The 72,089-nt window shown below is 45.4% G+C and overlaps 2 protein-coding genes across 3 annotated transcripts in view; both read right to left on the bottom strand.

The window, feature by feature from the left end:
* Positions 1 to 8,146, bottom strand: part of LOC136578771 (enoyl-CoA delta isomerase 2-like) — a 23,588-nt gene extending 15,442 nt beyond the window's left edge. The window contains exons 1-2 of one of the 2 annotated variants that reach the window (XM_066578939.1): positions 8,099 to 8,146; positions 5,828 to 5,915 (exon numbers count right to left, since the gene is read on the bottom strand). In XM_066578939.1, the coding sequence (XP_066435036.1) occupies positions 5,828 to 5,875 (48 nt within the window). In that variant the 5' untranslated portion in view covers positions 5,876 to 5,915; positions 8,099 to 8,146. Of the gene's footprint in view, positions 1 to 1,848; positions 2,003 to 5,827; positions 5,916 to 8,098 lie in introns of those variants that run through there. The other variant, XM_066578938.1, reaches the window with a different exon arrangement.
* A 9,143-nt stretch (positions 8,147 to 17,289) lies between these two features.
* Positions 17,290 to 58,610, bottom strand: LOC136579051 (enoyl-CoA delta isomerase 2-like). Its single transcript, XM_066579311.1, has 10 exons — positions 58,478 to 58,610; positions 54,864 to 55,026; positions 53,408 to 53,506; positions 49,190 to 49,372; positions 46,760 to 46,829; positions 44,183 to 44,285; positions 34,687 to 34,807; positions 28,256 to 28,345; positions 23,463 to 23,606; positions 17,290 to 17,543 (listed from the first exon to the last, which is right to left on the bottom strand). Exons 1-10 carry the CDS (start codon positions 58,516 to 58,518, stop codon positions 17,388 to 17,390), a joined length of 1,170 nt encoding a protein of 389 aa, XP_066435408.1. The 5' UTR covers positions 58,519 to 58,610; the 3' UTR covers positions 17,290 to 17,387.
* Between the last annotated feature and the right edge of the window lie 13,479 nt (positions 58,611 to 72,089).

Raw genomic sequence — 72,089 nt, 5'->3', positions numbered from 1 at the left:
TCGATACATTGCTGGATGCATTTTCTGCCATCCACGACAGGACCTGCTCACACTGCTCTGTTTGTAATAAAGGTCTACCACGTGGACCCAAAAATTGTGATAAGAAGCTGGGGACCCCAGAAACTTGCCTCTCTCGCAATCCCGCAGCAACCGGCTGCGATTTAGCTAGACCAGGAACTCAGTCTGTGCCCACACCCTCACTTGGACCTCCGCGTCCTCATCCTCTAGCCCTACCCCTCAGCATGGTGTATTACGAATAGAGTAGACAGAGCGGTGTGAATATTTATGGAATTATTGGCGTACACTTTCATGCTGACAGCGGTTATGTAACACAAACTCCAGGCAGAAACAAAGAATAAGGAAGGCTGCAGAAAGGCCTAGCTGGGTAATAGTGAGGCACTACAACTCCCTGCAGCCAGGCAGTAAAATGCACACGATCACAGGTAACCCTAAGAAGGATCTTTTAAAAAAATTTTTTTGAAAAAGAACACAGGCTATATAGCGTGTATATGACTTTCCCTCTATCAGGGGCTGTCGCCGCATGCGGTGCGTGAAGTTGATGGCACACACAGAGCGGTGTAAAAAAGCATGGAATTATTGGCGTCCAGTTGGAGGCTGACAGAGGTTATGTAACGCAAACTGCAGTCAGAAAAAAAATTATAAGCAAGGCTGCAGAAAGGCCTAGCTGGTTAATAGTGAAGCACTACAACTCCCAGCAGCCAGGCAGTAAAATGCACACGGTCACAGGTAGCCCTAAGAAGGACCATTGGGGTTCTTGTAGACAGGATTGTACACTACCACTGTCCCTGCCTCACCAGTACTGCCTCTATACTCTGTATAATTGACTGCAGACTTAGAACGCTATAGCTGTAATAGCCTGCAGAGCCTGAGATGGAAACAATTTTTTTTTTTGGTGCAAAACTGCTCCCAGCAGCCACAACAGTAATGCACACGGTCAGATGTGGCCCTAAGAAGGGCCGTTGGGATTCTTGAAGACGCCAACATTCCCACCTATAGCACCAGCAGCACCCTCCCTAATCTCTGCCAGCGCGTGTCTGAGGCGAGCCGCGGGCGGGACCGCTTTAAATACTTGGTGGTCACTTGATCTCGCCAGCCACTCACTGCAGGGGGGTGGGATAGAGCTGGAACGTCACAGGAGGAAGTGGTAATGCCTTCCCTGCATGTCTATTGGCCAGAAAATGGCGCTTAACATACAGGGAAGGAAATGGAATTGACTCGAGTAGCGCGTGGTGCTCGTCTCGAGTAACGAGCATATCGAACACCCTAATGCTCGAACGAGTACGCTCGCTCATCTCTATTATCCACACTTTAAAAAAAAGAAGACTATTGTTCTAGTGATATATCTACATACATAAGAGATTGTTTTTTTGCGGCACCATGGAGTGAGCAGTAGGGGAGACAAGCTATGTCCTCATCGCTCCAGAAACCACCCGTATCACAGCTGCTGACTTCGTTGCACCCTCAGTACATACACTGCTTCACCAGTGGGACCAGCCGGGGTACAGAGTGTGTGACAGTGGCGCCGGCTACGGAGGTAAAGTAGAGTAAGGCTGCATGTCCACAGGCGATGATCACACTGTGTGAAGCGTTACTATGGAAAGCGCAGTGCCGGCGACCACGAGTGGAGAATCATAGCGATTCTCCCTTGCGAGATCTGTTAGATAGGCTCACCGCTGAGACCTGTCAGTGCTCCCCCATAGTGGAATATCGCTAGCGATATTCCATCACTGCCGTGGACAGAGGGCCTAAGCCAGCTCACTGAAGGCTGACCCCGCTTAAAGGACCAAACCGAGGTAGGAGACCTCAGTTCTGCAGCCTGTCACTTGCCTGTCTGCTGGGCGTGTCTAGGGAAGGAACAGTGGTGCGGAGAAAAGTGCACCCTCTCCCCCTCGTGGTGACAGCGACTATCTTGAGGCGCATGTGGAATGCTGAGAGTCACAGGAGAAGAAGTGGGCTGGAAAAAGTAGCTGCAGTGCTGGGCTGAACATACAAAGGGTCAGAAAGTTCAGTGCACAGCAGAGAGAGGAAGGGGAAGGAGTGAAGGAGGAAGAGAGATAAATTAACCCCTCATCTGCAGAGCGCTGGTCCAACTCTGCTATACCAGGCAGAAGGAAAACAGTGATTGAGAGAAGGGACCATAGGAGGGAGCGGCTTCAAATTTATATACGGACGTATTGTGCATGGTCCTAATTACAGTACACCAGAAACTAAAGTCCTGTTCAAACTCTCACTTCAAACACAGAATATATATATAATGAAAACAAAGATTTAATGGAAACAAAAGGTTTGGTACTGTGTTAGCCAGTAGAGCAAAATGTGATTGTTCCCAGCAAGAGAAACCAAGTACTCTTATAGATATGGTACCTTTTAATGGCTAACAAAAACACAAGTTATAGCGAGCTTGCGAACCTCTCGGGCTCTTCGTCAGGCTAAAAATGGAATAGATCTGAAGAGGTGTGCATATTTATACATGAGGAGAAACAGGGCAAAGACTGAAAGTGAGGAGAGGATCTCATTGCCACACAATTAATCACAGAAAGAGAGAATTACCTGTGGCCGAGCACTTTTCTAACCATGGACATGACATAGGAGATATGAGAGTTTTGATATTGAAGGGTGGTTTCAAGTCACAAAACTATAGAAGAATTTAGAAATATAAATTGATAACTTTTGACATGCTAAAAAGTGGGTTAAATTGTTCCCCAGGATTTATGCATGAACGGGAGGTGTGAGACATTTATTATACAAATAAGACTGCTGGTCTGGTGAAAACCCCCATCAACAGTAATTCAGGGACCATAAACTTATAATCCCTTATCAGTGTCTAGTTAAAAATGTTTGTGCACCTCTTGCAGCATTCCTGGCCTTACAACCTCCCCCTCCCCCCCCCCCCCCAACAGTAATTCAGGGACCATAAAACTTCCACTCTGTTATCAGTGCCTAGTCAAAAGGTTTGTTCTCTGTTGTAGTATTCCTTTTAAGTGCAAACAAATCACATCCATGCCTGTGCCTTGTCATAAGTGTGTGTAAATATTCATGCCCCTTCAGACCTATTTTATTTTTAGCCTGACAAAGAGCCTGAGAGGTTCGCAAGCTCGCTGTAACATCATGTATTTTTGTTAGCCATTAAAGGTATCATATCTACAAGATTACGAGGGAGGGAGGGACAGACAGACACACACTTTATTCTTAAAATGGGTCATAACAAAACAAACAAATTTAAACGCAAAAGTAACCCCAAAATGTGACAACTAAGGACGGGACATTGTCCGCTATGCCCCCTGCTTCTCCTACAACACAAGGGCATAGCAACCTCACAATGCAAGAAACCGTAGTGGATTACAAAGGTCTAGCAATAGAGGTGGAAAAATTAATTTCTCCCGACATTCAAGAAGCTCTAGAGACTACAGTGGCTGGCTCCTTACGCCAGCCTCAGGAGGTGGTCGCACAACATGGAAGCCGGCTAGAGAATATAGAACATGAGATGGAGGCTGTGTCGTCGGACTACAACTTTACATCTTAAAAAGGTGTAGAAAACCTGCTACGTGACAACAAAAAGTTATGGGACCGCCTAGAGGACCTAGAAAACAGGTCCAGACGACACAGCTCGCACATTACAGGCGTTCCGGAATCTTACTTACAAATGGACTTGTATCAGCTATGTGGACTCACGATACCCAACGCACTTGGGATTCCCCATGCTTGTAAAGTTGAACGGGCACACCGATTGGGTCCAGATACTCAAACCACATCAGATAAAAATCTTCCCTGCACTAGACTCGCTCCACTCCAATCCATACTAAATGCGGCAGCTAGGCTCATTTTTCTATCCAGCCGTTACTCAAACGCCTCTGCACTATGCCATCATGCCCCAAATAACTTCCCCATTGCAAAGAGGTTTTACAAAGGGGCGTTCAGCTATTATAAGTATACAGAAAATCTTGACAGTCCTCGATGACATTAAGTTGCACCCAACAGATCATCCCTCCCTGACTCTTCTCACGATAGATGCGGAAAAGGCATTGGAGGATGTCTCATGGCCATGGTTGATGGAAGCAGTTGACATAATGGGATTCAAAGGCCTCTTTTGCATATATATATATATATATATATATATATATTCATTCATTCTTCTCCTCAAGCGCTAATCTACACACCGGGTTACCTTTCCCTAAGATTTCTTCTACAGAAAGGTACCAGCCAAGGGTGCCCCCAATCTCCACTATTGTTCAACTTAGTAATTGAACCGTTGGCACGGCTATTGGAAGGGAACAAAGATCAAAGGTATCAAGGTCCGTGGTCGGACAGTTAAGACTGTTATTTGCAGACGATATATCTTGTTAGCGCTTGCACGACAGCAATACGATTTACCGTGGGTCTTTGCTTTATTAGACACCTTTGGGAAACAGTCAGGATTCAAGGCAAACAGCACAAAATGTGAACTGCTGGACATTTCTCCACAGGGGAAAACAGCTGATCTAGATCTTAAAAGATGTCCTGTCAGTATAGCAAAAAAATTCTATCAACTACTTGGGAATATAGGCAAGAGGCCAGAAGCCCTACACACACTGAACTATCCCCCAATATTACTGAAAATAACAAAGGAATTGGATAGATGGAGAAACCTTCCGCTCTCCTTGGGCAGATGTCATTTAATTAATATGATCAGATTTCCAAGGCTCCTCTACCCATTGCAGACAATACCACTCTTACTGCAGTGCCGAGATTTGGGGAAACTGCATACATCATTTGTGGCCTTTATATGGGCACGAAAACGCCCCCCCGTGTTGCTTTTAAAGAGTTGATGCTCCCCAAGAGCAGAGGAGGACTCAATTTTCCAGACATTTGCATAGATAATTTTGCCAGCCTTATGAGACACTCCTTTTCGGAGGAGAATCTTCAATAGCCAACATGTTATACAATGGCCTTTGCTCTATGTCCTGAGATGGAGAAATCCATGCCAGCACAGTAGTTACATCTGTACGCTCAGAGAAATAGGTCCAGAAGCTACATCTGTACGCTTGGGCTATTCACAATTTTTAAGTACAGGAAACTCTTCTGTACCTTTTCTAGGCTTTTACTTCTTCTGTTTCCCTCTCGTAACCTATAATGCACATCCATTTCTTCTTCTTGCTATTAATTTCTTTCTTCACTATATTACTTTATGCATACAAACTCTCCTCTTTTGCTATGCAAACTATTTCTTTCTTCCTAGATTACTACATTAACTGGTTCTTTCCTTTTATTGTCTGTATAAACTAGCTCTCATGCTTTCTCTCTGGCTTTTCAATGCAAACTTTTTTTTGTACTCACACGTCTGCTTTCTCACTGCACTAACTTTCTTTAGCTCTGGTCTTTACGTCTGCTCTGTTCACTAGCTGGTTCTCTCAGCTTCTCCTTAACTTCTACTTCCTCTATTCTCACTCAATTCTCCCAACCAAGCCATGAGGAGAGGTTATTCTCCAATCACAGAACAGCTATCTCACTGTTACCTGACTAGCCAATAGGGTACAGTGTGAGTTACCAGATAGAATATGTATGAAGAATATGTATGAAGAACAAACATTTAACAAGTAGTACACACAGTTTAGTAAAACAACTGTATTGCCTTCTGTAGTGAGACACTGCACATTGATGCCCGACAAGTTAGTGTATTCGACATAGAAACATTCAAAACGAAAGCAGCTGAACTTAGTAGTCTGGTTAAAGACAAATTCATGAGTTTTACCTAGTTAAGAAACAAGCGTATCATCATCAATTAAATCAATTAAACAGTACTTCGCTCCTTGGGGAACTATTGTCTTACCTTTGAAAAATTGTCCATGGACTCCCTCATAGTGCACTCAGAGTCCATCTTCTTTATTTGAGGAGTTGGAGACGGGTTCTGTAGTTACCTGATTTCAGAAAAATCTGATATTAACAAGTGCTGTGGATAGGAGCCGAGATTGAGCGGACATTGATCATAGGTCAAAGTCTACAGATATTCTACATGCAATATTTAACTGGAGTAGAAGGTTTTCATATGAACCCTGTAAAATCCTGGCTGCCTGCATGGAAAACTCTAAGGAAAGATGAATTTACATATGGTAGATTTATTGCAAAAAGGTTTGGTGCCGTGTTAGGCACTAGACCAAAATGTCATTTATCCAGCAAGAGAAACCAAGTAACCTTGTAGATATGCTAACATAAATACATGGTGTTAATGCCAGCTTCCGAAACAACGCAGGGTTCTTCTTCTGACTTAAATGAAATAGATCTGAAGAGGTATACATATTTATTTATACACACATTGTCAGTCATCCAGAGATAGGTGGCGCCATTGATACTGCCCAGTGTTTGCCAGAAACCATTTCCAGGCACTTGGTTGAAGAACATTTGGTCTTTGACAGTCACCATCGCTTGCAGTGGTTTTATAAACAACTAAACAGGACTGTAACAGATTAGAAGGTTGTGTTCAGTGATGAATCCAGTTTAAGTTTGGGAAGTGACGACGGCTGTGTTTGTGTATGGAGACCTAGCGGTGAGCGTCTCAATCATGCGTTTGTTGTGTGGCACACTGTCCCCACTGCTGGTGTGATGGTTGGGAAGGGGGTACTAGAGCCTCAATGTCTGACCATATCACATCTTGTATCCAAGCTTGGGGTGGTACAACATGGTACTAGAGCCCACTACCCGCCCGTACGACATCTTGTATCCAAGCTAGAGGTGGTACAACAGGGTACTCAAGCCTCCATGCCTGACCGTATCACATCTTGTATTCAAGCTAGAGGCGGTACAACAAGGTACAATGAAAGCCGTCCAACCTGCAGCCCATCTGCAATTGACAATTCGGATAGGCCGCGAATACCTGCGTCATCGCCTAGCAACGAGGTGGGAAAAACATTTAAAAACAGTACTGCGCATGTCCAAGCCAAACATCCACAGCCATCCGTAATCCAGAAAAAAGCAAGTGTGTGTGGGAAGGGGGGTTAAAGCTAAAAAAAAAACAAAAAAACCCTGGGCGGATTCCACACGGAGGATACGCGGCAAAACACGCGCATTGTAAAGCATGTTAAATCGTTTTTTCGCTCACACTCCTGCGTATTCTGTGAGTGGAGAAAAAAAAAAACAAAAAAAAAACGACCGTAGCATTTTGCGGTTTTGTTTTTTGTTTTGCTATTTTGCTGCGGACTGCACCAGGGAGACCTCCATTGAAGTCAATGGAGGCATCTGACCCGCAGCTCCTTCACAATTAACATTGCGTATGGGCTGCGGGTACCCGCATCATCGCTAAGCAACGACATGGGAAATACAAACAAAAAAAAAAAAAAAATATATAGAACTGACGGTGAGCCTCCGCGGTTATATGCAACACAAGAAATTGAGGTCCGCGGGGTCATTTGCTGGGCTCACAACGGGAATCCGCTGTTGGGTCTCCTGTAAGCGGGATCCGGTCGGCCCATGTGAAGCCGACCTGAAACTATTAAACACATTTTTGAATGTTGAATATTTCCCATTTCAAACCTTGGTGGTTTTGTATTATGGTTTTCTTCTGCATGTTTATGTGAAACATGCAGTTTTGTGCTCCAACGTTCTAAAAGACACTTCATATTATGTATTGTGGATGCCATTTGATAACCTAATTATTACATTGAACAAAAACAAATTGTATGTGTCTGGAATCATCATGGACGTACAGCATATATGATGCCTTGCTAGCAGATATCCATCCAGTTTACCAGGTATTCTAGAATTCCATATATATCTCACACTGGAATGAATCTCCGCACGGCACTAGCCGGTAATCACAAGAGATACAAAGTAGCGGATACTGTTTAATGGCCAGCTGAGAACATGCGACAAACAAGGATCCCGCACTAAAGTACTTTGGTTTGTTCATCAGGCATGAAGTAAACTAGTTAGTATTCACATCCTTGTGACCTGCAACACAATTCCTTCTCGACTGTATAAACATCGCAGCTATGTAGGAGGATCAGATGCAAACTCCTATGCTGCAGCGCAGAGAAGACGCCTGCAGTCCGATACAATGTATCGTTTTCCAGCATGCAGGTCGCTTGCAGTTACAAATGTTACTTACCTGTAAAAAGTTTTGCCGAATGAGCATAGTCCAGAAAAAGAGATTGCAGTTTCATAAAGAGGAGGTGGGAGGAGATGTTAGTAATGGTTAAACAGCCGGCGCCACCTTTATTTAAAGGGGAAATGTATGGACTAAGATATGAGAAACATTATAGGGTTGATACCGAATGCCTTCTATAGCTGGCTACAATGTAACAGAGCGAGGGAGATACTTATTGTATTTATGCAACAACGTAGGAATACATTATTTTCAAATCATTATTAACCCCTTGGAGACCAGCCTATTTTCTTCATCACATTGCAAGAGACATAACTCATTGTCATATCCATAGGAGGGCTTGTCGTATATTTTAATGGGATACATATATGTTGTATAACTTTAACGACATTATTTTTGGAGGGTGGAGGGGGCGAAATGAAAACACCACCCAGAAATTCCACCACCGTTTGAGATTTGTTTTACAGTGTTCACCATTCGATAAACAACAACATGATCATATTCTTATATGGATCGGCACTAGAGATGAGCGAGCGTACTCGTTAAGGCAAGTTACTCAAGCGAGTATCGCCATTTTCGAGTACATGCCTGCTCTTCCAAAAAGATTCAGGGGCCAGCGGGAGTGAGCAGGGGGGGGGGGCTGCGGTGTATTTTTTGCTAATACATCGCACCCAGCCTTGTGAAAGGACAAAAAGCTCAGACCTCAATCGTGTCTTTTCTTCATTCACATGATTTTATGCCGCATGTGGGCAACCGTAAAGCCACATATGCTCATGTGAATAAAGCCTCAGGCAGTGACTTGGCTGACTACTGATAGCCAGGCTCCTGCGCTAACCACCAGGAGCAGAGAAACTCAGATCCTGGCAGTTTAACTCCTCAGATGCCACAATCAATAGCAACTGCAGTATGTAAGTAAACTGGGAGGGGGCTCTTTCTGTGACCCATCTGCACCGCACATTGCAGTCACACGGTACTGATGTGTTTCCATGAGATCTGGAAGCCTGACGGAGGCCTCCATGTCTGCATTGCATCTCAGCCTATATTAGACCCTGCCTCTGGCAGAGTCTAATAGGCTGCAGTTATAGGCTTAATAAAATGCATTACATAAGTAAGTAATGCAGTGTACTAACCTAGCAATCAAACAATCATATCTTCAATTCCCCTTCAGGGACCAAAAAGAAAAAAAAAAAAAAAAAAGGCAAAAGAAAACATAACATTTTTTCGCTACAAAAGCCCTTTTTAGGCTGGATTCAGACGAACGTATATCGGCCGGGTTTTCACTCTCTCTGCACTATTTGCAATGGGGAGAGGAGGGACGGGGCCAATTCTTGGAATGTAGCCCCGCCCCTGTCCCACCTCCTTTCATTGCAAATAGTGCAGAGGGGCGGAGAGGAGGCAGAGAGGGGGCGGGAGCTCAGTTCCTGCTCCTGGCTCTTCCATCCCCCCCCCCCCCCCCTGCAGATGAGGACACCGTATATCGGCTCGGCGTGAAAACCGAGCCGATATACGTTCGTGTGAATCCAGCCTTAAATTGATAAAATACCACATTTTATTTAAAGCAGCAAAGAGGTTTTACCACATTCATAATGACCCAAGCAATGAAAAGATTCTGTTATTTCTCACGCTTCGTGAACGCTGTAAAAGTTAGATTTAAAAACTAAGAATTGCTATTTTTCTTTTGCTCGCCTCCCAAAATAAAAAGCAATCCTTAAATTCCGTTCACGAGTGTGGTTTTAGCGCATTATAGGCGCATGAAAAGGTAGTGTCTAATAGAACCAATGGTTTCCTATAGGACCGTGAAATTGCGCATTTTTGCTTTGAACAAGTCTTTTTTGTATACGTATTTTACTGTGTTTGCACATGAGGGCTTTTTTTTGCGCACAGGACACTAGCGTACCCTGATTTAAAAGGCAATTAGGCCAACTTCATATGGGCGAGCGCAATATTGGGCCGTGAATCCTGCCCCTATATCGCACTCCCCACAATACGAAATCCCTGTGGATGTTTGGAGCTTTCATTGGAAAACTGCCTCGCATCACTTCGAGGATGAAGGAAATCCTCCGCTGCGCTGTCACGGCAGAGGATCGTGGAGTTCCTCCCATTGAAAACAATAACGCTGCGATGAGAGATCACGCAATAAGATAGAACATGCCGCTATGCGTTTCCTGCATAGATCGCACCGTGGTGCCATGTGGGAAAACGTCGCTCAGGTGTATGACCCCATTCAAAGGAACAGGGTTGATATTTGTGTGTCTCGCAACGCACAGATCTCATGCGATTGTGAAGCCGGCCTTAATACTAATGCGGTCCAGATGTTTTTTTACGGAATCACACAGTGAACAGCCCATTTGTGCATGCATTCACTGCACACTTCCCATAGACTTCTGTACGAGAACCTTTCGTGCGCAAATGTGGACAAAGATAGGGCACGCTTTTTTTTTTTGCAAAAAAAGATCAAACCCATTGAAATCAATGCCTTCTATTCTTTGTGTATTGCGTACGCAAATACATCCATCTGAAGGAGCCCCAAGGGTGCACTTACACCAATTTCTTGTTAGAATGACATCAGAGTTCGCTCGTTCACACGAGAAATCGTTCCGTTGGTCATATTTGCTGTATAGGTGATAAGAAGGACTGAGCGACTGCTATTTAACCCTTTGCAATCCAATTTTGGATTTATGGTTTCCTAGAGGGCTTTCTTTTTCTGCCATTTTACAATGGTGCCATCTGCTGGTTAGAGCCAGTATTGTGGTATGTGACGTGCCAGAGAGCCCTTGACAACAGAGCGGCCAGTAACCTACAGTAAAAATACCCTGCCGGATTGTCTTCTGACATTGGAGCTGTACAGCCTTCAATCAGAATGATGAAAGACGGCAGACAGTGGATTGGAAAGGGTTAAACCAGACAAGCCAACGAAGTAATGCGCTCATCCTAGGCTTGTGTGACATTGGCCCCAGACATACGTATTTCGACACATCCCTGTATAATTATCAGGTGCTGATACACATTGAGATACTGGAACTTACAATCACTACACAATTAAAGTCACGTAAATGTCACATTTTAAACTACTTTGTGGGAAAAATAAGTTGCTAAACTGCGCAAAAGTATGTCAGTTTAATAAAAAATCCCTTAAATTTGGCACACGATCCTACATGTTGTCAAAGAGTTTGGAATAGTAAAACAAAAACTTTCCCCCCCCAGAGACCCCAATACTTACCTCCGGATCCGGAGTCCTGCGTCCCGCATGACGCTTCAGCGCGCTTGCGCAATAGAGACGCGCCCACAGAGTCATATGACGCGGCTGGCGGTAGGCGGAGGAGCGGTTTCACGCTATCTTCCGCTGTGCTATACAGTGGAAGATAGTGTGACGGACGGCTTCCATTGACTGCAATGGAAGCCGTCCGCACGTACACCCACGGTAAATAGAGCATGCCGCGGGTGAGGACAGGTGATTTTACGGTGCGGAATTCCGCACCGTAAGCATTGTGCTATTAGGTTCAATAGAACCTAATAGCTGCGGGCAACGCAGCGGAAATCCGTCCGTGGGAAGCAGCCCTTAAAGTGGACCTGTCACCAGGTATACAAACTATAAACTAGGTTATGGTGCTCGTACGGCAGGTTCTCTGGAGTCCAGAGCGGTATTTTTTATGCTTCCTTAGGGCTTCTTCGGAAGACCATATATCGGGCGCGTATTCACGCCGGCTGATATACGACATCTCTCTCTGCAGGGGGAGGAGGCTGGAAGAGTCGGGAGCAGTGCTCTGAGCTCCCGCCTCCTCTATACCAGGGGTCCCCAACTCCAGTCCTCAGGGACCACCAACAGGTCATGTTTTCAGGATATCCTATAGTAAGAACCCCTGTGGCAATGTCTGAGGCGCCGACAATCATTACATCACCTGTGCAACACTGGGGAAATCCTGAAAACATGACCTGTTGGCGTTCCCTGAGGACTGGAGTTGGGGAACACTGCTCTATAACCCCTCTCCGCCCCTCTGCACTATTTGCAGTGAGGGGAGGCGGGATGGGGGCAGAGCTAATTCACAGAACTTAGCCCCGCCCCATCCTGCCTCCTCTCATTGCAAATAGTGCAGGGGGGCGGGAGCTCAGAGCACTGCTCCCGTCTCTTCCAGCCTCCTCCCCCTGCATCCTAGGCTTGTGTGACATTGGCCCCAGACATACGTATTTCGACACATCCCTGTATAATTATCAGGTGCTGATACACATTGAAGGAAAAGTACATATCTAAGCCAAATTATGGAGAAGATGATAAACATGAGAAGTATCTATGCGCTCCTCACTAAAGAGCAAAAAGTAATAAAAAGAAAACCTGATAAACTGTGGAGAAAATCTGTACGGTTACACCCAGCTTTGGTTGGAGGGGTTGATTGTCTTTAATCTTCTCATTCACGATAATAGAGCTATCCTTCATACGTTCACATCAAAGTCTTAAAACCACTGTGTCGGGCGCCATTGTCTTTAGACCTTGCACTAGAAATCAGCCATACTTACTAGGTACAAGGGCAGGTCTATAGACCAGTTCCCAGCAGCATGCAGGAGGGAAGTGTTATATGGGGAGGTAGCAGGTGCAAAATACTGATGGACAACCACTCACACCCCCATGATTCACAATTCCAGCAACCTGATTGGTTGTTTGGGTTGTCTGTTTCAAAATTCCAGCAACCTGATTGGTGAATAGTGCTGAAGTGGCGCTGAAAATAAATATATGCACCCCCATGATGTATTGGAGGGAGGGCTTATAAATTTGAGAGGCCGGGGCTGCCCGGCCTTACCTAATAGTATGGTGAAACTAAGGCTGGATTCACACAAACGTATATCGGCTCGGTTTTCATGCCGAGCCGATATACGTCGTCTCTCTCCCGCCTCTCCCCTCAGCACTATTTGCAATAGGGAGAGGCGGGACAGGGGCAGGGCTAATTCTAGTAACGTATCCCCACCCCCATCCCACCTCCTTTCATTGCAAATAGTGCAAAGGGGCGGAGAGGAGGCAGAGAGGGGGCGGGAGCTCAGAGCACTGCTCCTGGCTCTTCCAGGCTCTCCCCCCCCTGCAGATGAGGATGACGTATATTGGCTCGGCGTGAAAACCAAGCCTAATGGAGCTGTAAGCCTGCACGATGCACTACACCTACTTGTGGCAATGGTAGCCTATGTACCCTTCATTTGAGTGCAAATCTAATACCAGGCAGCAGCCCCCCTCCAATACATCATGGGGGGGTGAGGGGTTGTCCATCAGTATTTCGTAGCCACTACCTCCCTCATATAACATTTCCCTCCTGCATGCTGCTGGGAACTGGTCTATATACAATCCCTTGTACCCTTAAATCAGCAAGTATGGCCATTTTCAGTGTTCTTGGGGGGGGGGGGTTTCTGTCTTTTTCAGTGAATTGTAGGTAAATGTAGCTTGCCCAGATTTCTATTGAGCGGTATATGGTGTCTTAGGTCTCATGTCCACGGAACGTGCAGATTCCGCAGCCCTACCTAGGGCTTATTTTTTGGGTATGGTTTATATGTCAACTCCCCCCCAACCCTCAAAAATCCCAGCAAAAGAGCGCTACAGAATTGTGTAGAGAAACCACAAAGCAGAGATATCACACAATACACTGATTCGATATTGCTGCGATTTTCTCACGGCAATATCGCCGTCGCCTGTGTGAAGCAGGCCTTATAGCAGGCATTACGCTTTTGACCAGTATGGCTGTTCTCCTCTGATTCACACTTTAAAAAATTGTTACGGATCGCAAGACTGGCTCAAAACATTTTTTGTTGGGTGTTCACTGTGCCTTATAATCTGAAATGTCTTATGATCAGTAGTTTCTGAGATACTGGAACTTACAATCACTACACAATTAAAGTCACGTAAATGTCACATTTTAAACTACTTTGTGGGAAAAATAAGTTGCTAAACTGCGCAAAAGTATGTCAGTTTAATAAAAAATCCCTTAAATTTGGCACACGATCCTACATGTTGTCAAAGAGTTTGGAATAGTAAAACAAAAACTTTCCCCCCCCAGAGACCCCAATACTTACCTCCGGATCCGGAGTCCTGCGTCCCGCATGACGCTTCAGCGCGCTTGCGCAATAGAGACGCGCCCACAGAGTCATATGACACGGCTGGCGGTAGGCGGAGGAGCGGTTTCACGCTATCTTCCGCTGTGCTATACAGTGGAAGATAGTGTGACGGACGGCTTCCATTGACTGCAATGGAAGCCGTCCGCACGTACACCCGCGGTAAATAGAGCATGCCGCGGGTGAGGACAGGTGATTTTACGGTGCGGAATTCCGCACCGTAAGCATTGTGCTATTAGGTTCAACAATAGAACCTAATAGCTGCGGGCAACGAGGCGGAAATCCGTCCGTGGGAAGCAGCCCTTAAAGTGGACCTGTCACCAGGTATACAAACTATAAACTAGGTTATGGTGCTCGTACGGCAGGTTCTCTGGAGTCCAGAGCGGTATTTTTTATGCTTCCTTAGGGCTTCTTCGGAAGACCATATATCGGGCGCGTATTCACGCCGGCTGATATACGACATCTCTCTCTGCAGGGGGAGGAGGCTGGAAGAGCCGGGAGCAGTGCTCTGAGCTCCCGCCTCCTCTATACCAGGGGTCCCCAACTCCAGTCCTCAGGGACCACCAACAGGTCATGTTTTCAGGATATCCTATAGTAAGAACCCCTGTGGCAATGTCTGAGGCGCCGACAATAATTACATCACCTGTGCAACACTGGGGAAATCCTGAAAACATGACCTGTTGGCGTTCCCTGAGGACTGGAGTTGGGGAACACTGCTCTATACCCCCTCTCCGCCCCTCTGCACTATTTGCAATGAGGGGAGGCGGGATGGGGGCAGAGCTAATTCACAGAACTTAGCCCCGCCCCATCCTGCCTCCTCTCATTGCAAATAGTGCAGGGGGGCGGGAGCTCAGAGCACTGCTCCCGTCTCTTCCAGCCTCCTCCCCCTGCAGAGAGGGACTCCGTATATTGGCCAGCGTGAATACACGGCCCATATACGGCCGTCTGAATAAGCCCTTATACATGCATAGCAATCAATGGGCATGCTGCTGACTTTCGATGGCGATAGCACTGGATTGAGAAGCTGGGTAAGTGTAATACCTCCCTGGATTCCAGGGAAACTGACATAAAAGCACTGTAACTAAGTTTATGATGCTCATACCTGGAGACAGGTTCCCTTTAACGTACCTTTATATGGGGCGATTAGGTGATCGTCTGATTTCTTGCTGGAAACAGTGAATTCGGGAGATAATCCTCAGATGGACATGCAGCCACCGACAAGGCACTAAGCGAAAACCGTTCACCTATCCGAGTCGCGTGGATTTTAGCAAAACAAAATAAAGCAACTATTGGGCCGTGTAACCAGGAGCTGTTCAGTGTTGGAGTGACTCCTGTTTACTGTGGACAGAGGTGAGCCAGAATGATCCCAACCTACTCCAACTCCATTCACTTGAATGACTCTTGTTCTTGTGAAAGCACAGGAGTGATAGTCGGACTGTGGCCCCTGGGACTGCGGTCGGCTGCTTATGCGCCCAACAGTTGGTACCTTTAAGCATTCACCTAGGGCCGATGTGCTATAGACATGTCATTTTTTCCAAGACTTGTTGCTTCCTGGAGGCAGGTCTAGAGGGGCATGGCTACTGTATGCACAATTATCCAGCTTAACCTCCACATTCTTATTAATGAGGCTTTATCTCTTCTGAATACTTGTCTACTCAATGAATACCTCCAATTTAACTGGTGTGAGAATTATAACATTCTTTCATCTCAGCTTACGCTCTTACTCATATGCCTGTAGGAATCAGAGAACGTAATAAAGCAAAATTATGAAATACTAAGGGCGTTGGTACAGAATGTATATGGTTCTTCATGTTATGGTCCAAAAAATAAGGTAAGGTAAAGTCCTCTGGTGACCGACTCCAGTCTGGGCAGACTGCTTTTGCGGGCTGGTTTGCCATTGCCTTACACAGTAATCTCCTCCAACCAGCAAGCTACTCATTTTACCGACCTCGGAAGGATGGAAGGCTGAGTCAACCTTGAGCCGGCTACCTGAATCAAGTGGGGATTGAACCTGCAACCTTCAAGTCGTGAGCGAGAGCTTACCTTACCTACACATATATAGTAGGATTGTAAACTTTAGACCGTTGTGGGTGGCAGTCAATTTTCTTTGCAACTAGATTCTGGTGGGACCTTAAATAAAGGGCGTCTAGTAGAGATTAAAGGCAATTGCTCGAGCGAGCAGGGAGCTGCGGCGGAGAGCGGGGCGTGAACAGAGGGGAGCTCTCTCTCTTCCCCCCCCCCCCCCCCGCTCCCTCCTGCTGACTGCCGCTACTCGGCGCTCCCCAAACCTTTCGTCTTGAGCGGGCAGTTACTCGCTAAGGGCAATGCTTGCTCGAGCAATTGTCTTTAGCAAGTATACTCGCTCATCTCTAGTGTCTAGTCTTCTTCAGGGTGTGTATTAAAAACCACCCAACCCATATCTATTCATACATGGTTAGGCTAATTCATGGAGATTAAGTGCAATAAGGTAAAAATGGCGCAGGAGACAGGAAAAGAGTATTTAGCACTGCTTATTATTCAAGAAGTCTTTGGACATTTTCTGGATGGATGGAAGCTCACTAGCAAAATGGTCAGCCTGTTACTTCAGGTAGTCTTGCCCTGGTCAAATAATAATCATGTATCCTCTCCTGTGTTTTTCGCCTGCTCTCTCTTCACCTTTGCAATTTTTCAACTCCATGTCTGTTTCCCTCTTTTTTGTGATGTAATTAGAGATGAGCGAACGTGCTCGGCCACGCCCCTTTTTCGCCCGAATACCGCGATTTCCGAGTACTTCCGTACTCGGGCGAAAAAATTCGGGGGGCGCCGTGGCGGTACGGAGGGTAGCAGTGGGGAGGAGAGGGAGAGAGAGAGAGAGAGGGCTCCCCCCTGTTCCCCGTTCCAACCCCCGCACCGCCACGCCTCTCCCCGCCCCCCGAATCTTTGCGCCCGAGTACTGAAGTACTCGGGTGCGTAAGTACTCGAAACGAGTACGTTCGCTCATCTCTAGATGTAATATAAATGCTATACGTACTATATATAGTCTCTTGTGCTGCTGCATTGCTTCTGAGACTTACTTCCCTTAGTGCTGATTCATGGCGATACCAATAAAAGATACTGGACCAAAAAACAACAATAAATTCTCACTTTATTAAATGTTTTATTAGTTTTTAAAAATAAAGTGTTATGAAAATTATATATATTAGAACCTACAGAGCGATGCAGAAAATTACAACTTTGCTTTCTTTTGGAAGAAACTGATAATTGCATTCATGCACTCCTCCGATAACCAGCGCTCCTTGAGGCGCTCGCACTCCTGTATGTTCGCAGCATGTAGTGCTTTCTTGTCAGTCTCACGTATCAGCTGCTTGGAGAAAGCCAAGGACTATAGGAAAATATCCGACACAACAGAACGTTAGGATATAGGAATATATATTAATTAAGGAACTAAGTAGAATAAACAAGACATTTTTAAAGCAAATGCATAAAATTAGTCATTACTTACTGATAACAGTTAAACAGTCACTGATTCCAAACACCTTGTGCTTATGTAATAATTAGCAAAAGTGCAAAAAAACTTTTTGTGCTGAAAACTCCTCTAAAGTGCTGTGCACTGGGGTTCTCCCTTCTAATTTACGGTCCACTGCCTGTTGTCAAGTGAAGCCTGTCTCTAGCAACAGAAATAAGACGGATTACGGGAAGTGGGGAGGGTGGTAACTCATGCTGCCCAGAGTAGTCTATGGGTAGAAGGAGGAACAGACATAGGTTCTGCATTAGTCACCTGGTCTCTGGCAGCCACTGAAATCCCATCCACACTGCTCAGTAGTGCTATATAGTGTCCTGCATGATGCTTTTCATTATGAGGGTATATTTCACAGAGATAAAGAATATATCCTGATCTTCTCTGTGCAGTGTCTGGAGACATCACAACAGCAGTCTCCACCCACCAACTCAAGGACAACTGAAAGTCTAAGGTAAAGGTTGCAGAGGGGAAAAACTAGTGTAAAAAGCCATAAAATGGTCAGTACTATTCCTCATGTGTACACTCATGGCTGCACATTCTGAAAAGTTATGTGAAAGCATAGGTATGTTTTAAAAGGAACCAGTCAGATGCAGCCCTCCCTGTGGGCAACAGAGTAGGGACAGGTACGCTGATTTCAGTGGCCTGTCACTTTTAGTATAAAGTACAGTGGTTTTACAGCTTGTTTCAGGAGAAATAAAAGAGCAGCTTATTCAGGTCCTGCTAGCCTTGTCCACAACTAGGCTCTGTTCAGACCGGCGTGGTAGGCTTAGTTCAAAGCCATTGCCGCAACATAGCACAGCAAGCGGTGCTTTACTGTACAGGAAAATGCTGGAGGGCTGAAAGGAAGCCAGACGGTCCACACTAGAGTCAATAGGGTCCACCGGCTTCCGTTTGTTTCCATTACAGGATGCTTGTGTGATACAGTCTTCCTTCTCCCTTAATGAATGCTGATGTGAACCCTGCCCTGCCTAAGGCCTCATGCACACAAGCGGATTTAAATAGCAGAATCCATGGTGGGCATCTGCCTCCTGATGCCGCAGCAAATACCACCCATAGCATGCTATGAACAAGTGATTCGTCATGCACATGAGCGGAAACCAATAGTTGTTTCCACTCACAGATTGGGGGAAAAAAATAAAATATCACAGCATTGTCCATTTTTGTGTGGATTCCGCGCAGACAGCTTCCATTGAAGGCAATGGATGCTGTCCGATCTGCAGCCCCTCCGCAATTGACATTGTGGAAAGGTTGCGCATTCAGCGTCATTCCCTAGCAAAAAGCGGGAGTTAAGTTTAAAAAAATAAAAAATCTGTACTGCGCATGTCCGACGGCAAGCCGTGTGGACCACCCGCAGTACAGAGAAGCCGGAGAATGACAGGTACGCAGGGTCACCGGCCGCGGCCGGATTCTGCAGCCGGAATCCATCTGTGCCTTGTGCATGTAGCCTAAGGCTTTGTTCACATCTGCATTAGAGGCTTCATTCGGAGTATCTGGGGCAGATCTAGCACAAAATCCCAGACAACGTCGTGTAGAATACTGCGCTATTTTGTTCTGTAAAACGCCGGTCGACATGATTGATGGCCAATGAACCCCCATTAGAGTCTATGGGGTCATTTGGGCACCATTGGTGTTAGTCATGTGACAACTATCCTCGGCATGCATTCGGTTTTCCTATTCCTGTGACGGAACAGATAAATGCACTGCCAGAACACGGAAGGTTAAAGCAGCCGAGATCATCAGGTAACTGCCAAACATCCTTGTTCTAATGTATATTTACATAACTGTACAACAGTGTCAGTGTGCTCAGATGATGTGTCTGTCCTATTAATGGGATCTGTGTGTTGGCCCTGCACCAGAGCGAATGGGCTAGCGGTGACGTCACTCGTGCGTTCAAATGAGAATTAGCTCCTCTAAAAAGGACCCTTAGATGGCTACACTTTATATGTATGAAGTCAGTGTTATGACACCGTGAAAGACATACAAGGAGTTGGAAATTGCAAAGATCAAACAAAAGTACCTTAAGAGGGAGCATAACCACTGCACCTGATCCAGTTGGGAGTGCTGCATATTTATTTATATTACAATGGTCACAGCTGACCTCTTAACCCCTTAAGTGGCACGCCTGGAAATTTTCCGGGACAAGCTCCACTGCCCGTAGTGATATAGCCCGGAAGATTTCCGGACTATGTTTCACTATGGGACCTGCAGAACACAGTGGCATAAGCTGTGGCATTGTGCTCTGCCTGCACAGACCCACACAAAACGTGCAGGACTTTGAAAAAAGAAGCAGGAAGATATTACAATCTGCCGGCAACTTCCCGCTTCTATTTTCAAACTCCTGCACTGCTTTGTTTACAGGTTACCATGGAGACCATCAGCTTGTCAGAAGCCAGCCGATTGTCTCTGTGGCAGGGAGAGCTGGTGCCTGGTTGTCAGAGGATAGCCAGGCACCAGCTCTTACACAGCAGAGAATGCAGAAAACCTCAGATCTCTGCTGTGCTAACCCTTTACATGCCGCGGTCTATACGACCACAGCATGTAAAGGGCTAACAGAGGGAGGGGGCTCCCTCTGTCAAAGGATAGCCAGGCACCAGCTTACACAACAGAGAATGGAGACAACCTGCGATCTCTGCTGTGTTAATCCTTTACATGCCGCGGTCTATGCGACTGCAGCATGTAAAGGGCTGTCACCATCGAACCCCCAGAATGTGATCAAGGGACAAAAATGTAAATAAAAAAGTAAACAATATAAAACACTTTTCTCCCTTTATTTTGTAAAAAAAATTAAAAACAAAATTACACATGTAATATTCCTGCATCGTAATGACCCAGAGAAGGAAGTTGGTACATTATTTAAGCCCTTAAAGGGGTTGTCCCGCGCCGAAACGGGTTTTTTTTTTTTTTCAACCCCCCCCCCCCCCGTTCGGCGCGAGACAACCCCGATGCAGGGACGTACAGAAAGCTTACCGGAGCGCTTACCTTAATCCCCGCGCTCCGGTGACTTCTATACTTACCTGTGAAGATGGCCGCCGGAATCCTCTTCCTCCGTGGACCGCAGCTCTTCTGTGCGGTCCATTGCCGATTCCAGCCTCCTGATTGGCTGGAATCGGCACGTGACGGGGCGGAGCTACACGGAGCCCCATAGAGAACAGGAGAAGACCCGGACTGCGCAAGCGCGGCTAATTTGGCCATCGGAGGGCGAAAATTAGTCGGCACCATGGAGACGAGGACGCCAGCAACGGAGCAGGTAAGTATAAAACTTTTTATAACTTCTGTATGGCTCATAATTAATGCACAATGTACATTACAAAGTGCATTAATATGGCCATACAGAAGTGTATAGACCCACTTGCTGCCGCGGGACAACCCCTTTAATGACGCAGCCCCCTTCCCCCCCCTTTTCTTTTTTTCCTCCCCCCATTTAAAAAATCATAACTCCTTTATTTATCCATCGACGTCACTGCATGAGGTCTTGTTTTTTGTGGAATGAGTTGTATTTTTCAATGGTGCTATTTAAAGTACCCTATAATGTACTGAAAAACTAACAAAATTCTGAGTGGAGTAAAATGAAAAAAAAAAAAAAAAAAAAAAGAAAAACATTCTGCCATCTTTCAGTGCGTCTTGTTTCTACGGCACACAAACTGCAAAGACATTTAATTATTTAAAATTATTTTCTGCTGCATCTTCTGCGCACAAGAACTTTATTTTTCCGTCGACATAGTTGAGCAAGGGCTCATTTTTTGCAGGATGTCCTGTAGTTTCCGTTAGTACCAATTCGGAATACATACGACTTTTTGATCGCCTTTTATTGCATTTTTTTCTGGGAGACAGGGTGACTGAAAAAAGTGCATTTCTGGCGTTCTTTATTTTTTTTTCGGACTAAATACTGTGGGGTAAATAATGCATAACTTTGATAGATCGAACTTTTACGGAAGCCGTGATACCAAATATGTATTTTTCTTTTATGGTTTAGATTTTTTTTATTATAGATATGGCAAAAGAAGGGTGATTTTAACTTTTATTACTTGTTTTTATTTTAAAGTGAGAAAAAGTCACGAAAAAGAAATTACACTTTGGTATTGGCATAATTGTACTGGCCTGTAGAATTACTTTTTTTAAACTCGTTTTATTGAACAGTATGTATTCCATATAATGTAGGAATAAACAACTTTGGTTACATCATAGGCTCCTTGTGGTCATACAGTCGCATTTAAATACGTTACATTAACATATGCTGATATTGAATACAGTGTGTGAGTACATTTGCTCGTGGTTTCAGTAGGGGGCAGTAGTGTTTCCGTGTTTTACGGGGTCATTCTAGGCACAGTTGCTCTCAATAAGCTTTGGAATCGGTCTTGCGTGAATATTGTGCTTGTTGACCCACACCATCTTTCTCATACCTTATCAAATTTTTCAGGGCACAGAATTACTTTAATATATTTATACGGCTCAGAGAATGCAGTGAAAAATAATAAACATGCTAGAATTACAGATTTTGTTAATCTTGCCCCTAGAAAAAAATGGAATAAAAAGCAATCAAAATTTTTCATGTTCCTTAAAAAATTAGATAAATGAAGACTGGAGTTCATCCTGCAATAAACAAAGCCTTCTAGGGCTCTGGCAATGGAAAAATAATTAATCCGGCTCTTGGAATGTGGCGACACAAAAGCCAACCTTTAAAAAAAAAAAATGTTTTAAATGTACAAAAATAGCAAAATATCAAAAAATTGCCGGAATTGTGATACTCAGAGAATAATGTTATCACACTATTTATTCTGCACACTGAACGCCGTAAAAATAAAATCCAAAAAACAAATGACAGAATTTCTTTTTTCCCCCCAATCTCTCTACAAATTTTTTTACAAAAGTTATGCAATACATTATATATACCCAAAAATGATGCCATCAAAAAATACAACTTGTCCCTCATATGGCCGTGTCAATGGAAAAATGAAAAAGTTATGGCTCTTGGAACGCGACTGGAAATTAAATGATTGGGCCATTTAAAAAACCTGCCCTGGTGGGTCTGACAGGGTGGTAAGAAGCCTGCCACTCAAGGGTTTTCCAGAGAGAATACTATTGATGGCCTGTCATCAGGATAGGTTATCATTAGTTGATTGGCTGGGGTCTGTCACTTGGGATCCCGGCCAATCAGATAAGCGGGCGCACACTGTAGGCTCCGCAAGTACACAGAGGTCGGAGTGGAAGCAGCAAAAGCCTCTGTGCCGACCTCTGTGTAGTGGCCGGTGCTTGTAACTGCAGCCATGGCTCTCATTGAAATCCATGTTACAAGGGCCGGCCACTACACAGAGGTCGGCGCGGAGATTTCCGTGCTGACTTCTGTGCACGGACAACATGAAAAACCCCTTTAACTTCTCTGCCCACCATTCACATGAAGCAGGATCCTAAGACTCCCTGTATGAGTAGAGTGATGGTCATACGTGCCCACTCCTCCTCTATCCATCTCTATGAGACTGCTGGAGATCACCGAGTTCTATACCTGGCTATCTACAGCAGTCCCATAGAGAAGAACAGAGTGGCAGTGCATGTGCGTGACTACAGCGCCATTCTTACAGAGTCAGCTTCTTTAAACCAATAGAAGCCATTCAACTTCCAATATTGGCTCTGACTGATCACTAAACAGACCCAGCTCCCTTGGGGGTTTTTTTTTTTTTTTAAGGATCTGAATGCTCAATTGGCTTTTCTGAACAGTTACAAAAATTGTTGGTTAGATATAAAAAAATAACAGTATTTATCATTTGACTTGAGCTCCCAACTTACATTTTTAGGCAGTTGACCGTAAGCCTTGAGCCTCTCCCAAACCTCCTTCTGGAAAGTGCTATCGGGAAAGACTTCGGTGAGCAGTCCATGCTTGCAAGCTTCATGTGCCGTCAGCAGTTTGTTAAAGAGAAGTACCTCTACGGCCTGTTACAAACACAGTGGAGAAGAACATTAGAAGGGCGACATAAAGACGTCGCTAAATCGTGAATACGCTGTCTTCTCAAGGATTTTTTTTTGCTGGTGGAGCTTTGGATCGAGCGCTCTGAGAGATCTGCACCCATAATTGCTGATATTAGTGCCGCTGCAATTTCACCCTTTTTTGTAAGAATTGTAAAGCATCTCAACTCTTCTTCTGGATACCCAACATCACGGACCAGGACAATTGTCATATTGTTGGAAACAAAAAAAAATCAAAAGGTATCAAAATCATATTACACTCCTAGCTAGGGCACTAATCAAATTAATTCAATTAATTAGCCATTTCAGTGCCCCACTATTCTGATTCTGGTCAGGATCGCAAAATTGAATTTAGCCATCAAGTGGGAGAGGGAGGACGCTCCAGGAAGAAGTGGGGCCGCAGAGTGCCGAGAAAAGCTACCCTCCCTATAGCTGCTAGTTTATGAATCCTGTGTGTGGTAGTGAAAGGGTTAGTTAACTTGAAAGAAGCCCCGCCCCTCCCACTTATACAGGAACAAAGGTAGAAGCCACCGCTTTGGTTTATCTTTTAAGAAAAATGGAGAATAAGAGTGGATTGTCTACAGGTGTGGGAAAACCGGAAATACAGTAAACTGAGATTGTATTTTCAGGACATACTGCCCGTCCCCAGCCCTGCTCCATATTCTGGAAGACGACGCCTGGCACGTTGTCCGAATGCCAAACGGTACTTTACTTACACAGGCAGCTTCATACAATATTGCTTTAAGATTTAGCATTTTGGAAAAAATGAATAAAAATCCAAGCTTATTGCCAAATGTCTGACCCGAGCCCAGCATGACGCACACAAAGCCGACTGCAATAAGAGTTCATGTCACTTAGGGCTCCTACTCATGGGCAGATATTTGCTGCGGAATTCGCAGTCCGCAGCAAATACTGCCTATTACTTCCAATGGAGATCCGCTGCTTCCTCCACAAGAGCAGAAATCAATTGCAATTTCCACTTGCGGAGGGGAAAGGGGGTTTGGGAAGAAGAAAAAAAATAAAACACAGCATGCTCCATTTTTGTGCCGATTCTGCATGGACGGCTTCCATTGAAGTCAAAGGAAGCCGTCCGACCCGCGGCCCATCTGCAACAAACATGTGAAATAAAAAATCTGTACTGCGCATCTGCATCTGCAGAGCAGGTACGCCCAGACACCACTGCTGCCAGACCCGGACCCCACATGCGGAATCCGGCTCTGCAGTGTGCAGGAGGCCTTATGCTTGTGTCTGCATATAGCTAGTCACCTGAACTAAATACACTGATGCCAGTAAACATCAGTCACTGAACAGACAAGTGTTCTGATGAGGGGCAGGGGCTGATAAAATGTGCAACTTTCCTCTTCTCACTCCATTAGTACAAGTAAAAGACATCCCCCTAAGGCCTCATGTCCACGGGGAAAATCAGGCCCGCTACAGATTCTCCATGTAGAATCCGCAGCGGGTCCCTCCTGCCCCGCGGACACGAGGCCTAAAAATCAGAATAAACTCACCTGCTGCGGGCCGGGCAGGTCTTCCCTTCTTCGCGGCCGGATCTTCTTTCTTCGGCCCGGCGAATGTGCTTGGCACGCCGGCTGCGTGCCACGCGTATGCTCCGGGCACATCCGCCGGGCCGAAGAAAGAAGATCCTGCCGCAAAGGAAGGAAGATCTGCATCGCCCGGAGCAGATGAGTTTAATTTAGGCATGGGTCTCCTGCGGATCCGGATGGCTTCCAAAGGCTTCAATAGAAACCTGCGGGAGCCGTCCCCGCGGGAGACCCACACCTAAATGGAGCATGTCCATTTTTTTTCATGCTCCAGGATTTTTTAAATTCACTTTTATTGACCATCCGTGGGCATTTATCTACCCGCGGGTGGTCAATGCAACCCTATGGGGTGCGGATCCGCGTGCGGGTGATCTACTATGGATTTAAAATCTTCTTTTCCCCGTGGACATGAGGCCTAAGTGTGAATTCACACAGCAGAGAAAAATCGTGCAAGTTTTGTACAAAATTCACACAAAAATAACATAGTAGGTTAGGCTGAAAAAAGACATGTCCATGTAGTTCAGTCCTTTACTCCCACCTTCCTGTGTTGATCCAGAGAAAGGCAAAAAATCTGCAATGGGTATATTCGCATGAGCGATTATTCGATTTTGATGCAGCGAGATGTAGGGGGGGGGGGGGGGAATAAATAAAATCGCAGCATTTTCTATTTTCATGCGAATCTCCCACAAGACTAGAACATGCAGATGTATCGTCTCCCGCACACCACACAGTACATGGGGTGGGGGTGATGCGTGTGCGCGTGGCCATGTGTGTTGCGCGATGTGAGCTGGGCGTGACTTACTCTCGCCCGCATGAATGTACTCTAAATGTGTCAAACACTCCCTGATCGGTGAAGGGGGTGAACAACATGAAGAGAAGTTCCTGTATCCCCTCCTCGGTCACTGGTGGCCATACAGGGGAAGAGATGCCAGACTGCCCTCCTTCCTGATACCACTTGGGGCGCACTCATAACATAGTATGTTAGGCTAAAGGGAGACAATGTCCATCTAGTTCAGCCTGTTTCCACCCCCTCCTTTTTGATCCAGAGGAAGGCAAAAAAACCCAATGAGGCTCACAACGTACAACTTGTTCATGCTGCTCCCTTTATATTGCATCTATATATATTGAGCCCATCATTTGAAAGCTAAGATTCTGGGCTATAAAAACAGGATTGATAGGATACCAAGATCGAAGCTCTCGGCTGAATACTCTAACAGCTGCAAGCGCTTATAATTAGAACATATTTTATACGTTTGGCAGCAAAAAGGGTTTAAGAAAAAAAAAAAGGAGTAAAAACTACAAATCCAGATAAAAAAAAAAAAGAAGCTAAATCTGAACAGCAATCTTAAAAAGGGATTGACCACCGTATTGCTCAAGTTTAGCAATGAGTGTTAATGATGGCTTAAAGTACAGGGGGGCCGTCCAAAAAGATCAAGAGTCTGGCCGAGGAAGAGGGTATGGTAGTTTTTACAGTAATGACACCACATCATTAACCCTTTGCAATCCAATTTTGGATTCAGGGTTTCCTAGGGGGCTTTCTCTTTCTGCCATTATACTATGGCGCCATCTGCTGGCTAGAGCCAGTGCTGCGGTATGGGATATGCTGTAGAGGCCCCCAACAACAGAGCAGCCAGTAATATACAGTAAGAATACCCTGCCGGATGTCTTCCGACATCAGATCTGTACAGCCTTCAATCAGAATGTCTTTAGACGTCAGACAGTGGATTGGAAATGGTTAAATGACCTATGAATTACTTACATAAACACATCACTAACAATCATTGCTAAACTTTATTAATAAAGTAACCAACCACAGTAAGTGTACGGTGTTAGGTTCTGGGCTTTAATCTCGGGCTGATAGCAAACAGAATTAAAGCTCCTGCTCCTAGAAGCAGGTTGAGTCCTCCCTCTTCTGCCTTCTCCTTTCCAGACTACACACTATTGTCACTACAGGGGGAGATTTCCTCTGTAACTGGGGCTCATATGCACGCCCCAGCTACAGTGGGAAAGTGTCAAATAAAGAAAAAAAAAGAGACAGTATGAATGACCCCCAGAGGTCTTATAGGATGTCATGAGGGAAACAGATGGTAAAAAAAAAAAATTAAAAACACAGAATAAAATGACCTTCCGTCAATGCCAACTTAAAAAGAGTTATCATATGCGCCCTGTAATCGGAGACTACACAAGTTATATATATTAAAATGAGAAACCCACTCCTGTAAACATACTAATTTTAAAAACAAAACAATTACAAAATTTAAAAAACTTTTTTTTTTAAGCTTTTTATCCTCTAATAAAAATAAACCACAGAACAAAAGCCAGTGGAGAAAAAAAAAAAAAAGAAAAAAAAAAGGCCTATATGTCGCGGGACAAAAAAAAGCAACAAAAATAAATTTGGTAGTCGAAGAAGGGAAAAGAAAAAATAGGGCGGCAAAACCACCACGTGGGTAAAATCCCTTAAAAAAAAAAAAAAATTATATATAATTTTTTTTTTCCGGCTACCAAAATATATGTATCTGGCGCTTTAGAACCAAGACACCCGGGTCCTTAAGGGATTATATGTAGAATGAAGAGTATGAATCAGTCTTACTATCAGTTATTTCTATTTATTACAGTAGTTTACTTTTATATGATCAGTCCCGCAGTTTATGAGTCTACATATCAATTGATTGAAGCATCTGGGACTTTAAGACTTCAGGCTGCGCACATTACGGTTTAGAAGCTTCGCCCCTCCGCGGTCTTTACCCAGCATCTGCTCCTTTGGTACATACTATGAAATAAGCCTCGGCAAGAATGAGGAGCACTGCTGATACATAACTCATAAAGAGATGGGCCGGACGGAAATTGATCAGCGTCTATATTGCTTTTGCCCGTGGGGAATACTTAGTTTTACGCAAACGCAGGATCAGGTTCAGCAGAATGCCGGCTTTTACTAGATTCATCAAGATCATTTTAGAAAGCTTTATCGTCTGTGACCACGATCAGGGTGCCATGTCCCCAAAGTCACATTTCTACCTGCAAACCTCAATTCCCCACAGTCTATGTACTTCTGTCTTAGCCACCAACACTCACCTTACTGAGACCCATAATACGTGGGAATGTATATGATGAGCAGCCCTCGGGGCTTTGTCCTAGCTGACTGAAGGGAGTGTGGAAGGTAGCCTGCCAAAAGAAACCCCCGTGAGATCGTTAACATGGAAGGAAAGAACGCACAATACTAAATAAAGATTTCATTTCGAGAAAAAAATAAAAAAAAGGACAAATCTAAATAAAAATTATATAATTATATCTTTTATATTTATCTGTATTTTAATTGTTGGGTTGCCCCATGCAAAAAAAAAAAAAAAAAAAAAACAAAAACTTGGTTACAGTTGAATCATTAACTTTATAGTTCAAGTATTACTGCAGAGGAGAAAGTATATATCTCAAAACATTAAGGCCTCTTGTCCACGGGGAAAATCAGGCCCGCTACGGATTGTCCATGGAGAATCCGTAGCGGGTCCCTCCTGCCCCGTGGACATGAGGGCTGAAAAGAAGAATAAACTTACCCGCAGGGGTCCGTGGAGATGTTCTCTTCTCCGCGGCCGGATCTTCTTTCTGTGGCCCGGCGGTTGTGCTCGGCACGTTGGCGGCGTGCATCGCTGGGCACATCCACCGGGCCAAAGAAAGAAGATCCGGCCGCGGAGAAGAGAACATCTCCACGGACCCCTGCGGGTAAGTTTATTCTTATTTTAGGTCTCCCGCGGATCCGGACGGCTTCCATAGGCTTCAATAGAAGCCTGCGGGAGACCCGCACGAAAATGGAGCATGTCCATTTTTTTTCATGCTCCATATTTTTTTTAAATTCCCTTTTATTGACCATCCGTGGGTATTTATCTACCCGCAGGTGGTCAATGCATCCCTATGGGGTGCGGATCCGCATGCGGCAGAAGAGTTAAAATCCGCTGCGGCCTTAGGGCTCATGTCCACGGGCAAAATAAGAATTAAAATCCGCAGCGGATTTTAACTCTTCTCCTGCCCGCGGATCCGCACCCCATAGGGATGCATTGACCACCCGCGGGGTAGATAAATACCCGCGGATGATCAATAAAAGGGAATAAAAAAAAAATGGAGCATGAAAAAATCCGGACCATGCTCCATTTTCGTGCGGGTCTCCCGCGGGGACGGCTCCCGCGGGCTTCTATTGAAGCCTATGGAAGCCGTCCGGATCCGCGGGAGACAAAATTCGGAATTTACTCACACGCTCCGTTTCTTCTCTTCGCCTCGGCGCCATCTTCTCTCCGTCGCGGCCGGATCTTTTTTCTTCGGGACGGCGCATGCGTGGGGCACGTCACCGACGTCATCATGCGCATCCGCCCGAGCTGAAGAAAGAAGATCCGGCCGCGACGCGGAGAAGATGACGCCGCGGTGAAGAGAAGAAACGGAGCGGATGGGAGGTGAGTTTATTCTCATTTATTCTTATTTTCAGCGCTCATCTCCGCGGGGCAGGAGGGACCCGCTGCAGATTCTCCATGGAGAATCCGGAGCGGGCCTGATTTTCCCCGTGGACATGAGGCCTTAGTGAGGCAGACCAGACACAGAAAGGCCCTTCAATAGAGACAGCAGGTGGCGCTGAACTATCTGGGGATAATAAAAAATGTTTATCAGTGTAAATACAAAAAAATGTTTATAATTATGGGCTGCATTACCTCTAAAACAACATTTTTTTCATGGACCAACCCCTTTAACCCCTTAGTGACCAAGCCTGTTGGCGCCTTAATGACGAGGCCAAATTTTGCAAATCTGACATGTGTCACTTTAGCATGGAAAATCACCATAAAGGTTTTGCATATCCAAGCGATTCTGACATTGTTTTTTCGCCACATGTTGTACTTCATTTAGGCAGAAAAAAATAGACCGATAGAATTTGTGATTATTTATTAAAAGCACCAAAATTGGGAAAATTTTGAAAATAAAATCGTCATTTTTTCACATTTCCAACTGCAATATCTCAAATATGTGCAAGCATAATATAGAAATTTTTGATTACATATATTTCCATCTGTTTACTTTACTCTGGATGCACATTTGAAAAATGTTCATTTTTTTAACCATTTAAGAGACGTACAAATTTAAAGGGGTTGTCCCGCGCTGAAACGGGTTTTTTTTTTTTTGCAATAGCCCCCCCGTTCGGCGCGAGACAAACCCGATGCAGGGGTAAAAAAACCCAAAACGGATAGTACTTACCCGAATCCCCGCGCTCCGGTGACTTCTTACTTACCTTGCGAAGATGGCTGCCGGGATCTTCACCCACGGTGGACCGCAGGTCTTCTCCCATGGTGCACCGTGGGCTCTGTGCGTTCCATTGCCGATTCCAGCCTCCTGATTGGCTGGAATCGGCACACGTGACGGGGCGGAGCTACGAGGAGCAGCTCTCCAGCACGAGCGGTTCCATTCAGAAGGGAGAAGACCGGACTGCGCAAGCGCGTCTAATCGGGCGATTAGACGCTGAAATTAGACGGCACCATGGAGACGGGGACGCTAGCAACGGAACAGGTAAGTGAATAACTTCTGTATGGCTCATAATTAATGCACGATGTACATTACAAAGTGCATTAATATGGCCATACAGAAGTGTATAGACCCACTTGCTTTCGCGGGACAACCCCTTTAACATTACTTATCAACATTTTGAGGAACGCTTTGTTTTCCTACACCAAGCCAAGATTGCAAAGGCTCATAGGTGTCCGAATGATAGATAGTCCCACAAATGACCCCATTTTAAAAACTACACCCCTTAATGTATTCACTGAGGGGTGTCAGGAGTATTTTGACCCCACAGTTTTTTTTCAGGAGTTAATGCAATTTAGAAGAGAAAAACTAAAATTTCATATTTCTGCAAATATGTCATTTTAAAGACAGCACTTTTTTCTATAGTACACATGAAAATGAGGATTTGCACCCCAACATGGATCCCCCTTTTTGTCCCGTGCTCAGAAACATACCCATTGTGGCCCTAATATTACATCTGTATGCACAACAGGGCCCAAACCAAAAAGGAGCATCCGGTGGCTTTTAGAACAGAAATTTTGCTTGAAGGTGATCTAGGCACTCCGCGGTCCCCGGTAACATCTCCTGTCTCCCGGCTACTGAAGGTAGCCGGGAGACAGGGGATTTTAAAATTTCCCGGGCAATCCAGGCTTCTGCGCATGCGCCGCTATCCTCCCTTTGGCGCGATGCGCAGAAGCCCATAGCGGCTCCAGATCGCCCCGGGACATCATGAAGGATGGGGGTGAGTATTCTCAGCTGCCCTCATGGATCCGATTCATGAGGGCAGCTGAAACATGAACTTTTTTTTTTTTTTAAACTTTTCCATGATCGCCGGTATCTGTTGGATACCGGTAATCAGGGGATCGGGAACCGCTCACCACGGTCCCCGATGGCATCTTCTGACTCCCGGCTATCTTCAGTAGCCGGGAGACAGGAAATTTTGAATCTCCTGCATCGATCCGCTCTTCTGCGCATGGGTCGCCATTTTTCCTTTGGCGCGCATGCGCAGAAGATGGCTGGGGGTTCGCTCAGGACCGAATTGGCGGGGAGCAGCAAGCCGGACGTTGGTAAGCATTTTCAGCTCCCCTCATGGAAGCGTTCCGTGAGGGGAGCTGAAAGTCTAACTTTTTAAAAACGTATTTACTTTAATGCAATCACGTTACTGGGGAAGGGGGGCCACAGCCCAGGATGACCACGCCATGCTGTCTGCTACCTGCGGGCACCAATAGCATGGAGCTGTCACGTCCAGTGCCCACGTGGCTTTATTCCCTGCAGGACACGTTTTTACATCCTCAGGGAATAAAGCCCACTTGGGCAGGATGTAAAAAGCCAATGGGTTGGTCACTAAGGGGTTAATGAAAACAATTAGCAACCAGGTGGGAAAGCTCTGTAAAGTCGCTTTCACATGGCTGTGGAAGCCGTGTAAGACTTGAGCGATGCGAGATGCAAAATTCTCGCACAAGTATGAACCCCATTCTTTTGAATGGGGTCACATATAGAGGATTTTTTTCCGGGGTGGGTGTGAGGAAAAAAAAATTTTAAAAATAACCGCAGCATATCTCATCTTTGAGCGTTCTCTCGGAATGCTTCGCCGATTGTTCTCAATGGTGCAAGAAAACACATCGCTTAGTGACGCAATGTGGGATTCCCCACCGAAAACAATGGGAAACACTTACAGATCCGCAGCCGCGCGCTGGAGGACTGCAATGGTACTGGAGTGATGGAAGGCGTTTTTGCGCATGAGCGCGATATTGGGCGGAGCTTCATGGCCTGATATTGCGTTCGCCCATGTGAAAATTAGCCTAAGAGAGGTTACTCTGAAAAAGGACAGGCCATGACTAGAGCTTGCAGCAGCCTCAGGTCTGAACTGTTTTGGGACATCAGGCAGAAGACCTATGCCTCGTGAGTAAGGGACAGTTAGAGGACAGGCGGACAGGTTTCTGTGCTGTTGGTATGTAAAGTGTGTGCTGTATAAAGCTAACCTAGGTTAGTTTGACCCCATTACCTACACCCAATTTCGGCCTTCCTGATCGCCCAATCCTAGATTTACAGAAAATTTTAGAAAAATTTGCCATTTTTTAAAAACTGACTTTTTCTGCTTGTAAGACAGATCAGAACACCCCATAAAATAATAACAATTACCATACGTGCGCTGTATTCTGGTACCTTTCGTAAATGTCCCTTTGTTTACTTCGGACAACACAAAGCCTGTAATTATAGGGGCAATTTTTCCTAATTTTGATGAAAATGCCCTTAAAAAATAGATATTGGGTGACAGGAAGCTCTGGCGTGGGCCGGTCCAGGAGGTCATGAAGAGTTGGAAGTGACTGAACGAATTAACAACATCTTTTAAGGGACCAATTCAGTTTTGAAGTGACACCGAGAAGCCTGTATATTAGAAACCCCATCAGTCACCCCCTTTAAAATGTGCAGCCTTCAAAGTTTTCAAAAGGGCATTTACACAATCTGTTTACTTTAGTCCCTGTGAAACACCTAAAGAGTTAAGTGCAGGACAGATCTGAAAATTCATTTATTCTCGCATATTTTCGATTTGAATCTTTTTTTCTGTAACACAACGGAAGTTACCAGATGAAGAAAACTCAATAGTTATTACCATAAATCTGCAGTTTTTAGAAATATCCCACATGTGGCCCTAGTGTGTAACATGACTCAAACACAGGCCTCAGAAATCAAGGAGTACCTTGTAGATTTTGGGGCCTCCCTCTTATTAGGCCAAGAGAACCAGAGTTTTTGTAGGTTTCCATCTACAATACTGTGTGAGGCCTTGGTTTTGCAGGATGAGTTGAAGTTTTTATTTGTACCATTTTGGGATCAATACAACTTTTTGATTGTTTTTTTATTACCTGATGTGTAAGGCAGCATGATCCAAATCAGCGATTCCGGCAAAGTCTTTTTTTTTCTTTTAATAGAGTTTTCCATGCAGGATAAATTAAACATACTATTTTTATAGTACCGATTGTTACACGTATGTTGATTACAATTTTTTTTTCCATTTGGATTTCTCCAAAAATAGGGTTTTATTGGAAAAAATTGGATCTTTTTGGATCTATTTTTTTGGGGCAGGGTTTCTGTGGTAAAACATTTTTTTACCACATAGATAATACACTGTACTACATATGTAGGGCAGGGCATTATTGGGCATTGTCAGTTCATTACTAACAGTACAGCCTGTTACTGCCAGTAATGACCTGACACTCACAGGCCACCGTACATGGCAGACCCAGAGGTCATGATTTCACCCCTGGTTACCCATTGGCACCTTGTGATCTCATCGTAAAAGTGGCAATGAGGAGAGGCCCTCTGCAAACCCAGTAGGCCTAGATGCATCTAAAAAGGTTAAATCACCATGATTGGAGCCAAGGTTTCAAAATATTCTGAAAGTACACAAAGTTATGATTAAAAATGAACAACAAAAAATCCATTACAAATTACAGGGCATCTCAAAAGTGTGGAAATACCCATATAAAATGAAAGCAGGTTGACAGACGGTGATCCAATTTTGCATACAAGCTGTGGTGGAAGGTAGAAACCTACTTGACCATGTCACCAACATGATGGCCATTTTGAATGCCGCCATCTTGGATTCAGCTCTAAGTTTTCCAATGGGAAGGCAGGTGTGTAATATATCAATTCATTCTCATGTTAACACTGAATTCTTTTCAATCCTAGCAACGTGAATAAAGTTATCTCTACCAGAACGTGTTGAGATCGTCCTCGTGTCAGGTGAGCAAAGCAGAATTGGGGTTGAGTCCAAGGTGGCAGCATTCAAAATGGCTGTCATGTTGGTGACCTGGCTCAACGAGTTTCTTCCTTTCTTCGCAAACTTGGATCCCAATCTACAAAACCGTTTACAATCTATATGGGCGTTTCAACCCTTTGGAGACACCCTGTATATAAAATGTACGTTTTCAATGCTTTACCCCATCATGCCCATCATAAAACATGACACTTACCCTATCTGTGGCGTACACCATGTCAAACAATCCTAATATAGTCACCGAGATGCCGACTGCAGGTCCGTTCACAACAGCAATGAGAGGTTTAGGGAAATCGATAAACTTCCCAACAAAAGCTCTACAAATGTAATTAAGAAGTATTTACACATAACAGTCATGCACAAAATACCTTTTAAAGGCACCAATCACAAGGCACATGGAGGATCTTGTACTTTGTTGTACTGCCTCTAGCTTGGATACAAGATGTGATATGGGCGGCATGGAGGCTCTAATACCCTGTTGTACTGCCTCTAGCTTGGATACAAGATGTGGTACAGGTGGGCATGGAGGCTCTAGTACCCTGTTGTACTGCCTCTAGCTTGGATACAAGATGTGATACGGGCGGGCATGGAGGCTCTAGTACCCTGTTGTACTGCCTCTAGCTTGGATACAAGATGAAATACAGGTGGGCATGGAGGCTCTAGTACCCTGTTGTACCGCCTCCAGCTTGGATACAAGATGTGATACGGGCGGCATGGAGGCTCTAATACCCTGTTGTACTGCCTCTAGCTTGGATACAAGATGTGGTACAGGTGGGCATGGAGGCTCTAGTACCCTGTTGTACTGCCTCTAGCTTGGATACAAGATGTGATACCGGTGGGCATGGAGGCTCTAGTACCCTGTTGTACTGCCTCTAGCTTGGATACAAGATGTAATACAGGTGGGCATGGAGGCTCTAGTACCCTGTTGTACTGCCTCTAGCTTGGATACAAGATGTGATACAGGGGGCATGGAGGCTCTAGTACCCTGTTGTACCGCCTCCAGCTTGGATACAAGATGTGATACGGGCGGGCATGGAGGCTCTAGTACCCTGTTGTACCACATCTAGCTTGGATACAAGGTGTGATATGGGGGGCATGGAGGCTCTAGTACCCTGTTGTACTGCCTCTAGCTTGGATACAAGATGTAATACAGGCAGGCATGGCCGCTCTTGTACCCTGTTGTACTGCCTCTAGCTTGGATACAAGATGTAATACAGGCAGGCATGGCCGCTCTTGTACCCTGTTGTACTGCCTCTAGCTTGGATACAAGATGTAATACAGGTTGGCATGGAGGCTCTAGTATCCTGTTGTACTGCCTCTAGCTTGGATACAAGATGTGATACAGGGGGCATGGAGGCTCTAGTACCCTGTTGTACCGCCTCCAGCTTGGATACAAGATGTGATACGGGCGGGCATGGAGGCTCTAGTACCCTGTTGTACCACATCTAGCTTGGATACAAGGTGTGATATGGGGGGCATGGAGGCTCTAGTACCCTGTTGTACTGCCTCTAGCTTGGATACAAGATGTAATACAGGCAGGCATGGCCGCTCTTGTACCCTGTTGTACTGCCTCTAGCTTGGATACAAGATGTGATACGGGTGGGCATGAAGGCTCTAGTACCCTGTTGTACTGCCTCTAGCTTGGATACAAGATGTGATACAGGGGGCATGGAGGCTCTAGTACCCTGTTGTACCGCCTCCAGCTTGGATACAAGATGTGATACGGGCGGGCATGGAGGCTCTAGTACCCTGTTGTACCACATCTAGCTTGGATACAAGGTGTGATATGGGGGGCATGGAGGCTCTAGTACCCTGTTGTACTGCCTCTAGCTTGGATACAAGATGTAATACAGGCAGGCATGGCCGCTCTTGTACCCTGTTGTACTGCCTCTAGCTTGGATACAAGATGTGATACGGGTGGGCATGGGGGCTCTAGTACCACCTGAGATGTAAATGCATGCAGAGTTTTACAGCAAAACCACAACTGCTTCCAGGTACTTTTTTTTAAAATTATACATAGTTACACATACAAAGAGTGTTCATACATGCACAAAATATATATAGGTTATCAGCTGGTGCCATTTTATGTATATTGTAAACTACAATTTTTTTGTATGCAATACATTGTATATTTTTTTTTAAATTTATTTTCTTTATTAAGGAAAAATTGCACAGTACATAGCAAAATCATGTAAAAAATATAGATTCAATGTTACATAGAGTACATGTTGTGCTATGGTTTGCTTAGACATAATAACATAACATTTTCCTTGTATATTTTTTCTGTAAATAACAATAAACTTTTAACCGATAAACCCGATCCGTCCATGCCGATTGGTTGAATTCTGTGTGATAAAGCTCTGCTCTCGTTATTTGTTGGGTAGATGGGGGCACAGGAGTATATGTGGGGAGAGGGAGGGGGGGGGGGGGGGAGAGAAGGGATATAAGTCTGGGAGTTCAGTCCGCGGATAAGGTAGAGTTGGTATCCAACCAGATGTCCCATATTTTATGGAATTTGTTTGGGCATCCTCTATTTTGAAAGATAATTTTCTCGTAGGAGATTACTGTATTCACCGACCGAACCCAGCATGATATCGTGGGAGTTCCCGCCGCCATCCAGTAGGTGGCTATCGTTTTGCGTGCCAAAAATAGTATCTTCTGTAGAAAGGTGCGAATGTGATGCGGCCACTCCTCCTCCTCCAGTAGGCCAAATAGGATTATCTTGGGATCCATCCCAATATTAAGGGGGGATGGTAATAGCGAGTTTGTGAAGGATACGATCTCAGACCAGAATCCGTTCACCAGGGGGCAGTCCCAAATCAGATGCCAGAAATCGGCCTCTGGCTGGCGGCATCTGTGACAGGAGTTTGAGGAAGAATTGCCCATTTTATATAGTCGGTTGGGTGTAAGGTATGCTTGGTGAATAATATATAGCTGAATCAATTTATTATTGACTGCAGGGGAGACTAAGAGATGGGATTCAGATATGTCTGTCCAGTCTTCCGGTGATAAGGAAGGGATGGCAGTCTTCCATTTATCGTAAGCTGGAGGCTGGCTATGGTCGGTTTTTGCTGAGAGGAGGTGCGTATAGAGCACTGAGATTAGGCCCCTGGGTCCTTGGGATCTGAGAATGCCGATTGTGGGGAATTTGGATATGCTTGTGGAGGTGGGTGGGAATTGGGAGTTTAGGGCGTGCCTCAGCTGAAAGTACCTAAATAGTTGAAGTTGTGGGGATTGTATTTTTTCCCGTAGTTGGTTGAATGTAAGGAGGTTCCCGTCCGCATAGATGTCTCCCACCGACGCCACCCCCAAAGATCTCCAATATTGGGGGTCTGGGACCGACTGCAGGGCCTTAAGGCCGGGATTATTCCATAAGGGGAGTTCGCACATTATTCCTTTGTACCGTTGGATGGCCTTAGTCTCCCTCCACACCTTTAAGGCAAATTTGTGAAGTGGCAGTGTGTCGGAGGGATTGGTATGTTCTGGGAATTCCAGGAAGCTTAAAAGGTTGTTACCTTTCACTTGTTTAGCCAGGTATTGGTCAGCGATGGGCATTTCCCGTTCTAGGAACCAGCTCCGGACGTTACGCAGCTGTCCGGCTAGGTAGTATACATGCAGGTCTGGAAGCGCCATTCCAGCCTGCTCCTTCGGTCTCTGAAGGGTCGAAAGACTAAGCTTTGATCGTGTGGAGTTCCAAATGAAAGATATAATAAGGGAATTGAGGGCCTGGAAGATGCGCCTGGGTACAATTATTGGCATGTGCTGTAGTATGTACAGGCACTTAGGTTGAATGGCCATTTTTATCAGGTTTATGCGGCCAGCTACCGAAAGCGGTAATTTAGACCATCGCTCGAGTTTGTTTTTGACATTTCCCAGCAGTAGGTCAATATTATCTTTTATGGCGTTATTTGAATTTCGGGACATATACATTCCTAAATATTTGAATGTGGAAACCACGGCTAGATTATATCTGGCGACACACGGGTCTGTTATTGGGTTGAGATTTGTATATAGAATTGTGGACTTGGGCCAGTTGACATGTAAGCCAGATAGGTGGGAAAATTTGTCAATTTGGGACATAGCGTGGGAGAAAGAGTCTATAGATTCTGACAAAAATAGGATTGTGTCGTCCGCGTATAAGCCCACTTTACTTTCAAGGCCCGCCCATTTAATGCCGGTTACTTCAGGGGTACTTCTCAACCGAATTGCCATGGCTTCGATAGCTATAGCAAATAGAGCCGGGGACAGCGGGCAGCCTTGACGGGTGCCTCTTGCGAGGCGGAACTCTGTGGATGGGATGCCATTTACTATTACATTAGCGCTTGGCGATTTGTATATGGTCTTGATCCATTGTAAGAATTGGGGGCCGAACCCGAAACGAACCAGGCAGGCCTCGAGGAAAGTCCACTCCAACGAATCAAAGGCCTTCATTATGTCCAGAGAGACCAGTGCCCAGGGCATGTTAAACTGTTTGCCCAGTTGAAGCGCTGTTTGTACTCTTCGTATATTAATTGTTGTGGACTTTCCTGGCATGAAGCCGGTCTGGTCAGGGTGTATGATAGATAGAATTACTTGGTTTAGTCTTGTGGCCAGGAGTTTAGTTAGGATTTTATAATCGACATTTACCAGGGATATGGGCCGATAAGAGCTACAGTCTGTAGGGTCTTTGTCTGGTTTCAAAATAACTATAATAGATGCTCCATAGAACGAGGGTGGGAGAGATTGGTCTAGTTGGGCTTGTTGTAGTGTTTCTAATAACAGTGGGGCCAGTTGCTCGTCATATTTCCGGTATACTTCGATCGGGAGGCCGTCGGGGCCCGGGGCTTTATTGGGTGCCATGTCCCGGATTGTCTGCCGGATTTCATCTAGGGTGATTGGGGCCTCCAGGAATTCCACCTGTTCTTCTGACAGTGTTGGAAAAGTCAGGTCGTTCAAGTAATCTAGGATATCTGCTTTAGTAAAATTTGTGGGTGAGCTATACAGGTTAGCGTAAAATTCTTTAAAGCGATTTGTGATGGCTGGGGCGTCAGTCAGCTCCACACCATATTGATCTTTTATCTTAAGGATCGTGTTCGAGTATTTCTCGTGTTTAATCAGGTTAGCTAGTAAATGGCTGGATTGGTTACCCAGTTCAAAGTAATATTGCTTCACAAAGAATAATTTACGCTTGGCCTTGGCGTGAATTTGGTGTTTGTAAAGGCGGGAGCAACTAAGCCATGCTTCTTTGTTGGAGTCTGTGGGATTGTCAATATAAGTCTTTTCTGCTTCAAGTGTCTTGACTTCTATCTCTCTGTCTGCCTGGGCTGTCGTTTGTTTGATGTATGTAATGGCTGATTTAAGAAACCCCCGAAGGTATGCCTTAAGGGTATCACATCTCAAGGCCGGGTGGGTATTGTTGTTATGGGCATCTAGAAAGAGGGATATGTGAAACGGAGTTTGGTCGTCTGGGCCTAGAAGTTTGAGCCAAAACGGGTGTAGTTTCCAGGTAGGGAGAATTTTGAGTTGGGGAAATTTCAGTGTTAGTAGTATCGGACTATGGTCCGATATGCCCCGCGGGCCGTGTGTTATATCTGCGAGATACACCGCCACTTCCCTGGAGCTGAATATGTAGTCAATTCTTGAAAGGGAGTTATGACCCAGGGAATGGCAGGTGTATTCCAGGGTGTCAGGATGGAGTAACCGCCAGAGGTCGACCCAGCCCACACTCTCGGTCGTCTGCCGGAGGGAGGAGTTAGTATTGGCGGTTGTGTTGGCCAGGGCATGAAATTTGTCCCTGGTCGGGTCCATTACCTGGTTAAAATCTCCCATACAGAGTACTCCTACTGAGGGGTATTGGTGAGCGAAGGTCACAGCCGCCTGAAGGAGGGAGAGATTATTGTGTGGTGGGTTATAGATACATAAGATTACATAAGGCTTGGAGTCTATTTCTGCATATACGAATATTGATCTGCCTTCCGGGTCTTTACGGACTTTAATAGGATTCCATCTTATGGAGCTGTGTATAAGCAGTGAAACGCCTCTGGAGGAGGGGGTGTGAAAGGAGTGGGCTGCCCACTGTACCCACGGCTTCTTAAGAGTATCGGCCCTGTCTTTGGTGAGGTGGGTCTCCTGCAGGCACACGATATGGGGGTTGTTTTGTTTAATAAAGGAGAAAACTTTCCTCCGCTTAAGGGCTGTGCCGAGACCCCGTACGTTCCAGCTAAGATATTTTAAAGACATTGGTGTCTGTATAAATATAGATCTCGATTGATGTCCTTACAGTCGGGGGGAGGGGAGGGAGAGGACCCTGCGAGAACAGAGCAGTGGGGATCATCGGCATAGACAGTTCAGAACAAACAACAACATTTATCTCAAAACAGTGTAAACCTTTAGCTATTGGCATCCTGTCTGAATATGAACGTAGGAATCCTAAGTTAGGTTTCCGGTAAATCTAAAGACAGGAGACAATGACAAACTTAAGCTACAACTATCAGTAGGTAGCTGATGTTGCTGGGGGGGGAAAGGATCCCAATGGCCTATGGGTGGTTGGCTTTGTCTGGTAGACTTAAATTGTTAGATTAAAGTATCGTTGAGACCCGAGGGGGTTCCGGGCAGTACGTTCGCGGCGTGGACGGCCGGCACACCACCAGTAGGTCAGGGGGATAATAGAGCGTCTCAGCCACAATTCAAGTTAGTATACATATTTATACATGTCATGGGTTAGCGCCTCTTGGTGACCTCGGGTGCATTCTGAGCCATTCCAGAGCTTCAGTAGGGGAATGTAGAAAGATCGCTTTGCCCTCTGCGACGATGCGCAGACGGGCTGGATATGCCATTGAATACGGAATGTTTCTGTCTTTAAATTTCTTTTTTACTTCCATAAAGGTAGCTCTTTGTTTTTGCAAGTCCGCAGAAAAATCAGGAAAGATAGATATCACTGAGTTGTTGTGTTTAAGTGGGCCCTTTAATCTGGCTTGACGCAGGGCGGCGTCGCGATCCCTGCAGTTAAGAATTCTTGCTAGGAATGGGCGTGGAGGTGCGCCCGGCTGTGGTGGTTTCGCCGGGACGCGGTGGGCTCTCTCCACGGTAAATTGAGTAGAGAAGGCTTCTTCGCCCAGCAATGATTTTAGCCAGTTCTCCGCAAACAGTTCTGGTTGTGAGCCTTCTGTCTTCTCAGGTAGGCCGATTATGCGTAGATTGTTGCGGCGCGCACGATTTTCAAGATCATCGGTTTTTGCTTGGCAATATTCCGCTGTTCTCATGGCTTTTTTTACCGCTGCAGGGATTGGGCGCAGGGAGTCCTCAACATTCGAGATGCGGTCTTCCATTTCCCGTATCCTGCCACGCATGTTTTGTAAATCTTGTCGCAGGAGGACTACATCTGATTTGACCTCTTCTATCTTGTCTGTAAGGGCGGATTTGCAGGTGTTAATTGCCTCCAGGAGTTGGCGCATTGTTGGTTCGGGTTGCTGCCCAGATATGTCTTCGGTTTCTTTTGTTTGAGCGGGTCGTATCGCTCGAGGAGTGTGGTCTGGAGTTTCGGTGCGTGAGAATTCTTTTAATCTTTCCGCCGCGGAGCCGCTTTTTGCGCGTGTGCTCATGTTCACGGGCAGTTGTTTAACGTGTTTAACTGAAAGCGTAAGCGGTTTCTTAGGTGGTATGTGCATATAAGAGTTTCTGAAAAAGATTACTGGGTTGTGGGGCTGGTTAGCCCATCAGATATCTTGCGGGGGTTCCGATGGGGTATGTAAATTGCTGATGTCTCCAGGAACCTTGCTGTCACGAAACCACCACCGTTTTTTGTTTTTTTTGGAGTTTGGCGCACCGGTGGGATGTGTCGCCGATGTGGGGAGATATTGTTTATGGCTCAGGTCAGTTCGGATCATTCGGCTGGGAGGCCGTTACGTCTTGTCAGTCTCCCCTATAGCAAGTAGAGGTCACTGTAGAGACACGGGGGGGGGGGGGGGGGGAGAGTCTTAAGATAGCGGGGACTTTATATGTTGTTGATTCCAAGTCCAAATTAATTTGGAGGGATAAAGTTCCCCCGTTTGGGCTCTTCCTCTCCGGGCACCCGGCGTCTAACGCGGCGGCGTGCCGTTGCTAGGTGTTGTCCCCCGACCTTTGTCCCCACTTACGGTTTTTGTCGCCGGCTCCGCTGGGCCGGTTTACGGTCGGTAGGTTGGTTTCCCCACTTCTGGTGTTCGGCCGGGTGTAATGGGACGTGCCCGCCGTGGCGATAGGGTTAACAGGTGGTTGGCTGGATCGCGGTCCCCGGTGGCAGGTAAACCGCGGCAGGGGGGCAGATGTCTGGTGCCTCTCTCCTCTGGCAGCGGTCGGGTCGCTCAGCGACCTCACCCCTCTGCGGCAGCAGGGGGTCTCGGTTTTGCCGAGTGGCAGGGGGTGATATGGCTCAGGGGCCGACAAGTCCAGCTGCGGGCTCCGGGGTATCACGGGCTGCCGCTCCACCGGTCCCGCCGTGCACTCTCCGCGGCTGGGGGAGGATATCAGCCGGTCCGCCCAGACCACCAGGTCGCGGTCCCCCGCGGGTTGTATGGCCGCCGGAGCGTCTCAGGAGGAGGGTAGGCGGCTCAGCCAGGCACGGGAAGCCGCTATCCGCGGCAGACAGTCAGTCCCGGTCGCCGGGCCGTCCAGGGGCGCGGGAGTTAATATAAGTTTAGCCGCCGGCAGCCCGCGCGGCGCACACCAGAGGGGAGAGCGGCCGCCCACGCACCCTCCGCGGACAGGATCGGGCAGTCCAGCCGCGGCGCTCACAGCGGCGGCAGGGGAGCAGGTCCGGGAGGAAGGTAAAGGGAAGCACTCCGAAGGTGTGGGAGCGTGCGTCTTCCTGCAGCGTCCGGTCGGACGGCAAGCGCTCGCCCCGCGGCCGCGGGGGAGGAGGAGGTCACAAGCAGCCGGTCGGGCGGCTCGGGTCGGCGGGCCGGTTCCACGTGCGCCGTCTTGTGTTCGGCGGGTAAGGAGGAAGGGCTACTCCACCTCTCGGCTCGGTCTACAGGCGAGGTGAGTCTCCGGAGCCGCCGCTCCAGATGTCGGCAGTGGCGGGAAGGGAGCAGGGTGTTGGCGCGGTCTCACCTCCGGGCCAGTCCACGCCGTTTGTAGCGCGTTCAGGGGGTTTAGTCTGCCCCGGTTCCGTCCCAGTCTCCTGTGGCGAGTTTTAGGGGTCTTAGTTTTCCAGTTGGATCATCCTAAGGCCAGGATTTTGCAGGATAGTTATGTCCCCTGGGGAGCTCCCTTCACGTGCGACCGTCCATATGGGTTGCTGGCCACGCCCCCTACATTGTATATTTGAACATTAACATGTTTAAAAGAGATCGTCTCCCCTCCCAAAAAGTTATCTTCTGTCCACATTATAAGGGATACTGAGCTGATTGACGGGGCTGAGATCCTCATTTTTCCCATGAATGGAATTATGGACTTACATGAACTCTATTGCTCCATTCATTTTAATAGCACTGCTGGAGATAGGCAAGTTCAAGTGCTCGGCTATCTCTGGCCAATACCATGAGCAGAGGTGGTGTGCGCTCACAACCATTGCTCTATTCATGCAAGGGCCTTCAGGACCCCTGTTCTCCTGACCAGCAGGGGTCCCAATGGTCAGGCCTCCACCGATCAGATACTTATATTCGTGGAAAATTTATCTTCCCTCTTTTTTTTTTCAAGTTTCAAAATTCAATTTTGTGCACCTTTAAACTTACTGTAAAATGTCAGCAGAATCACTGGCCATCTTTTCTTTGCCTTCAGGTGGGATATTGGTAAAATTATTCAAGTCATTACCACTGCAAAAGTAATCACCATTTCCTATAAGAGAGCAAAGATTGAAAGTTGAATTTAGAAGGTTTGTCACATCAAGACAACCTCTTCACTTAACACAGCCACCCTCCGACTCCTGGAACTACTCATGATCAGCTGCTATGACCAAGGAGAGCTGAAAACACAGCAGAGGAAGCTGAAAAAAAAAAAAGCAATACTCACCTAGCTGACGCCGTCCAGGTCCCTTGCGCTGCTCTCTGGGCACCTGTTAGCGCTGACAGAATATCTTTTGCTGGTAACGGGGTTTGAAGACCCGAGCCTCCAACAAGAGATTCCTCTGATTAGCTTCTCAAGCTCTGGCTCAGCCAATTAGAGCCAGCACTCAAATAACCAATCACAGCCATTCAATAAATGGTTGTTATTGGTGCATCCAGTACTGGCTCTGAGTGGCTGAGCGCGCAGACTCAGCCAATCAGAGCAATCTCTTGCTGGAGGCGGGGTCTTTAAACCCCATTGCCAGTAAAAGATGTTCTGATGGCGCTGACAAGCACCCGAAAGCATGCCCAGAGAGCAGTGCAAGGGACCCGGACGGCGCCTGCTAGAGGAATATTGCTTTTTTTTTTTTTGGCAGTATAGCTAGGGCTGCGTTTCGCGCTGAAAACGCTGCCCATTCATTTCAATGGGCGACGCATGGCTGAAAAGGCCAAGGATAGAACATGCATGGCTGTCAAAGCGCAGCGTTGAAGATGCTGCGCTTTGACGCTTGTGTGAGGAGCCCCTTTGTAATGAATGGAAGTGTTGTACAGAGTTTAGTGGTGCGCTGAACACTGTATAAAACCGCCCGTGTGAGGGAGGCCTAAAAGCACCTTAAATGTAGTCACTGGTTGATTATCGTCTCAAGTAAACAGGTAATTGTATGTCTTTAATCGACTAGCCAATATACTTTGAGGGGAGGTGTACGCTTCAGCGACTGCAAACAAGCTCTATGTAAAAGTATACAAATAATGATGGACGACGAGCTGATCGCTGATCACTCAGTGTAAATAGCAGCCGTTCAGTATTGAATGTCCGCTAGGTTATGTCAATGGAGACGGGCGGGGGGGGGGGGGGGGGGGCGTAGCGAGGAGAGAAATCTCCAGCTGTCCCACTATGAGCCAGTGATACTAGCTCCCGTTTAAATGTAGCTTAAGACTATCCCAACACGCTGCGCTATGAAATCTGATGGAATTGCCAACCAAGGCTCCAATGCAAATATGATCATAGCCTTGCGGAGGGGTGTGGGCTTCTATGGCATCCATAGACACTACTAGCGTATATAGAAAGGAGTTGTTTTGATGAAACAAAACCTTTTAAGCAGACTACAATGTTAAACAGATTTTGGGTGTGTGGACCTCATAAAGCGACGGTAACTAGAGCATAAAGGGCTGCAAACACTCTGGAGGACAAGGTCACTTACTAAGTATTTCAACATATTCTAGTTGTATATCTTTTATCCATAGCAGCAGATGCCTTGAGGACTACAGTATAATGCACAAAAAAAACCTTATCAAAGTAATATAGTAGGTGTATGAAAACATTTATGTTTTTCCACTCGGCTCTCGTGCGACTCTTAATACTAAAATATTGGTCAGCAAATTAAAGGCAATCTGTCACCATGTTGTTGAAGTCCTCACTGGGTGCACCATAAGGTTGTGCCGGTCACACTAATTGCAATGATGTATCTGCTGTGTAGATCTGTGCATTAGGGCCCATTTAACACACAAAGATGAATGCTCAAAAGATGGCTTTTGAGCGATCTATTTGCATAAACTACTAATGCCAATTAGTAGCTTATTAATGTGTGTGAGCTTCTGGGAGCTGTATTCAAAGAATAGCGGGTGGTGTGTTCTCTAAATACATTCCCTTTGTTTGGCCACGGGGCTGACAGATGAATGTTATCAGCGCTCCCCGCGGAGAACACAGTGTTAAGTTGTTGCTATCAGCTCTTCTGCCGAACAATGGATTTTATGCCCAACACAAAATCATGGTTCGGCAGAAGAGTGAAAGATGGGCACATTTACATGCAACGATTATCACTCAAAAGATGCCTTTTGAGCGAATTTTAAGTGATAATTGTGTGTAAATCGTTGGAGAAACTTGCATTTTAGTAGCAGCAGCCAGACAGAGAAGTAGTCCTGCATATTCATGAGCTGCAGCCTAGCCACACCCACCACCAGTGATTGGCAGTTCACTCTCTATGCACAGTAATATATATATATAGAGCAGTCTATCAATGATTGGAGGGCAGGGTGGGTGTGGATAGCTTGCAGCTCACAAGTATCTAAGACTACTTTAAGTAATCCTCTTTGCACATGCTGCTACTGATAAAAGGCAAGTTTCTCCAAAACTACTACAGATCCACACAGCAAATATCGCTGTAATCACCATGACGGTCATTACCTGCTCTCGGAGAGGAGTACAAAAAGATGGTAAGAGAGTCTCTCTAATGTAATAAGGATATAAATGTCCGGGGATGAACATACCAGTCAGTACGGTAAAAACAGAGTCATCTTTGGCAGCTTCATCTAAAGCCAGACCAATTTCATTGTACATCTGAAAGAATGGAAGGGAATAAGAATTAGAAATATACAAGTGTTTATGAAACATTAAAAGGGCTTTGCCCAATTTAAAGTAAATATCATATATAATATATCACACATGCATTGGTGGCAGTGGGAAAGGAAACCATGTAAATGAAAGTAAATAAAAACGTACTTATTTGCTGCCGCCCCACTCCAGTCCTCCGTGTACTTTCACTGCAGCAGTCACACGGCTGTTTACCCATGTGACCACTGCAGCCAATAGCAGGCCCCGATACTGGACGTTATCTGTGATGTTCCAAAAACATGCAGGAGGCTTCTATATGAGAAACCAATGTGACCTGTTTATGGGACATCACTGGGCCAGAATACCCGATGCCATCAGGCGTCAGATACTGTGGTACCAAAACTTCACTCCATTTCCACGGTAAGCCTAGTGTGAGAATACAGGTTTGAGCATCTGGCATCTATACAAGGTGGGAGAGCAGGGCTTTATTAAAGGGGAAATAGAAAGAATGCAGAAACTGCATAAATGGGGACAATTTTTTGGACATTTGGGAATTCTCCATTCTGCATCACATGGCTGCATATTATCCAGAATGTATAATAAATGTGTACCTGCATCGGTAACCAAGGAGCTTCGGTAAGTTTTAAAATTTATGATTTTTTATAGGACGGAAAAAAACCCAAAAAACTTAATTTTTGGGAACTTTGTTACATTTGGTACCCTTTTTGCTATTTTAGTAACAAACAATTCTTTTACTTATATTATATATGTAATTACTTCAATTCTTTGACAAATTAATAAGATCATCTCGTTGCCACAATTGCCTGGTCCAGGGAGTTGCAGTGTCTGTTAAAGATAATGAGCTATCAAACTACAAAGTTAAAGGCTCCGGACACCTTTGGGGGCATTTCTTTTTTTAAGTTAATTGCATGTATTTTGGGTTGACAGTTTTACAATAGCGTTCCGTTAAGCATTTTGCCCCCTTTGTCTTCTGCAGCTTCTACACATCACTGTATAGAGATACTGCAGACTGAGTGGCATCTACATAGTAAAGTGCCATAACCAGAGCTAACTCAGATCGTGGCAGTCGTTAAAGACAACTGATAGATACTTTAATTTGGAATGGCCTAATTATCCTCAAGGTCATGTTTCCAGCAAGTTATTAATCTTCACCTTATGAGTTGGGGATTATTCTTCACTCCACCTTTTCTTGCTCCCTGTTTTATGTTTAATCTGTGTAACACACCACAAGTCTCAATGTGCACTCCTCTCAGGCATTTCCTAATCTGAAAATTGATGTATGTAGTATCTGTATCGTTAAGCTTTGGAACTTTCCGACTGCTTGTCTATTTTGTACTTCGTTACTAATAACCATTGACACAAAAAGAAAAACAAACAAATTGATAATCTACGGAGTAGACTCGGCTCCCAAGCTTGCTCCATGTACACTCTGCAACGCATTCAGGAGGTAGGTAAAGCATAGGGGATAACTTGCTGATCATTAGAGGTCTTACTGCCGAGACCCCCACCAATCTCATGAACGTCTCACACCCCTCTCCCCGTTGTCCTCATTGCGGTGTTACTGGACCCTCTGCAGTCCTCAAGATAGGCAGGGGAGACGTCCACTGGTCAGCAAGCCATCTCCTATTCTGTGGATAGGGGGATAACTTAAAATTTCAGTACAACGTTTTAAATTATAGATTGCAGACAAAACGAGAAAAAAGAAGTCTCAGATCTAACAGCCCAGTATAATGCTTAGTTTTTCTTACAAATACACTGAAGGAAAAAATTAAACTTTGAGGCCTTCTGCACACCGCAAAGCCAGATTCTGCATGTGGAATCTGTCACTGGGAGCAGTGGCGTTTGCCCGTACCTGGTTACTTTTATTTTCATTTGTATTGCGAATGGTCTCGCCGTCAGACATGCGCAGTAGTTTTTTCTTTTTTTTTTAAAACTCCAGCTTTGACACTGTGGAAGGGCCGCGGATTGGATGTCTCCCATTGACTTCAATGGAAGCCGTCTGCATGGAATCCGCACAAAAATGGAGCATGCTGTGTTACTTCCTTGCAGAAACCGCAATTGGTTCCCATAAGTGTGCAGAAAGAATCGATTTCGCATAGCATGCCATAGGTTGTATTTGCTGCGGATCCACGTTGCAGATTTCGCAGCAAATATCCGCCCGTGTGCAGGAGACCTTATGTACAATTTACCGCTGTTGATGTCTCAGCAGCAGGACGCCTCAACAAGCTGCACGACCCGCAATCTGGAAGAGGGCTCACCATACACACAGCTTATTTCACAGAGGCGCACAAAGTTTTTGTCTTTCCACCAAAGCATTCCGACACATAACTGTGACAGATACGTACCTGCAGTGTGATGGCATTCTTCTTTTCTGGTCTGTTCAGATAGATCTTGGTTATATTGTCTTCACTGACAACCTGTAAGGTATCATATTTCTGACCGGCGCTCACTGATGCCGGATCTTTTACAGGTGCTTCAGAGGAGATCAAATTGTGAACGAGCTCTATGTAGGATTTTATGGCTTCATCCTAAAAAGAGCAAGAAACAAAGTATTGCCATTGTCACTGTACAGATAAGGCACATATATATTGGAATATTGCTCCTAGCAATTGTGTCAATATTCAGAAAGTGCAGAGAGAGCGCCGTATTACATTAGGAACGGGTTGTAAGAGAACAACTCTTAGGCCTCATGTCCACGGGGAAAATCAGGCCCGCTACGGATTCTACATGTAGAATCCGTAGCGGGTCCCTCCTGCCCCGCGGACGTGAGCGCTGAAAATAAGAATTTAAAAGAATTTACCTATCCGTAGCGGGCGGGGAAGGTCTGCTGTTCCTCACGGCCGGATCTTCTTTTTCGGCCGGCGATGAATTCGTCACGCCGGCGGCACGTCGCCGGCACTTCGTCGACGTGCCGCGCGCATGCGCCGGGCACATCCGCCGAGCCGAAGCAAGAAAGATCCGGCCGTGAGGAAGAGAAGACCTTCCCGGTCCGCTCCGGATGGGTAAATACTTTTAAATTCCTATTTTAGGTCTCCCGCGGATCCGGACGGCTTCCATAGGCTTCAATAGAAGCCCGCGGGAGCCGTTCCCGCGGGAGCACCGCACGAAAATGGAGCATGGTCCAGATTTTTTCATGCTCCATTTTTTTTAAAATCCCTTTTATTGACCATCCGCAGGTATTTATCTACCCGCGGGTGGTCAATGCATCCCTATGGGATGCGGATCCGCATGCGGGAGATCCTCTGCGGATCTTAAATCATATTTTGCCCGTGGACATGAGGCCTTAGGGCGGCTGTACGTAACAGATGGCCGTCGCTTAAAAGCTCACCGGGCAAACTGCTATTTGTCTGACACTCTCATACACATGCACACTTGGCTGGTTGCATCGAATGTAGAAGGATGACCCAGCTGCTGTGGAGACACTTTTAGCAGCAGTTTACCTCCCCAACAAACGGATCGGCTGGAATCCAAACTTCTGATCCTCTTCTCCCTTGACATCTGCCATTGGGGGACAGTTGGAAGCCCCTACAGACATTAGATGATCAACTAAACCCAATGAAAATCGGCCGATATGTACCCTGCCAAGGGAGAGCTGCAGGGTCTAAGACGACCCAGATCTGCTCTGTTAGTGGCTACAGTGGAAAAGTGTGAAATAATAATAATAATAAAAACAAAAACAAACAAAAAAAAACAAATACAAAAACACGACAATGTGAATGACCCCCATAAGTGTTCTATGACGCCATGGGGGCATAGATGTAAAAAAAAAAAAGTTACAAAAATCCGTTTTTAAAAAATTACCAAATAAAGTAAAAAAATTAGATATATGTATATAAAAGAAAATGACGCGACACAAATCTGAACTGCCGCAATATGTGCCCTGTAATCTGAGACTATACAAGTTATATATCAAAACCTTTGAAAAAACAAAATGCTGAACCCATTCCTGTACTTTATCATTAAGTATACCAATTTAAAAAATAAACCATAGATAAAATAAAATCTTTTTTAGCTTTTTATCCCTAATAAAACTAAAAACAGGAAAAAAAAATGGCTCCATACATTACGGGAAATGAAAAAGAAAAAAAATATATGATATATATTTTGGTATCTGAAGAAAAGAAAAAAAGTAGGGCCATAAAACCACAAAGGGCAAGATCCCTAAAAAAGGGTCCGGTCCTTTTGGACCAAAATCTTCTGGTCCTTAAGGGGTTAATAAGTTCACTACTGATCATGATGAGTGTCACTTTACCCATTGTATAGGTAGCATTGAAGCATAGTGAACATTCCATAAGACGTTGGCCAATTAATACAAAGCATCCTGATCAACTTCTTAAGGATGCCAACACAGGATGAAGCAGAAGACATCCGGCCGGATGTTACATTAACCCTTTACAATCCAATTTTGGATTCAGGGTTTCCTAGAGGGCTTTCTCTTTCCGCCATTTCACAATGGAGCCATCTGCTGGCTAGAGCCAGTATTGCAGTATGTGACATGCTGGAGAGGCCCCCCGACAACAGAGCGGCCAGTATTATACAGTAAGAATACCCTGATGGACGTCTTCCGACATCAGAAGCTGTACAGCCTTCAATCAGAATGTCTTCAGCCGTCAGACAGTGGATTGGAAAGGGTTAAGATAATGATACAATTTAGGTTGGCCGTTTCTGCACTTCATCTTCTTCCAACAATACTTAAGCTTATAAGCACCCATGGCGTAGTTCACAAAACACAGTCAGCTCTTTGTAGAGGCTTGGGTTTATCGGGGTGTGAGCGGTGCTAATGCTTTAAAGAGAGCGAAGGGCAGACTCATTTAACGTTAAACGGGCGGCAGGACGAAACACGTCGATGTAACCTATTAGGACATTCCATATAGAGGAATACAGAGGGCATCCTTGTTAACAGCTCTGCTTCTAGGGAGAATAATGCGCTATACAGCATTAGGCTGGAGTCACACGGGCATGTGCGCATCAGTGCAGCGGTGTAACGGAACGAATTATGCTTTTTTGCGCGCATCGGTGGATTTTATCATACTGCTTTTGGGTACAAGGCATGTGCATTTGCGTGCGGCAAAAAATACATCGATTCAAATGGCCAATTAGTCTAATGAGTTCCAGATGTGTTTTTTGCTGTGCAATTTCGCAGGGTTTCACGCCTCTCCTATTTTGCGTTCTATTGCACATCCCCAGTGACTTCTATGGGGACGTTTGGAGCGCAGGGAAAGAGAGCATACTGCTTTTTTTTGCGCAACCAAAATGCACAGGAGAAATTCTTATGTGAACAAACCCATTGAAATCAAAGGGCTCTATTCCCTATGTATTGCGCGCGCAAATACGCCCGTGTGACAAATTGCTTAGGACCGTGATGGCGAACCTATGACACGCGTGTCAGCACTGACACGCGTAGCCATAGTCGCTGACACGCGGCCGCTCCCCCGTTAATGAATACCGGCAGGGGCCGTGGCTCCCCTTCCCGAATTCACCAGCACTACTAACAGCGCTGATCCCGGCGCACACTGTGATGTCAGTGTGCAGCCGGGATCCTCCTCCCCCCGTCTCCAGACGTCTCCTACCTGTTGGTTCCGCGGGAGAAGGCGTCCTGCAACACACTGACGTCTCAGTGTGCGCGGGAGATCATCGCTGCTGGAGGGCGCCGGGCACAGGAGGAGCGGAGCATCCACAAGGTAAGTACATATAGGGGGGTCCGCTGGGGGGAATCTAATGCCGGGGGCTGCCGTGTGGGTGGGGCAGCTAAAGCCGGGGGCCGCTGTGTGGGTGGGGCAGCTAAAGCCGGGGGCCGCTGTCGCCGCTGGGGGCTCATCATTACTAAGATAAGTGAGGTGGAGGCTGTGAGAGGCGAGGGCCTGTGCTATGGGTGTTTTTGGTTTATTAAATACAGTTAGACATTACAATTATACATATTTGTTATTTAAACTATAAATATCGCAAATATATGGATTTTTTTCTCGAAGTGACACACCACTCGAATCATGCTCGGTTTTTTGGCGAATTTTGACACACTGAGCTCAAAAGGTTGCCCATCACTGGTTTAGGAGAAACATGTTGTATTTAACCCCTCCCCGCTCCAGGACATACATTTACATCCTGGAGTGTCGGGGTGTATGTATGAAGAGAGGGCGTGGGGACGGTCTCTCACCCTCTCCTTACAAGTAGGCCAAATACAAAAGCCCCCAAAATTCCAGCTTTTGTATCTGCTCTACTAGCAGGTTGGGAGCAAATCCGTGCACCATACACAATGTTAATTACACATGCACTGCGGATCGTACACAGCCATACAGATCAGTGGAGCCCATATGCGTGAAACCCGTGCTAATAGAGCATGCTGTGTTTTTTCTTTCACTTGTGGAAATTGCAATTCCTACCCGCATGTCTGAGCGAACTGGTAAAAGCCTATTATTTTCAATCCCTGCGAATCATCTGCGGGGACGGCGATCATGGAATTCACAATTCCAATCTGGTCGTGTGACACCGGCCTTCCGCTGATGACCACATGGCGGCGCATGGTGTATCTATGGCTCTGTAGGGATAATGCATAGTTTTCTTACCTTTGATAAATTTCCAAGCGAGTTCCAGGCGTCCCACTTGGCTTTATTTACGAAGTCCAGCATACCGGGCTTAGGAGCGTTACAAGATCCTTGGGTTGCCTTAGGAATTAAAGAAATAAAAAAATATATATTATATATATTTCTTTCCATTATGAAGTCATCGCACAACATCCAGATTGTGATAAATCTCAGATTATTAATATATGGAAACATATAAATAGCTTGAGTCCGACTTTTGGAGATCTTCGCTGGCTGCTAAAATGAACTGGGCTCTCATCGAGGCTTACATCTCCTCTTGCAGTGGCTGCCTGGTCCATTATGGTACAAGGGGCATCCAGGTGATGGCTCTTACACTGGGATATCCATACGCCCTAACAGAATTGGACGTCCTCGGACAGCCCCTTTAAGTGGTTGCCAGCTGGCCCCTTTTTCTCTTTTGCTGGACACACTGGGACAGTCTACGGACTATAATGAACGGTGGTTTATATTTCCGATGGACGTTATATTTATTGAAGAAAAATGTAAAAATGCCACATGAGTTGTGGTTCTACAACCGTGAGGATCAAATGAGGGTTTTCGGAGCTGTGATAGGGATGAACAGTCCCTATGATTCTCATAAACACAACATGCACAGGGCCAACTTACATAGGACAGAACATGGACACCAGTCCGTGTGCTGTCCGATATACATGGACGATGTGCATTGATATGCATTGGCATGCCCTATTTCTCATCCATGATTACTAATGCATTAGGCGGAAAAAAAAAAAGGAAAAAAAAAAAAGCACAATTTCTTTGCCCGTGTGAAACCACCCTAAGAGATGCCATGAGTTTTTTCATCCAGACCATCAGTCCATATGAAAAACCGTCCATGTGTATAGTCTCATGGGCTATAATGGAGCCGTGTGCTGCCCGTGGATTAAAGGGAGTCTATCAGCTGGAACACACAGTCCAGACTGCAGGCCTGATGTTGTAGAGCAGCAGGAGCAGAGCACACTGATACATAGTTTATGGGGAAAGAGTCAGTAGAACTTATATTCATTTATATCTCTGTTATCCTGAGCTGAGCAGTCCAATGGGCGGAGCCATCAGTGATTGACAGCTGTGTATGAATGTACATATAAAGATAGCTGTCAATCACTGATGGCTCCGCCCATTGGACTGTGCAGCTCCGAATGTGCAGAGCTATACATGAATAAAACACACGTTCCACTGAATCTTCCCCCATAAAACTATATATCACTCTGCTCCACTCCTCCTTCTCTATAGCATCAGGCCTGCAGAATGCACTGTGTTCCAGCTGACGGATTCCCTTTAACACAGCCACCAGAGGGCCGCAATATACAGTAGTGTGACGGGGGTCTATGGGACTCAAAAGAAATCTCTATTTATCATAGTCTGACTACAGCCACAACTTAGTATGTATCATCTATATATATATATACCAATCCATTACCTGTTTAAACAGGGCATACAATTGTAATTTTGTATCATTGCCGGGGTCCTTTTTCAGGGTCTTCAAGTCTTTCTGGGCTTTTTCAAAGTCCTGATGACTTAACTGCATATGTGCTGCTGTTGTGTGAATCCCAAGGACTGGAGTACGGCGCCATCTACTGGTCCTGTGGCAGAGACAGTGAATAAGATACAATGTATCCTTAATCCCTTAAAGGGGTTGTCTCGCGAAAGCATGTGGGGTTATACACTTCTGTATGGCCATATTAATGCACTTTGTAATATACATCGTGCATTAAATATGAGCCATACAGAAGTTATTCACTTACCCCCTCCGGTGCTGGCGTCCCCGTCGCCATGGCTCCGTCTAATTTCGCTTTCTTCTGGCGTTTTTAGACGCGCTTGCGCTGTGCGGTCTTCTTCCTGGTGAATGGGGCCGCTCGTGCCGGAGAGCTGGTCCTCGTAGCTCCGCCCCGTCACGTGTGCCGATTCCAGCCAATCAGGAGGCTGGAATCGGCAATGGACCACACAGAGCCCACGGTGCACCATGGGAGAAGACCCGCGGTGCATCGTGGGTGAAGATCCCGGTGGCTATCTTGGTGAAGGAAGAAGAAAGAAGTCGTTGCAGAGCGGGGATTCGGGTAAGTAATATATATATATATATATATATTTTTTTTTTTTTAACCCATCCCTTGGGTTTGTCTCGCGCCGAACGGGGGGCCTATTGAAAAAAAAAAACCCGTTTCGATGCGAGACAACCCCTTTAATTAGGGGCCCCCTCCCCCCCCCCTTTTATTTTTTCCCTCCACCCCTTTAAAAAAAAAAAAAAAAATCATAACTTCTTCATTAATGTACTTCTTCACTAATATAATGTACTGAAAAACTTTTAAAAAATTCTAAGTGGAGTAAAATGAAAAAAAAAAATTACATTCCACCATCTTTCGGTGCATCTTGTTTCTCCGGCGCACAAACTGCAACAAAAATGACCTGATAACTTTATTCTATGTGTCAGTCTGATTACTGCGATACCAAACTTGTGTTGTTTTTTTTTTACAACACTACTCTTTTTTCAAAGACATTTAATTTTTAAATATTTTTTGCTGCTGTACAGGGAGATTTAAATGCCGCTGTAAGAATTGACAGCAGCATTAAAAGGGTTAATGGCCGCGATAGGCCGTACGGTTGATTGCAGCTATTGCCTGCGGGTGTCAGCTGTAATAAACAGCTGACGCCCGCACTGTATGAAGAGGTCACTCCGCGCCCTCTCTTCATACATACCCCGACACTCCAGGACGTAAATGTACGCCCTGGAGCGGGAAGGGGTTAAATACAACATGTTTCTCCTAAGCAGTTTGTTACATGGAGACTATAATGCAGGGGGGGGGGGGGGGAGAAGTGTCACACATTATGGGTCGGCATGTAGTGGCCCAGAGTTGTGTTTACTTGTATTTAACATGTGTATGTGCCTTTAAGTTAAATATTGCATATTCATTCCGCCAGACAACTTGCAGCCTCTTTCTCATTGGCTGTCAGGAGCATTATTGTGATTGGACATTTCACCACCCAGGTCTGTGATTGGTGGAGGAATTCCAGTCAGAATAATTTTGAGTGTGGGTACGTTGTCAGTTAGGAGCGAGCCAGGAAAGAGGAAGGAGGTCAAGAGCAGAGCAGGAGAGAAGGACCAGCAAGTGCGGCAAGAAGGTAGAAGTGTGAGCACTGACGGCGAGAAAGAAAGAAATAGAAGGGATTTGTATGGAGGGGTATCAGGAGAAGACCCCGCTCCGTACACTGCGGGTGACGGCTGCTTCTTACAGCTGACACCCATTCATGCTGATTGCAGCTGTTAACCCTTTCCAATCCACTGTCACATCTGAAGACATTCTGATTGAAGGCTGTACAGCTTCAATGTCGGAAGATGTCCAGCAGGGTATTCTTACTGTAGATTACTGGCCGCTCTGTTGTCAGGGGCCTCTCTAGCATGTCAAATACTGCAGTACTGGCTCTAGCCAACAGATGGCGCCACTGTATAATGGCAGAAAGCGAAAGCCCCCTAGGAAAACCCTGAATCCAAAATTGGATTGCAAAGGGTTAATCCTTTAAATGCCCCAATCGGAGTTCAGGGGTCTCAAACCGCCTCCTGCAATGAGACCATGTGGTGCCATAGCAGCTGGGGGCCTTCTGAAAGCTCCCCCAGGGCTGCCATTGCAGATCGCCAATCAAGCCATGCCTGTGGCAACTGCTTGTCAGATCGCGGTATGATGTAGTACTATGGCATTACATTATACTGCAGGAGCGATCAAACCATCGCAAGTTCATGTCCCCTGTGGGGACTAAAAAAAAACAAAAAAAACTATATGAATTTGGTATTGCAGTAATCATACTGACGCACAGAATAAAGTTATCGGGTCATTTTTGTTGCAGTTTGTGCGCCGGAGAAACAAGACCCCCCCAAAGATGGCGGAATTGGGCTTTTTTCCCCCATTTCACTTCACAAGTTTTTCAGTACATTACATAGCACCATTGAAAAATCCAAGTTGTCCCACAGATGATGACGAGCCCGCAGGCACCCACGGGCCCGCAGACGCCCGCGAGCCCGCAGACGCCCGCGAGCCCGCAGACGCCCGCGAGCCCGCAGACGCCCGCAGACGCCCACGAGCCCGCAGACGCCCACGAGCCCGCAGACGCCCACGAGCCTGCAGACACCCGGGTCGATGGAGAAGTAAAAGTTGATTTTTTTTAAAGAAAATCTTAGAAAAGTGGGGAAGAAAAAACAAAACAAAAAAGGGCCGCGTCCTTAACCCCTTCCTGTTTATTACAGCTGAGACCTGGCGGCAACAGCTCCGATCAGCTGCGCGGAAAACGCAGCTTTAAATCGTGGCATTTTTACCGTAATTTTGAATGGCGGCTTTGAACGCACGCTACGGCGCTTTTTAATGCTCCCCATCATTGTGATGGGTGAGGAGGTGCGCTAAAAAAATGTGAAAAAGCAAAAATAGAACAGACAGCTCTAAAACCGTGGCGGCAGAAACAGCGGGTTCGAGCGCAGGTCTGAGTGACCCCATTATAATCAATAAGAGCGTCGTACCGCGGTCAGTACGGCGCTCAGGACACCGCACTGATAGCAGTACAAAGCGGTACGCGTGACAGCGGCCTGCGGGGCTACAGACACATCGCCATGTAGTGCAGGAAATGAGCCATGTCTGCGAAGACCACGCCAAGGGGCCCCAAGCCTTTAGCCACTATCACTAATGAGGCCACTGGGGCGGCTACCATTACTACTTGGACCACTATAGGGGTTACTACTAATGGGGTCACTATTACTAATGGAACCATGGGCGGAAATACTGCAGGAAATCCAGCGGGGGGCCTTATGGGGCCAATATTACTAGGCTCACTATAGGGGTCTATTGGGGCCACTATACTACATAGTCTTACAATCAGCCGGCCGGTGATGATCAAGGACACCCCTGCTGCAGGTCTGCAGTCACCTCCACTGTCTCACACCCGCAGTGCTGCTCCACAGCTCCCCCACCTACTGCGGCCGCTCCAAGTACTTCACGTGCAGCGACTAGTGGGGAGACAGGTGAGCGCCCCGCGGACAGCCGCCCCTCCGCTCACCTGACTCTGGGAAGTGGGATCCGCAGGAAGGACGCAGCCATAGAAGACACGACGCTGGAGGTGCGAGGTGCAAAATCCGCGACCTTCTCCTCTTCCTCCCGGCGACGGAGGAACACGTAACAGCCGCTCTGATTGGTCGGCGCCGCGGGATTTCCTTCTACTTCAGTGCAGCCGCGCCCTCTGCTGGTGGGAAGTAGGTATTACCTGTAGAATAATCGCACTCCCAGCAGCCGGGAATTAGATGCTTTGTAGATACAAAATAATTCTGGCACCACAATATTGAATATTTAATGTTTTGGCTTTTGGACTATTCTAAAGTAGCAACCAGCACTCAAAGCTCGGACACAAAACTGACCTTATCTTTATTCTGTGGGTCAGTTTGATCGTCGAGATATCAAATGTGTATAGTTAGTTTTCATGTTGTACTACTAAGAAAATAAATACTAAAAAGTAATAAAATACGTTTACCTAAAAAAATAGCTTTGTGTCATCATATTTTGACACCTACAATTTTTTTCCCGTCGTTGGGGGGCTTGTCTTTTGCAGGGTGAGATGCAGTTTCTATTGGTACCATCTTGGGGTCAATAAGACTTTTTGAACAGTTTTTATTCCATTTTTTTCTTGGACATGGGATGCAGAGAACGGCTTCACATGAGCGTATGCGCAATTGCGTGCAGCTTAGCGTGATGTTTTTGAGCTATGAATGAAGCTTTTTTTGCGTGCGTATCAGCGTATTGTACTGTACTTTTTCTGCCCACTGGGCATGTTCATTTGCAAACCAATAGAAAGGGTTAAAAGTCTTAATGAGTTCCAGATGTGTTCTTTTTTCTGCGCAATTACGCAGAATATCACAAATCTTCTTGTGTACTGCGTACGTTTGCGCGCCTCCCATTGACTATTATGGGTGCCTTTGGTGCGCAAATACACAGAAAAATAGAGCATGTTCTATTTATTTTTTTTGCGCAGCTGAAACGCCCATGCAAAGTAGGGAAATGTGAACAAACCTATTGAAATCAACGCGAGCCGTGCCTGCAGTTACAAGCGCCGGCCACTACACGGAGGTAAAGACTTCCGCTGCTTCCACTCCGACCTCTGTGTAATTGAGGCGCTGTCAGCGGGCGCACAATCAGCTGATCGGTTGGGGTTCTGAGTGACGGACCCCAGCCGAACAATTATTGATGACCTATCCTGAGCAGAGCTCATCAGTACTATTCTCCCTGGAGACCCCTTTAACATCTTCCTATCATAACTGACAGCAGCAAGTATATGGTTAGACGGCCGGGATGGGGGTTTGGTTGAAGGACTCATTCTTGGGAATGTCATCTTGTTTGAAGATATCATGAACACCAATCGGCTGGGGCATGGAGTATGGATCGAACTTATGTAGCTCTTTCATTGGCATGTCCAGCGTGTTGCATCAAGGAATGTTTGATGGTTGGATCATGGGGTTGGGGGCTTTTGTCCCGTTACCAGTTTTCGGTTGTTTTCAGAAAATGTTTGCTTGCCAGAGGCATTGATCGTGGTGCATACAGTTCCTGCTCCTTTAAGATCGATGGTGCAAGGTGGGGGTTAGAGAAACAACTGAAAAAGAGAATTGGCCATTGGGAGTCAGTGCTTTATACGTTATACCCATCTATTGTAAGGAAGTTTCATTGCAAGTGTTTTGTGTGTGATGCCATTTAATCTGCTTTGCCTACATTAGTGCGGGTTGGTTCTTGCAAGAGCTTCCGCTGGCTCATTTTGGATAATTGGACATTTCTGTGTCTACTAGTGGGCATTGCCTGCAGCGTCCGAAGAGCGGGCCCACAGCCAAGGAGACAGCAGGGTAGATAAAGGTATTGTCACGGGGCTCCACCATCTCCCCCCATGGGGGTAGCTAGGGACCTGACCACGTTACTGCTGGGGGAGATTACAGGGGTGGTAACTGGGGATTACCTTATCCAATTGTCACTTGTGACGCCACCATTCTGTCCTCTGGGGCGGATCTTCCAGATTAAATAAAGTAGTCCATACATAGAGTAACTTTCTGAACAAGAACCGGGAACGGTCCGTTCCGTCCATTTACTGCAAACTCTTGAACATAAACTCCCACAAGCAGTACTAGTACGGTTACAAAAAGCCAAAGTGGTGTAACAGAGGATTCTCAGGGCATCAGATTATTCCACCATCCGAGCAATCTGTGAAGCTCCTCTCGCGGCATATTCTCTCTCTACCGGTCAGCACTCACTCTCACGTTCTCCTCCTCTCGCTGAGCTGCGGGCTGTGTCACTCTCAGCGCTTAACAGAAGCGCTGAGGATTCCTAGGTTGGTTAGGCAAGGGCCGAGCACAAAGAAGTCACTCGGCTTCCTTCATTACTCCACACACCGACTGACTTGTCCGGTGTGTGGATGTGGACCAACTTCGACTCCATCACCTGGTATTCTTGCAAACACACACACACACATATATATATATTGTGAGGGATTAGCGTTTAGGATCGGTAGCAACCTGGGCATAAGCAGTCAGAGACAGTGACACATAGGATAAAGTCTTTAGTCCAGGCTTTGCCTGGGTTTATTTCCAAGCAAACAAAAGCAAAATACAGGCCTTAACATCAGGCAAACATAACGTAAATCCTGCTCGTCTGAGCACTTACTAAACATGTAGCGTTCCTGTCTACACACTGGTAATCAAAAATGGCTCCTGCACACAGCCAGCCAGGACTCTCAGACCTGCAGAGGTCTCAGCTCTCTCCTGGCCCTGTAGGCCCAGGCTTTATAAGGCCTGGTACCAGCCCCACCTGGTACGTGGGAGTGACCATCCCACCCTTCACTTTGGTCACTCCAGGAAAAGCCGGCCCGGATTATGTGGCTTGGAGCCACTTACATACTACAACGTGTTAGTAGCTTAATGCTACTAACACTATACTGCCGACTTCCTCCACCGAGCCCAGGCTGCTCGGTGGCACGCATCTGCCCAAGCGCTCCCCAAGGCAGCATAGGAGAGCATCCTAGGCGACACATACCTGCCCTCCAGCACCTTGCCGGTCACCGTCTCACAATATATATATATATATATATATATATATATATATATATCCCACGATCACATGACTACAAATGACACATACAAAACGTTACATTTACCAGACAGGACTAGACCTAACAAACATGAACCCTCTCAGTCCTGCAACCATGCAATCCACATAAATCAAATGCACTCCACAAACAAGACACTGACAAGACAATGGCACGAGACAGACATATAACATTATGGAGGGGCCCCACTAACTCTGGACCACTACACAGAGAGAAGCTGGGCTTGGATAGACACGAAGTCCAAGTTGGGTGGATTGGGGCATGAGAAATGATGTGGGACTGTTTGCTTTCAGAATACCACATCCATGCCCCTCTCTACAGGCAACCTGATATTTCGGGGGTTCATACTAGTGGTAATCACGCGGGTGTTCGTCAATCCAGGCAAATAATCTGGGACATTAAATTAGATTTTTTTTGAGCCTGTGGGCAGCCTACCCGGGTATCATAGGGGTTTGGTCGGACATTCTGAACAGGGAAAGGATCAAAATCAATAAAGAAGTGTGACCTTTTTTATTAGCCGCAATGGGGGTATTGCTGTGCAGTATTGCGAGTTGAAGGTGGGATCACAGGATTTTTTGAGGAGTGATGGCCGACATTTTAGGCTTTATTCACATTTGTCACTGGGGGCAAGTAAAGTCCAAAATGTTGTGTGCAACTCTTCACTGTTAGGACTTTAAAACATAACCTTTAATAAAGCAATTACAATTTAAAATAGTACTCACAAAGACTGACACACATAATACATAAAGAAAAATATTAATAACTCTGGAAGTGTATCTCAGAGGATTCTTGAAAATGTAGATGCCATATATCGTGCTTTCTAGGTATAGTGTGATGCCTTAACTGGTATCTATTCGAGGCAACGAATAACCGTTTTAGGGTGATAATACACCCCCACAACGGTAGTATCTACAGTCTTGGGAAACTGATAGTGCCCCAGACCGAGATTATTTGTGCTTGGTATTAGCACCAAGAAGGCTTAATCAATATCTGGTCCTTGGGCCGACGCGTTTCGCTCGACTTGAGCTCCTCAGGGACCTCTTGTGAATATTTAATATGCCTCTCAGGATCTTAACAGCAATTGCATAATAACCAAATAGTGAGCATTCAGTTGGTCGCAGGTAAATATATGTCTTGCAGATCAGATGTTATCTGCAATGAAGTATATAATATCTCTTAATATGGAAAAAAAAAGAAAAAAATGTTTTTGAAATTTTTTTCTTTAACCCCTTAATGACACGGCCTATTTTGGCGTTGAGGACCAAGCGATTTTTTTGGTATTTTTCCATCTCCATTTTTCAAAAGCCATAACTTTTTTATTTTTCCGTGGACGCGGCCGTATAAGGGCTTGTTTTTTGCGTGGCGATCTGTAGTTTTTATCGGTGCCACTTTTGGGTATATAGACAATATCGTAAAATTTTTATTTTATTTTTTTAATGATAACAGGGAGAGAAAACGCATCAATTCTGCCATAGATTTTTTCTTTTTTACAGCGTTAATCATGCAGCATAAATGACACACTAAATTTTTTCTGCGGGTCGGTATGGTAACAACGATACCAAAATTGTTATATTTTTTTTAGGTTTTTACACTTTTTTGCAATAAAACCCCCTTTTTTTGGAAATCTTTTTTTTTTCTCTATAGCTGCATTCAAAGTCCTGTAACTTTTTTATTTTTCTATGTACGGAGCTCTTTAAGGGCTTATTTTTTGCGAGACGAGCTGTAGTTTTCATTGGTACCATTTTGGGAAATGTACGGCTTTTTTGATCACTTTTATTGCATTTTTTGTGAGGCAAAATGCTAAAAATTAGCATTTTGCCTCTGTTTTTTTAGCGTTTTTTTTACGCTTTTTGTCGTACAAAATAAAAAGCGTGTTCAACTTTTTGTACACGTCGTTACGGACGCGTCAATATCCAATATGTGGGGTTTTAGTTTTTTTTCCCTTTTTTTATGCTAATATTAGAAAAAGCATAAAAAAGGGGTTTTTTTACATTTTTTTTTTACATTTTTCTTTTTTTTACACTTTTCTTTTCTTTTTTTTATACTATTTGAGTCCCTCTGAGGGACTTACATCACTGTGCCTATGATCGCTGTCATAAGGCATGGCAGAGCTACTGCTCTGCCATGCCTTATCGCTTGTACAGTGATTATAGGCACAGGCAATACAGGACGCCAGTGTCTGGCGTCCTGTTGCCATGGTGACAGGCCGGGCTCTCGCGATGACATCGTGAGAGCCGGCCGGAGACACACAGGGATCGCGATCCCTCTGGGAACTCTTTCCCTGCCGCGATCTACTTAGATCGCGGCAGGGAAGGGGTTAACAGCGGTGGGCGCATCTCCGATGTCCCCCCGCTGTTGGAGCGGGACGCCGGCTGTGACTGACAGCCGGCTCCCGCTGCGGGATAGCGCGGGATCTTATGTGATCCCGTGCTATCTCCAGGACGTACCGGTACGTCCTTTTGCGGGAAGTACCAGGCTCCCGGGACGTAACGGTACGTCCTGGAGCGGGAAGGGGTTAAAAAAATTTTTTTTTACATTTTTTTTTCTGAAAAGTTCAGAGTAAGCCATGTATCAGAGTCTCGCATTGTGCAAGAGACAGTGCTGCATGGACTTTACACACCAATGCCTTGCATCTACCTTGATAGCTTGCTGGCCCCTATATATTTACTAATTCCTATCTACCAGTGGTAACGATGCTGCCTAATAGTTTTTAGGTCACACACTGGAGAATTTCTAACTACTATCTCTCTCCGCTAATTAGATTCTATTAGTGCCTTATTCCTAATGCTTCTCTGATTACAAGATAGCAAAAAGTATCACACTAAGTAGCAGGCAGATCAGTAAAATAAAAAAGGATAGAGCAACAGCAAGCCAACCACCCTCAGGGCGCCCACCCACTGGCGTTTTTTTACCTGCGTTTTGCGTTTTTCCTGCACAGGCATAGAGATAACATGTGTTCCTGTCCACTGGCATTTTTTTTGCGTTGCGTTTGCGTTTTTAACATAGGAACTGTCAGTTGCATATGTGTCCTTATTTTTCTCCTAATGCACCCATGAATGTCAATGGAAATTAACGGAAAAGCCGCGAAAACGCCGCGAAAACGCTGCGTTTTTTTACCTCGGAAAACGCAAACGCCAGTGGGTGGGCGCCCTGATGGTGAGTATACTGATACCAATCACTCACTATCAGGGTGGTTGGCTTGCTGTTGCTCTATCCTTTTTTATTTAAAAATTATTATTATTAAATGTTCTTAATTGTTAGGGCGCCCACCCACTGGCGTTTGCGATTTTCGTGCGTGAAAAACGCAGCGTTTTCCGCAGCGTTTTTGCGGCTTTTTCGCGGCATTTTCGTGCCTTTTTCGTTAATTTCCATTGACATTCATGGGTGCATTAAGAGAAAAATAAGGACACATATGCAACTGACAGTTCCTATGTTAAAAATTGCAACGGACTGAAAAAAAAACCGCAAGTGGACAGGAACACATTCAATTCTAATTGCTCTTGAGAAAAAACGCAAAACGCAAAGGAAAAAAAATCGCCAGTGGGTGGGCGCCCTAAAATTGTATTTTTTTCCCATAACTTGTCATTTTTATTATTTTTTTCAAAACATAACAACAGGTACATACAAAGTAGGGAGACGACAGTTCAAGAAAATCAAAAAGAGCGATAGGTACATGCAAGACACAGCTGAGTATCAAATTGGGCAAGAGAAAAGGAAAAACCGCACATGTAAGGTATCATAGTAGAGGTATTCCATGATATTCTAATACAGCTGGACTAGAGGGTAGTAAACTTAGGCTTTTAATCACCCTGATCTAAAACAAACTACTGGAAGAGCAAATGAAACATACAACCACACTAAAGAAGGCAAAAGGACTTAAAGGGGTTGTCTCGCGCCGAAACGGGTTTTTTTTTTTAATAGCCCCCCCCGTTCGGCGCGAGACAAACCCGATGCAGGGGTTTTAAAAAAAACCCGCATAGTACTTACCTGAATCCCCGCGCTCCGGTGACTTCTTACTTACCTTGCGAAGATGGCCGCCGGGATCTTCACCCACGGTGGACCGCAGGTCTTCTCCCATGGTGCACCGTGGGCTCTGTGCGTTCCATTGCCGATTCCAGCCTCCTGATTGGCTGGAATCGGCACACATGACGGGGCGGAGCTACGAGGAGCAGCTCTCCAGCACGAGCGGCCCCATTCAGAAGGGAGAAGACCGGACTGCGCAAGCGCATCTAATCGGGCGATTAGACGCTGAAATTAGACGGCTCCATGGAGATGAGGACGCCAGCAACGGAGCAGGTAAGTGAATAACTTCTGTATGGCTCATATTTAATGCACGATGTATATTACAAAGTGCATTAATATGGCCATACAGAAATGTATAACCCCACTTGCTTTCGCGGGACAACCCCTTTAAGGCCCATTTACACGGAGTGATGATCGCTCTAACGACAGTTTGACTGACAGCTTTGAGCGATCATTTTGCATAAACTTTTAAGTAGCTACTCAGCTACTTCAGAGCAATTAAGTGTGCAAATGAAGCCTTTAGCTGAAAGCAGTTAATAGCCAGCGTATCTGTTTAGGCCCTATATAAAAGGCATTCAGACGTTCCCTATTCATTTCTCTCCCGTCTACCTTCAGGGCTGGAGACTTTGCTGTGTCCACTCAGTTCTTAGAGAGTTAGCTGCTTTGGGTCTTTAACTGAACTACGAGTTAGTTAGCAACTGCAGGTCATTTTACCATTGAGCACTGTCTCTATTCCTCTGTTAGGAGCATAGGGAACCATTTATTCGTCAATTAGATAGATGGTTGATTATTATTGGTGCTTCCTACAGTTTTTTTTCTCTCTACTAGTTATTGATAAGCAGTAGTTTACTTTTGAGCATTGACTCAATCTCTCTAAGTACATTGAAAGGGTTATCATTCCACTTGTTATTTCAGCCCATTCATCAGAGGCTGGGACAGTGGGATAACCTTTCCAAAGAACCTCTGTATATATCAGGGTATTTTAGATCCCTGTCCATGTTATCTTTTATTAGTTTAATGCCCTTTGTCCTATAGGCGTCACCAATACTCCAGGGTATCCATCTCACACAGGTTTGTGGACGCTTTGTTAAGGAAGCACAACCGTATACATCGCTTTGGTATATTTTTACAAAAAGCACTCCTTACGGGGTTTATGTAACGCATTATCCTCCTGGATACTTTAGCCAGGCCTTTATTTTCTATATGGGTCCCTGATGAGTTATTTATCTAACGGAAACGCGTCAGACCGATTATCATCTCAGATATTTGTATTTCATCATCAATACCTGCGAATTACTCCTTTTTGTAGGATATTTAGTTATTTCCCACTACTTTCTGCTTATCATTAGAGTGCAGTAGTGGTAATGCTGGGTACCGGTTTTTCAGCCACCATGTTTGTGTAACCAGCAGTGTACATATGAAGTAATAGGAAGTACACTGGAGGTCTCGTCCTCTCAATTTAGGCCAAGCGTACTTTAAAACGTATTGGTCATTTGCTCCACGCTATTAGGTGGAGGATATTGCTCTTTATCACAACACTTCAAAAAGACTTTGAAACGGGGGCGTGGCCTGATGCAGCGGAGGAAAGTCGAGTGAGAGACAGCTCCGCTCTAAAGACCCAGAAAAAGCGACTTTAAGCGACCCCAGCCTTCTCAGAACGAGCAGAGGAACTCATCTTACCCTGAAGAAGAGATGCCTAAGAGAAGGAGCTCAAAAACACCGCTTACCAAGGTGTCGGACTTCTTCTCTTCTCGGGGCCCGGCAAGACAGCAGCGCAGCATCCAAGATGGCGCCGCTCCGAGTGCAAGCGCCGGAGCTAGCGGAGAGGAGCGGCAATCCCCCACACATCTCCCGGAGGGAGCGATCCCGCGGACTGTCAGCGGAGGGAAAGCGCGAGGGAAGCAGCCAAGAGAACCCGCTCAGGAGAGGGTGAGTGAGGAGAATGATAATCTGCATGTTAATGAAGCAGGTACACCTAAGATGGCGCTGAGCTGCTCTCAGTCGCCATCTATATCTCAACGCTCCTCCCCCTCCACCAGCCCTGAGAAGCAGAGACCCTGTCTTTCTCCCTCTTCTAGTACATGCCAACAAAGGCTACAATTTGGGGATGAGCTAATTATGAATGTGCCATCTTCTGACGCTCCAGCCTCAGAAGAGTTCATTAAAAATATGATTCTAGCTCTTCACAGCTCCCTGCAAAAAGACATCCATGCCCTATCAGCCACAGCTAATAAATCTATACATGAGCTGGAAGCCCGTGCGGACCACGTGGAAACTAAAATGGGCGAAATTACAGCTTCACATAATAGCCTAATTGATGCCCACTATACGTTAGAGGAGGAGCTAGAGACTGTTAAAAACAAGCTGACCGATTTAGAAGACAGGAGTAGGAGGAACAATCTAAAGATAAGAGGCATTCCTGAAAGTGTTCCTCAAGCGCAATTAAAACAGTTCCTCGTCAAACTAATAAAATCAGCTATACCCAACGTTAATGACCGGGACTGTATAATCGACAGGATCCACAGGCTAGCCAAGCCAAGTTTCCTACCAGATGCGGTGCCACGGGATGTAATTGCTAAGCTGCATTTTTATCACATAAAAGAGGAACTGATGCTAGCGGTTAGACAGAACCAATCGCTACCACCTGCATTCGCTAACATAAGTCTATATGCGGACTTATCACAATCTACAATAAGAGCAAGAAGAGCCCTTTCGCAGATAACAACATCCTTACGTGCAGCGAACATTCCATATAAATGGGGTTTCCCAACAAAAATACTAATTCATAGAAATAATGTCATGCATGTCATCTCCTCCCCGGAAGCAGGTGAAAAGATCCTAAAGCAGTGGAATATTCAGATACTGGACGTGACACAGCCGAGCAAGCTTCCCAACCCCAAAAATGGATCCAACAGAAGGGAGTTGCCGCCCACTCCGTCAAGAGATGAGTTTACCAACCCGCCGTAAAAAGCACCTTTCGGAAGGACTGATCTCATAGAATTTGTGAGTAACTGATGGGTTTTTTCGTTCTATAAGGCGGACTTTTACCCCCATCATTTACCAGGTTAACCCTGAGAATTTACAGAATTTCTTCTGTTATGTGGCACAGATCTTGATTCTAGCGCACAACGATCTACTGAGTAAGACAATGTCTAGAAAGAGACCTGTGACAGTATTTCTATGTTATTCAATTTATGTTATGTTTGTTTTTTATAATGCCAGCAAGATTTCTCACACTATGCTATCTCTAAAAAAATACCATGTCTATTAAGATATTCTCGCAAAATGCCAAAGGGCTTAACACTCCATTTAAAAGGGCAATGATTTGGAGAGATGCAAGAATGCATAAGGTAGATGTACTATGTGTGCAGGAAACGCATTTTACTGAACTTACATCATCCAAATTCACGAATAAAGCTTTTCCCCAAATTTTCTCGGCCACGGCCCAAAACAAAAAACATGCGGGTGTGATTATAGCCTTTAAAGAGAGCTGTCACTTCTCTGTAGAAAATCAAATAACTGACCTAAAAGGGAGATACATTATTTTACAAGGGACGCTGGGTGGTACCCCCCTCACCTTAGCTAATATCTACGCCCCCAATAGTTCCCAAATCTCTTTCCTAAATAAAATAATGAAAAAAATCAGAAAAATCCAAAAAGGGAAATTAGTTATTTGCGGAGATTTTAATATTATACCGAACAAGGAAGCAGATTCAACAGCTGGACACAGGACAGCTCCCACCTTACAACCGTGGCTGCACAAGGAAGGCATGTACGACACCTTTAGGTGCCTCAATTCTTCATCCAGAGAGTTCACTTTTTTTTCACCTAGATTTAAAACATTTTCCCGTATAGATTTGGTGGTAGTGGATAGGTGGACACTTTCTTCCATAACGGACTCCTCTATAGGGATAACCACGTGGTCTGACCACTCTCCTGTTAGTATTAGTCTTGAAGTAGGCCCTCCCTTTAATCCCACCAGAATTTGGCGGAACGATACGAGCTTATTCAAATCACCAAATACTCAGGAACAAATAAAACAAGCTCTACTTGAGTATTTTGCTCTTAATGAGAATCAGGAAACGAGCAACCTCACTATATGGAACGCCCATAAGGCAGTGATCAGGGGAGAGTTGATTAAACTAAAAATAATAGATAGGAAAAACAGACAAGCAAAAATAAACTCCTTATTGGGCAGAATCCAAAAACAAGAAGAGAAAGAACAAAAATTCCCCCTAATAAATACTAAATCAGAGTTGACCTCACTGAGACAGGAACTACGGAAAGAACTCCTGGAAAATTATAATAAGGGTCTGATATACTCAAAAGCTAATTACTACACCAATATAGATAAACCTTCGAAATTGATGGCAAGAATGGCCAAAAAGAGACAAATAAGAGCAAAAATCCCATATTTAAAATGCCCGACTAACTCTACAATACGTATTTCCCACCCGCAACAGATAGCAGAACAATTTCAAAAATTTTATGCGAACTTATACAATTTAAAAGACTGCGGGGAGACCCCCCAGCCTACTCCTGAAATTATAAAAAATTTCCTGGACAGGATATCCCTCCCATCGATGGGATCACGCAACATCGCCCTGAATAAACCCATCTCGATTAGTGAAATTAACAAAGTGATATCACTATCCAAAAGTCACAAGTCCCCCGGGCCAGATGGCCTGTCGAACGAATATTATAAGTGCTTTGCCCCGGTCCTATCCCCTCGATTGACATCTATATTCAACGACTTCATGGCTAAAGGCGAGATGCCTGAAGAAATGCTTCAAGCAACTATCATAACGTTACCTAAACCAGGTAAAGAACCAACAGTCCCTGCAAATTTCAGACCCATCTCGCTATTAAATTCAGATGTTAAGCTGTATTCAAAAATCCTAGCCTTGAGACTGTTGGAGGTCTTACCAGAGATCATACATAGTGATCAAGCAGGGTTCACAAAAGGCAGGAACGCAGCTGATGGGGCGCGCAGAACTCAAAGCCTGATTGAGATAATGGGCTCGAGTCGAGCGCCTTCTCTCCTCCTTTCCCTGGATGCGGAGAAGGCGTTCGATAGAGTCCACTGGGAATTCGCGTTTGCGGTTCTCCAGAAGTTTGAGGTGGGGGAGATTTTCCTTCAAGCGGTCCGAGCACTCTACGCGAAACCATCGGCAAGAATTTTAGTGGATGGTGCCTTGTCCTCCCCTTTCTATATAACGAATGGTACCCGTCAGGGATGCCCCCTCTCCCCTCTGTTGTTTGTGATGGTAATCGAACCTTTAGCAGAAGCAATCAGAACAAACCTAAAAATTAAAGGAATTTCCAACAACATAAGACAGCATAAAATAGGGCTTTTCGCTGATGATGTTCTGCTGACTCTGGAGGACCCCCTAAATTCATTGAGAGAAGTGCGGGAGCAAATCGCACACTTCAGCAGTGCTTCTTATTACAAGCTTAATGTAGATAAGTCGCAAATCTTGGGAATAAACATAGACAAGAAGTTAAAACTAGACATCCAGAGAGAATTTACATTTCAATGGCCCACAGAAATATCATACCTAGGGATTAAACTATGCCAATCCAGGACAAACATTATTACATCCAACTTAGATCCGTTATTTAACTCACTAAAGTCGGAACTAGCTGACCTGGCAAAGAGGGAGTTCTCTTGGGTTGGCAAAATAATTTTATATAAAATGTTAATCCTCCCGAAAGTCCTTTACCTCTTTCGAACATTATCCTATCCTATTCCAAGATATTCGATAGCCAACTTTCAAAAACAACTCTCCTCATTTATCTGGGGGGGGAGGAGGCCTAGAGTAGCGGCCTCGATCCTGCACTTGCGAAGGGGTCAGGGGGGCCTTGGAGTCCCGAATCTTTGGGCATATTACCAAGCAATCATTATTGGACAGTCAGGGGCATGGGCGAGGAAACCGTCAATCCCCCCCTGGGGGCACATAGAAAAAAGTATCAACCATAATAGACCTCTAGAGTTGCTTATCGTGGCCTCCATAATAGAAGCATTGTATCCTCATATTAGCACACACTCGTTAACGCACAATCTCTCTCCTATGATGGAAAACACCATGCAATGCTGGAAACATCTAGCAAACAACTACAAATTGGCTCCTGGATCAGGGGCAGTTCGGCTCCCCATTGAAATTCTCCTATATTATATCCAGGACATCAATATAAAGGAATGGAAAAAGAGGGGGATTGAATGGATAGCCGATCTCTTTGATGGAGATAAAATGCTCACTTTTGATAAACTTCAAACAAAATTCGATCTACCAAACTCAGAGCTATTCTCTTTCATAAAAGTAGTCTCTTTTCTAAATAGCTCTCGACTGGAGAAATGCTATATTCCTACACATCTAGAAACACTGCTCCAAAAGGTGTTCTCGGGTCAGGGCTTATCGACTAAAACAATATACGACTGTATTTCTGGTAATATGAATAACACTAAGAAAATGCACCTAATCAACTGGGAACGTGACTTAAATAAAAACTT

This window comes from Eleutherodactylus coqui, chromosome 9, assembly GCF_035609145.1.
Source record: "Eleutherodactylus coqui strain aEleCoq1 chromosome 9, aEleCoq1.hap1, whole genome shotgun sequence".
Taxonomy (NCBI): Eukaryota; Metazoa; Chordata; class Amphibia; order Anura; family Eleutherodactylidae; genus Eleutherodactylus; species Eleutherodactylus coqui.
The sequence above is the reverse complement of the archived record's forward strand: the minus strand, read 5'-3'. Positions and strand labels throughout refer to the sequence as shown.

Excerpts from the sequence above, each read along its gene's own strand:
- LOC136579051 (XM_066579311.1), bottom strand. The coding sequence starts at position 58,518 with ATGGCTGCGTCCTTCCTGCGGATCCCACTTCCCAGAGTCAG. Across the intron at positions 53,507-54,863 it reads TGTATGCCCTGTTTAAACAG|GCAACCCAAGGATCTTGTAA; the intron begins GTAATGGATTGG and ends TTAATTCCTAAG. Across the intron at positions 44,286-46,759 it reads TGTTTTTACCGTACTGACTG|GAAATGGTGATTACTTTTGC; the intron begins GTATGTTCATCC and ends GCTCTCTTATAG.